This window comes from Pelobates fuscus, chromosome 9, assembly GCF_036172605.1.
Source record: "Pelobates fuscus isolate aPelFus1 chromosome 9, aPelFus1.pri, whole genome shotgun sequence".
Taxonomy (NCBI): Eukaryota; Metazoa; Chordata; class Amphibia; order Anura; family Pelobatidae; genus Pelobates; species Pelobates fuscus.
In genome coordinates, this window is record NC_086325.1 from 147,676,607 (window position 1) to 147,748,695 (window position 72,089).

A 72,089-nucleotide genomic window follows, 5' to 3' on the forward strand; every position below is an offset into this window, starting at 1 on the left:
AGACTGGTAATGAGCACATGGTGTTGGTGGTGAATTAGCTGTGAATACAGGTTGGTAGTGAGCACATGGAGTTAGTGGTGAATTAGCTGTGAACACATGCTAGTAGTGAGCACATGGAGTTAGTGGTGAATTAGCTGTGAACACATGCTAGTAGTGAGCACATGGAGTTAGTGGTGAATTAGCTGGGAGTACATGTTGGTAGTGAGCACATTGAGTTAGTGGTGAATTAGCTGTGAATACATGCTAGTAGTGAGCACATGGAGTTAGTGGTGAATTAGCTGTGAATACAGACTGGTGGTAAGCACATGGTGTTGGTGGTGAATTAGCTGTGAGTGCATGTTGGTAGTGAGCACATGGTGTTAGTGGTGAATTAGCTGTGAATACAGGCTGGTGGTGAGCACATGGTGTTAGTGGTGAATTAGCTGTGAATACATGCTGGTAGTGAGCAAATGGAGTTAGTGGTGAATTAGCTGTGAATACAGGTTAGTAGTGAGCACATACTGTTAGTGGTGAATTATGTGATTACTGATGAGAACACGTGTTAGTTGGAAACACTGCAGTTCAGATAGTTCTCCAATTAAGGCTGATTTTATTATAGGGTTACTTCAAGCACCATCACCATTTTAGTGATTTGAAGTGGTCATTGTGACTGGAGTGGTTATGGTGCATTTCGCTATTAAACGCAGCACATTCAAAGGCAGCTTCATTGTGGCATCATGAGCTAGCCTGGAACTAGAAGCTAATGTGAATTCTGTGCATATGAGATGTCAGTGCGCGCAGCATGCTGGTAACAGATGTCCAATGGAGGTACAGCTCCTCTCTGTCACCTATGTCCTCCCTTCATCCTGTCTCCTCTGACTCATTTCTCCCTTCAGCTAGTGACATTGGCAGAAGAAGATTAGGCTGCGGGGAGAACTTGGCCTCAGTGCTGGACCAGATGTAAGTCCAAACCTGGACCTGTACAGAAAGGGTTACTTTAAGCAACAATAGAGTTTTATGAAACCGTTAAATATAATTAAAAACAGGCACCAGTCAGAATCTAATTTCACAGTAATACAGTCTGGTCCCCTAGACATCTCTACAGAAACTAGTGATAGCAGGTGTGTTGGTAGTACTGTATTTATTATTTTACAATCATCTTCCAGATCAGTTTTAGTAAGAGGGGAAAAAAAAAGTATAAACTTGTTTCATATTCTACATTGATTGCTCTAATCTCATGACCAATACAGTGTGCTGTAGTGGTTATGGTGCCAGGAGTGCCCTGGCGCTGCCCCAGAAGTATAAATCAAACTGTTTTTCGAATGGTTCGCTACTAACCTGGGTACCGCCGGCACCACGGTTTATCCCCGTTCACACATATAATTCAAGCATAAGTGCCCAGATTAGTGATATCAGTGTTGCACGTGGACGGCATTTATTGGTGGAGATATCTCAGAGCAATCTGGTGCTTGTCTTGGAGAAGCAATGGGGCCCTATAGTGTATGTGCTGCACTACATTTGTAGAATGTTTCTCGAAGTGAAGCATTGAATCTAATGCCTACAACCCCCTGGCTGTCCGACTGGCAGCTTATTTGTCAAAGGGCAGACTCCTCTTGGAATTGGCAAGCTTATAAAATAAGACAAAGTGGGCACTCTAGTAAACCCAAAGGTACCAGAGCAAACTGAACGAGACAAACAAACAAACTATGATTCCCTTGCCACTTTTCCATGCTCTCTCGAATCTATAACGGTTTAACCTACAGAATTTTTATTTATTTTTTGCAAAAAAAATGGACAATAAACAGCTTGCAAATGAAGAAAGGTAAGTTGTTGTACTTTAGTCTTTAAAGTGCTTTCGACTTGCCCAAGTGCTTGAAAACGTTCCTCCAGCCACCTACCTATTCTGTATTATTAACACTTTCACAGGTAAATACCTGTACAGTGTGAGGCAGGTGGTATACTCTTCCCAGTGTTTCTGATTTCAGTAATGGTAATCGTTTTATAGATTAAATGACTCTCTCTGTGTCTACGCTGCTGTGTGAAGTGACATAATCGTGACCTATGTCCACTGTCGCCAGCCGGAATTGGCACGCTCTAATCGTGTTTTTGTAAAGTCTATTTACCTAGATAATGGAGTCACAGTGAGCAGATAGATGTTTCAGATAGTAATACAGAGGAAATTGGGCATTATTGCCCTCACTGAGCACTTAGAATAAGGATTTTAATGGTGACTGGGTACCAAACTTTTAGGGCTGGTGGAGAATCAGTGGCATTGGCAAAACATGAATTTCTACCTTATGTTTTTTAACTTATTTGTTAATAGTTTTATCTCCATTCTGTCCACTGGAATTTCTTCTTGGGGAGAACTAGAGTGACAAAATTGTTTTTCTTCAATTATTATTCGTAAGGTGAATGTTATCCTCGGAGTCAAAAAGGAGGACGAATTGCTGCAAAAATGGGCTTTTGCACTTGGGGTACAGAATGGATTTTTCTCCAATTACTGATGTTCCAAAGGCAAACTAGCACTAAATGACAAGAAACATGACCGTACACACCTGGTCTCCAGACCTCTGGCAAGCTGAAATAAACAACCTTCCTATTCATTCCAATCATCTTAAAAATGCTCGTCACTATCACCACTCCCATTCCTCAACCAAAAATTAAGAGGGGGGGGGGCTTCTCCCCATCTTTAAAAAAATGGAAAAACATGTAAAAGAGTAAAATGTAATATATGCATTGCACAGCACTTCTAACATCATCAGCTGACACTCTCTGAAAATAAATAATGTCCAAAGTTGGGCAACATTGGCATACATCCCTACAGCATGTTACAGTGGTTATGGTGCTTTGAGTATGCCTTTAAATAGACACTGTCAGTAGCGTGCTACTTGTAATTTTGTATAGATTCCTAAGATGTAATGCTATCCAAAAGCCACATCTCTGGTGTCTGATTCTGCACATGCACTAGTATGAAACATGGCTTATAGAAGCTCTGAAAAAGACCAGACTCACACTTGAGAACATACGTATCTATTACTAAATTGTATCTATTATTAAAGGGACACTGTAGGCACCCAGACCACTTCAGCTCATTGAAGTGGTCTGGGTGCAATGTCCCATCACCCTTAACCCTGAGCATGTATTTATTGCAGGTTTTTATAAATTGCAATAATTACCTGCTAGAGTTAACTCCTTCTCTAGTGGCTGTCTACCAGACAGCCACAAGAGGGATTTCTGGGCTCCAATGCGACTTTTGGTCGCCTAAATGACCCCTTGGCGCTGGGGACTCTCCTCCTCCTTTCCCGTCATCGGCTAAATGCGCATGCGCGGCAAGAGCCGCGCTCGCATTCAGCCAGTCCATAGGAAAGCATTCTCAATGCTTTCCTATGGACGCTGGCGTCTTCTCACTGTGAAAATCACAGCGAGAAGCGCGGAAGCGCCTCCAGCAGGCAGGGTTAATCCTAGATGCACCTGGCACCCAGACCACTTCATTAAGCTGAAGTGGTCTGGGTGCCTATAGTGGTCCTTTAAAACGTTTGTCATATAGAACCTATCCATACTATACGGTGCTGCTATAAAACGATATTCTAAGCACCATAACCACTAGAGCTTATTTGAGTGGTTATGGTGTCGAGTTTTGAGATGCAATATACTTCTGCCTGGCACCATTCCAATTCATATCATGGATTTGAGCAGTGACTGGTTGAGAGCGCTAAGCTGACATTCTGTCTGTTGCTGCCCCTTACCTCTGGTATGGTGTGAAACCTCTGCCATTTTGTCATTGGAGGCCAGGATGCCAGGGACCGGGCATTTCTGGTAATAGTGAGTAAACCGTTTAGCAGTAACGCAGGACCTGATACCCACAGATTCCAGGCACCATAACAACAACAAAATAGTTTGAAGTGGTTATGGTGCCACCGATGTTCCTTTAAGTGCAATATTTACTCATGGCTGCACTCTAGGCAGGCACTGAATGCCACCTGTGACACATACAGTGTAATCTTTATCATTTAATGCATTTTGTATTAGTGAACGCTAATGTGTATCAGGAAAAACTGACCAGGTTTTGATGTGTATTCCAAGCATGCTTTGGGCAACTGTGCATTCATTTCACTAAACTGAAAAACTTTTTATTGAATAGATCCTGGCACGAGTGATATTACTGTGACGTCTCTCTTCTCTTGTTAGGAACACAACTTAAACCTGTAGGGTACAAGCCGTTTTATACATTTACCAATATTGCAGAAAAATGTCAGAACGCAGAGAACGAAGGCAAAAAAGAGGAAGAAGAGAAAAAATAAAATATTTGGTTACTGCGGATCTGTCTCAACCAGAGAAAAACTCCCAGGCCAATAAAGTAAGTCTAACAGATGAAAAGGGTACGGGGTGGAAGTTCAAATCTGTTTTACTTGTAATTTATTTGCCATGTGAAATATGTATAGTTTAATATTACCCAAGCATCTCTCCATTTTTAAATCATTTATAATGTCCAGCTGAAATTAGTGATCCCCACCGATAAAGGCTTAATCTATTCTCCTAGTGCACACCAGATATTTATTGTGTAGACACCTATGTCAAGAGAATCAGGAGAACGCCCCTACAAGCTCTGTGATTACTCCCCAGATAAATAATCTTCTGCTTTGTTTGGGGAATATAACATTGTAGCATATGGCTGTGCCCTACTTGGGGAATTAATTGACAGGGGTGAATAGCTAGAGAGAGTCAGTGGCAGTTGTGTATATCGTATTTAGTATTTTGGTATATCTCTGATCATTGTTATCTATTATGTATTTGTTACTTAAAGGACCACTCTAGGCACCCAGACCACTTCAGCTTAATGAAGTGGTCTGGATGCCAGGTACGGCTAGGGTTAACCCATTTTTTTTTATAAACATAGCAGTTTCAGAGAAACTGCTATGTTTATAAATTGGTTAAGCCTTCCCCCAAATCCTCTAGTGGCTGTCTCACTGACAGCCGCTAGAGGCGCTTGCGTGATTCTCACTGTGAAAATCACAGTGAGAGCACGCAAGCGTCCATAGGAAAGCATTGTAAATGCTTTCCTATGCGACCGGCTGAACGCGCGCGCAGCTCTTGCCGCACGTGCGCATTCAGCCAATGGGGCGGAATGGAGGAGGATCGGAGACAGAGAGCTCCCCGCCCAGCGCTGGAAAAAGGTAAGTTTTCCCCTTTCCAGAGCCGGGCGGGAGGGGGACCCTGAGGGTGGGGGCACCCTCAGGGCACTATAGTGCCAGGAAAACGAGTGTTTTCCTGGCACTATAGTGGTCCTTTAATGATATAAAAGAACACTTATGTACTGTAGTGATGGTGGTGCCAGGACTTCCCAGGCACTTTCCCGAAATCCTCTCCCAATGTAAGTCAGCTGATCATTTCCCTCCTCCGTTTGATGCTCACCCAGACTCCACTCCTTCAAAAAAATCGTTAAAAACCCACTTCTTCATAAAAGCGTATCAATTAAACTGTTAATAGCTCCTGACTGATTCCTCTCTTGCAACTGTCACTAGTCTAATACTATCCTTACCTTTTGTGTCACTTTACCCCACTCCCTCTAGCATGTAAGCTCATTGAGCAGGGCCCTCAACCCCTCTGTTCCTGTGTGTCCAACGTGTCTGGTTACAACTACCTGTCTGTTCGTCCACCCATTGTACAGCGCTGCGGAATTTGTTGGCGCTATATAAATAGTTACATAATAATAGTAATCACTCTCAGCCATTGAGCTAAGCCCTGCATTGCAGAGAGCAGCACTTGCAGATCCCAGGTAAGAAGTGAAACCATAACTACTCACATTGGGGAGGCTATAGGGCACTCATGGCACCATAACCACTACAGCATAGAGTGTTCCTTTCAAATGTACGTGTCATAACAGGTTCAATTTAAGTGAGCACCTTGATTTTCTGAGTCACTTCCTGGTTTGAAGAGAACTCTCCTTGGAAGCTGCAGACCCAGGGTTTTGCAAAAGTGTGAGTATCTTATTTTATTGTTGTTATTTTTAAGGTATTGCTTTTTCATGTATTTATTTATTCATTAAATTAAAAAAATAATGAGCCAACTTCAACCCGGTGTCTCAGTAGCTGGGACCCTTATGAGGTCTACACAGATGCATTGACATCTTTCCCTGGTATCACGACTTGGTGGATACAAACTGTCAAGAAACCAAGTAGATCTCCTGACCTGACCAACCCGTGAAGACAGTAGTGTCTCAAAATGAGCAGAACTCTGTAAGGTACCCTAGAGAACACCCACTTTATTCCGTGCGGTCTATTAGGAGGAGCAATAAGTAGACACTGATCCTATCCTGGCGCCCTTATTTACTATCATAATGGAAACAGAGGAAGGAGATCTCTTCTACTAAGACACATCCATATCTCCGTCTTATGCTGGCCACATGGAATTCTCTACTCATAGAGTTCACTGTTATCACTGTTACAGTCCATTTAAACTATATGTAATTATTCACTGTATGGCAGTAATCAACCAGTTTGCCAATGGTCATATTTTCTCTAAATGAAAAAGACAACGCATTATTTCCCTTTTTTGATTACAGAAGAAAGGAACTAAGAAGAAGTTGAAGGTCAAGCGTACTCCCGATGAAAATAATCCTTCTGCATCCACAGTGCGACCCCTTGTTAAGCCTCCTTGTGCCCCTGCCCAAAGTGTACCCTCTAGACGTGGCAATGCAGATTGGTGTAAATGTGGCAAATGTGTTGCTATGCCAACGGAAATGGAGTCAGTGTGTTGTAAAGAGATCCCTAAATGCAATGATCTGATCCTGGAAGCGACGTCCTGCATTGCCGATAATAGTCGATTTCACGTCCTGTGTCTGAGCGCTTGTGGAGCAAGTGTTCCACACACAATTCTGGGAGACACTGAAAATATGCGAGAGCGTGCATATTATAACAGGTACGAATAATTTGGAATTTTTAAATTTCTCATGTTCTGCGTTCTTCCTTATGGGGATATGTCAGAGTTTGGTCCATTTTTCTTTGGAGTGGGGAAACCTACAGCTTAACCTGTTGCCCAATGGACTCTGAAAACATTAATTTTAAAACTGAAGGCTCTATTTTGTTGTATGAATGTATAAAGGGTGTGTCCTCTCTTTTCATTTTACAAAAAGTGCAGTTTGAATAGATATTGGCACTTTTATAAATGAACCTTGTCACCCCCCCCCCCCCCCGACTGTCAATCAGAACTCGGTCCAGTTACTAGCTGGTTGTTTAGCTCTGTGGAGCTAAACTCAAGAGGCAGACAGTATTTATTTTAGGCTGGATGGTGAAACCACAAGATCTCCCAAGACACCCACTTTTGAGCCCATAAAAGGGGTGTCTGTCCTTTCTGCAGACAATTTGACATATTTAAAAAAAAATATATAAATTTGGATGAATAATGGTTTTATACTATAAAAAATAATAACTATAACACAATATCAAATTCGACAATTTTAATTGTATATTTTAGTGTTTATGAGCATAGAATAATTACGTTGTACAAAGTGCACACATAGAATATAAGCAGATAAAAGACGTAACATACAGTCTTGCCCAAAAACCGTCAGTGGTTATTATTAGCACTTTGTCAATTATTAACCATGACTGCAAATTTGTCAGGGTTATCAGGTCTTTATGTCAGTGCACTCATAATCTTAACAAATCATAAGAAAAAACAAATAAACATTGAGATGAAAGAGAGGTCCTAAGAGAAGAAAGAAGGGGAATTATTACGTTCTATCCTGACCGGGGTCTTCTTAAAGGGATACTATAGCTCCCTCTTGGCCCCCGCACTGTAAGGGTTAATAAACCCCTACTGTACTTACCAGATTCCAGCACCAATCTCCCTCTGTGCTGGGTCGGGACTCCGCCTCCTCCAACATCACCTGGCATGGGCGGGGGGCTTAATGCGCATGCGTGGCAAGCGCCACGAGCGCGTTAGGCCCTCCCCATAGGAAAGATTAACAGACCCTTGTTGATTAAACCAGTTGGGAAGTATAAATCAAACTGATAAACAGAGCTTCTGGTGCAATTTGATAATTTGGCAATTTATTGATAAAGGCACGAGATTTATAAAGGTATATTTTTAATCTGATCAATCAGATGTCTATGAGTGACACAAAATCAAAATAATACTAACAATTCATTGGTTAGTAAATTATCATTTAACTTCCAGAGTTTTGACGCATACCACATGTTGTTTTTGTCAAATTATGGATGTTGTACAATGCTTAACCCCTTAATTATGTTTATTATTTCATCATTGCAAAATGTATGCTTTATCTTTAGATATATCTATGTAAATGGTATTTATAAAAAATATCACTTAATCTACAATTTATTCCTATAGTTTGTTTACGACTAAATTTAAACCTTGGTATTATGAGGCAATGTAGTTGAATGTTGTGACAGGTGGGTAAAAGACAAAAGGAGAAAAACAAGTTTATCAGAGGTTATATGAAGGTATGTCCTTCGGCTAGATGTGACTTAGCATGAGTTAACATATTTAATATTTTAACTTGAAAACATATTCCTAATTGTTAATGTTCGTAGACTGGTAAAATTTTAAATATGGCTTCCTAGCTTACAAAATGGCTGTATAAGGTTTAAAATGTCCAACAGGAATATAGGGGGAAAGATGGGAAGAAGGACATGTGGTAGTTACCATGGAAGAAGGTGCGTATACTTTTGGGGGACAGTCCCCAGTCATCAGAGAAATAAATAAGTTTTTTGGTCCTGAGGAAAGTCCCGAAGGAGGTCTGACACCTTGACCGAATGATCAAACTTTTATACCAAACAGACTTGGGAAGCTCAAAACAAAAAAATAAAGGAAAGCTTTGTAACTGAAAGTCATTGAGTGCTACCATTTTATTTACTATATATTGAATATGAATTGCCTGGTATGGCTGCTCAATGCCAAGTATATGCCAGGTATAACCCAGCATGATTGCTTAAACAGCCTGTGGCACCATTAAAATTCAGTCCTACTAAACCCTCAACACGCCTCGTCTTGTGATTGTAGGGAACAGCTATAATCCCTGCTCCTGGAATTGCTCTGTGGATTACTATACAGGCTATAGCCACTAGGTCTTGTAAGAGCTTCACAGCTATACTCTCTTGGAGGAGAGTCCTTCTCACTGAGAGCTGGATCCAGGAGTTAGGTCCAGGGTGGGAAGGGACGACAAGACCCCAGCCAAGTTGCAGCGGTTAGGGGGCTTACGGTGCTGATGGTGTCCGAGGCGGTGTTTATGGTCCTCAGCATTGATTGGTGCAGGCCTGGCTACAAAATTAAAGATCCACAATATAAAAAGCTCCTAGGGCATAGGTCATTGACCTGTTGTGGTTTTGTTACCTGTAGCACGTTTTTGTGTGTCTCTGGTTCTGACTTTGGCTTTGATTGACTATTCTACTTTCTATTTCACAGTGACTCGGCTATTGTGATTACACTATTCCTGATTTCTGGATTTCTTGACCTCACCTTGTCCCTGACTATTCTCTGACCTTATAAACGTTAGCCCTGTATACATTATATTTTCTATTCTATTACACTTTGCGTGTTGGGTCTCTTTGCATTCCTGACAGTGGTGTAGTCAGTCACCGAACAAATTATATCCCTTGGTGGGACATTTGGTGGTGGTTTGGGCCTTAAGGCTCTATTGGCCCGGTCAAAATTGACGAGGGTGTCAGGAGAGCATCCCAGTATTTGATTAGACTGATCAGAGAGTGTTTGTTTAAGATCTTTGGCTCCCTCTCCCTTATTATATCCTCTTACTCTCATGTTATGTCACTTACTATGATTCTCCAGGTCTTCAGTGAGTGTGTGTTTTAGCCACATATTCAGTTGCTACAATGGATGAGTGTTGAGATTCTAGAAGGGCTTCTGAGGCTGCGATTCTAGTTTCAACCGTGGAAAGAGCTTGCCTTACCTCTGCCAATTTCATTTGGAACGCCTACTTTATTGGATGATGAGGTTGGTGAAATCTTCCTGTTTCTGAAGTAAGGTAAAGAGGGAGAACCAGTTTAGTTGTGGCAAACTCTACCTCTTGTAGCGGAAACTTAAAGCCGCCTCTGCGCACGGGTCAAAGGCCAAAAATGCTTGCGTAATATTGTCTTCGCTATGCTGTGAGCAAATGCATTTGGGTGGTTAGGAGGTTTTCCTCTGTGGTTTGGGGGTAGAGGGTATCATTTCTGAGTGCTCGGATCTCTCTATGAGCGAAGGTAAGTGCTAATTGAGAGCGTTGAAGAGTGGCAGACATCGGAGCTCTAAAATCATGCAGCCATTCTCCTCGAGCAGCAAGCCAAATTTTAAATAACAATAATGTTATGATTGCTGGTTTAACCACACCTCTAGCGGCTGTCACAGCGAGGGAGTAAAACTCCCCTTTAAAACCCTCATGGGGGTGACAAACCAAAATAAATAATATAAAACTATAGGGATAGAAATATATATTTGTATTTCTAACGTTCTTGTATTCCTCTAAGTAAAGGTCTGTGTTAAATTCAGTTGACAAAAAAAGGTGAGCACCATTCCTCTGTCCTGTTACCTAATTACTTAGAATTGCAGCTTTGCAAAATTGCACATAAAAACATTTTTGTGACAAACAGACCTTCATTTAATGAATATAGACCTATAGTACTGTAAAAGAGGACAGTATCGAGAAACACATAAACGGTGCATAAAAAGCATCTACTTATTGAAAGTAATGTATTATAGATAAGATGTTTCCAGTGGTCATATGCAGGTAATAAAACCTAAAACAAAAAATAAAAAATAAATAAGCGGGCAATTAACCCATTACCCCCACTCTTCAGTCAGATATATATAACTTTAAAAAAAAGTCAGCTTGAAAAATGTTTGTGAAACAGTAAGGTATGATTGGCATATTATATATCTGAAATATCTTTTTTTTTCTTTTATTTTTAGGCATCTACGGCAGAGTGCGTATTGTGTATTTACAAAATGGGTGCACAGATTTTTGGGTGCAAGAAAAAGAAGGCCCATTCCGTCTTGTGTTGTAAACTGCATACGAAATGCCTACCCTGACCCACCAGGAATGTACACTGGTTTCACCTTGGCACAGCCCATCAATAACAGTTAAATTGTGTTTATCCTGGATATGCTTTTTGTTAATTATTTTGTTATGGTTATTGTGTTTTTTTTTTTTATGTTAACTGTTGATAGAAAAAAAGAAAGGAAGTTACCTAAGGGGGAGTTTGATAAAGTACAAAATATATTTTGGTAGTTTGTAATTAGAGTTTATTTGCTGAACAGCAAGTTATGGTAAAATAATAAGGAACTGCAAAATCTTGACCACAATATTTGTGACATTTCTCCTGCTTAGCTACTCACCAGCTCCGATACCTTAGCCTAAATCTTTCGATTATTTTGCCAGTTCACCACAATTCATCCTACAAATAGTTGTTCACTAAAACACAGTTTTGTTTTTTTTTATTTTATTTTTAATGATTTTTGGAGCGCACATACTACATTTAAAATCTAATATATCTATTCGCTTAAAGTCGCTTACTTGTATGTAGCTGCCCATTTTACTATTCATATTGGGTACCATTTTTTCTTATATTCACTAAAACATGCATTGCCGTGAATTTCAACTTTTAGGCCACCACAACAGACGAATTAGAAAAACAAGTTGACTGATTTAATGTTGGTTGCTGTGACTTTAAATTTTGAATTTCAGTTCACTTTTTAGTCCCAACAATTCACACTTTATTGAATAACCTTGTTTTGTGTGAGTTCAATGGCGATGTTTAGGGTCAAGTTGAGAAATAAACACAACAAATAAATCATGTAGCAATGCTGGGCAACAGATGGCTACAGTGGACGCCATGCTTCTTCAGTTCCATAAGTAGCAACTTCGAAATGTTGGTCAAAATGGATGTCTGAGTGCAATAGGATATGGCTGTGTATAGTGGCTAATTGCAAAGTATCATGGGAAGCATATTCCCTGGCAGCTTTGGTGTCAGATTTGTGATCACTGTCTTAGAGTATTCCTAGTGACACAGATCTCACATGCAACATATGTTGTTTTTTCTGGTGACTGCCCTACAGGAGAGACATTTATTGGCAGGTACATTTCCTATTATATTAGACAGTAAAGCCCAAGATGGAGGAAATATCAGGATGCTTAAGATCAAATCTATTAACTGATGGATATATGTATGTGGCTTTGCCTATTACATTCAGTCTATATGTATATGGCTTTGTCTATTACATTCAGTCTATATGTATGTGGCTTTGTCTATTATATTCAGTCTATATGTATATGGATTTTTCTATTACATTCAGTCTATATGTATATGGCTTTGTCCATTACATTCAGTCTAGATTTATCACCTGCAGCTCTCTAGAAGGCCAGGTACAATAGCAATGATAAATTATCAAGGCTGGCCAAACAGCAGGTTTACAGAATTACAAATCACGTGATGCTTTGCCAGCTTCAAGATTGATGACATTTTGGTCATCTGATGGCATTCCCACTATTGTGTAATTCCCAAGATGCTAAGCCACTTCTAAGCTTTCAAAGTGTCATGTCAAGGTGCCTCAGTCCTTTGTTGCTCAGGACATGACTCCATTGTTTCTCCATATTAGTTTGACATTATCAATGCATTATCAATGCATTTATTCCTAATTTGCCATCAGTTCCAGTCTAACTGTGTTATATTTCATTTACAGCCTCAGTTCCAGTAGACAGGTTTACATTTATCTTTATCAAGTCAAATAAACTGTGATTGTTAATATTTAGAGCGTATATGCTAGTCAAATAAATTATTAAACCGTTTACAATTTTTGTTTTGTGTTTTTAATCCTGTCATTGAAATAACTCACTGAAGAGTTTGACGTGCAGTTATCTAAAGTGGCCACAAGATGTCTCCTTTGCCGATCAAGTCGTGTTAAGTTTGCAAGTGCTCTAAAAAGCCTTAATGTGTTTTTATATATGTATTCACTCTTCTGGATAGAGATCTCAGTGTCTGTGTCTGGGTGTGTTGTTATTCACAGTTTATATTGACAATGAAAATCCAGTGGTACACATATAGGATCTTTTAATATCACAAGAAAGATTCAAAGTGAGTAAAGGTAAAATCAATATATAAAGGTGAATATAAATAATATACTGACAAGTAGGTAGATATTCCCTAACTGTGGATTGGGGGTAGATAAAGGAAAATAGACTAAAGTGAAGAAACAAATAATCTACAAAGAAGAGTTTGGGTTAAAGTTTGTGCCATGTGAACACTTGCAATACTGAGTGGGCATGAGAGAATAACGAGTATTTCCCCTTTTTATTTTAGAAATGTTTTACATTGTGTTTTTCTTTCTTAATATTCGAGTGCTTCAGCTTTAGAAGACATGCATTACTTGAAAATTTTTTTTTTTTTAAACCAGCAAGTAAACACTTTAATATAAAACCCAAAATAGAGCAAGAAAAACTTTGAAAAGTTTGTCATACACATTTAGAAACTTGGTCAGATTGCATTGCTGGGCACACCTCTTAGCTAGGGGAGTTCTTCAGTGCTCCCTCCCCTCTTTTACACATCTCAATTTCAGACCGGTCCACTAATGACGACAAAAACAGGGCATTGTTATCTAGCAGCAGGAGAGAAAAACACAACAGCTGATCAGGCTTCCACTCTTCTCCCTCTTGTCAGGATGTTTTAGGGTAAATAGATCTTCCAACTGAACATGTGTAAATCAGTAAGGCATGCCCAGTGCACTTTTCCAGCATTCCTAGGGATAGGACACTGATTAGTTAGATCAGTGACCCCCGTGGAGTGGGTGTGGAAAGCATAAAAAAGAAGACGCAGGTAAACCCTTTTTTTTTTTTTTTTTTTTGCCTGCTAAACTAAAGCTTTCAAATGAGGCAGTTGTTTCAAAGTGATACATGTCCCTTCAAATTCATCCATTTACAGTCAAAGGAAAAGGCCTAACATGTGATAAATGGGTTTAGGAAACTGTTTCTGATTAAAGGAACACTATAGTGCTAGGTATATAAACATGTATTCCTAACACTATAGTGCTGGACTACCTATTTGGAATGACGTCTAGTGGCACCATAACAACTACAGTAAGATTTGATATATTTAAGCCAAAGTCTTGTATATATTCTATTTTTAAATGTGGAATATTGTATTGTTCAGGCTTCCGAGTAGGCAACAATTTCATAATCATATGTGATACTTTTAAATCCCTTGTAGAATTTTGTTCTTTTATATTCACATGTATACAGTAGCTGTGTATGTATGCAAGCAGTGTCTGGTGTACGTGTAAGAGCTGTTTGTGGTATTGTGTGGGTTATGTATGTGAGTGGACCGTTTGTGTATGTCGACTGTGTGTGGTGTATGTGTGTGGGCTGCTTGTGGATGCAGATCATTTTACCTCTACCTCCACTCTGACCGTCGCTCTGTAACGTGCAGCCATTATCGGAATCATTCAGATGTGCTTGATGGCAATGGTGGGGTATAAATCATTGGAGGTGCAAACCACAAGCTCCTTTCTATTAGCAGAGGAGCACTCGTTGTGTACCCTGATCTCCCCAGCAGGCCCATCTTGCAATCTCAAGTACCATGCAAACGCACTCCACATGCAATGGATGGCATGTGTGCCATAGTTTTGTGACCTCTGGTCTACAATAAAACAATTGAAATCTCAATATATTATTCCTGGCAAACACATTATAAATAAGTAAATAAAAACAATAATATTAAAAATGTAATAAATCGTACAAAGATGACGGTTTATTGTCTTATACCTCCAAAGTCACATTTTATTAAACTGTTTGTAATGCTCTGCTAATATTTTTATTTTAAACATAATATACGGTAGCTTATTATATTATTATAACTCCATGTGTCTTGATGTTAGTGGGGATCAGACTTCTTAAGAACAGATCAGATATTTATTAATGATTCAATGGGAAGACATTTATTAATATTTCTATCATAAAGAATGTCCTGGATCATGTGTTTAATTTATGGAGGTGGGAGGGTCTGGGAGGGAGGGTCTGCTGCTGATTGGCTGGAATGTGTCTGCTGACTGTGAGGTACAGGGTAAAAGTTTACTCAATGATGACGAATAGGGGGCGGACCGAACATCGCGCGTGTTTGCGACCGCGAACACGCTATGTTCGCTGGCGAACGGTTCCCGGCGAACTGTTCGGGACATCACTAGTGATGGTGCTTGGTCAGTAACAGAGCACCTACGTGCCTTACAGGTGCTGGAAGCCAGTGCTGACTGGGGAAGTGAATGAAACGGCTGTTCCTGAAAGTGTGAGATTGTTGGCTCGATCATAGACGCCCCTATACACTTCACGGAGTGTGTAGAAAGCCAGTGTTGTCAGGGAGCGCAAACCTGCAGCAAGAATAGTCACCTGGGCAGGCTTGAGGGAAGAATAAGACAATAAGCCAGATACCAGGTGTCTGGATTGGTACACATTCAAGTGAAATTAAATACACACATAGAACACATAAACACATATCCCCAAGAAGTGCAAGTTTAAAAAAAAAAAAATAGAAAACCCATAAAACATTTGCACAATGTTTAAAAAGAATAAGAAACAGGGTGATGACGCAATCATTCCCGGATGGGAAGATGAGCCACATGCATCGATTGCCAGTGGGCTTGTTCAACTGGTAAATGTGAAATAAATGGAATGCCTACTAACCTTCTTGCTTGTCTGAGAGAGATTCCAAAAGATAAGTGGCAGTAAAGAGGTTGGGTAATACTTACTGCATTTAGACAGACACACGGGGATAAATGTCAGATGGAAAAAGAAAAGCATTTGTATGAAATGTTATTGCATAAATCTGTGATGAAGGTAACTAGGGCCAACTGAAAGGTTAGGACTTGTAACATTAGCAGGAGGAAGATGCAGGTGTGTTTAGCACAAGTAGGACCTGATTGGGATCCTGAAATTTCGGACGACAACATCTGGAGCTCAGATGAGGAGTCTGAAGGGATAAATGCATTGCCTGTGGTCAGAAGAAAATTGGAGTACACTGACCTGCGGCAAGTTATCAGAACCTCCATGGAAGACTATACACAGCAAGAGATGGCTAATATTCTTTCAACCTTCAGACAGCAGTCCAAGGAACCGCTGGATGAGTGGGTTGTCAGACTAGCTGAAACAGGGGCAGGAGGCATTAATCTTGATGCCATAGACTCAGCAAAGTTGGCTACTATCTCAGAGGATGAGAATGTCAGAAGGATGTTGTTAAACGGACCTCCCGCAGTAGATGGGAATCCGGCTTCACTCACTCTCCTGGAGCTTGTCCAGATAGGGTTAAAATTGCGGTATCCATCTGTCAGTGACTGGCCAGATAATGACAAACCATGGTACGGGCTGACAGATGCAGCAAGGAAACTGAAACAGGAGATGGCCAGACAGGCTATCCAGAATTCACAACAACTGGATAGACTGATGGAAATGCCTGTGACAGTTCAAATTAGAAATAAGATCATAAAAACTGCCCCTCCAGCATTTAAGCAGGTGATAATGACACTGCTTATAAATCAAACCGAAAACACATTGCAATTAGTTACTGAAGCCATTATGCAACTAGGAGAATTGGGAGACTGGTCACCCAAGAACCCTGGTGAGGGAGGCTTCCCAAGACCAGGTTCATTAACATCCAGACCATCTGGAACACCAAAGGATGGAAATACTGAAAACAGGGTAAGTATAAAATAAATGTTCCTGGCTCTCCTCAGAGAGGGGGTAAGTAAAGAGGATATTGATGGGGTAGATACTCCCACTCTCTGGAGATTATACAAGATAATGGGACTTCATAAGCGAGGAGTCAAGGTAAGTAACTTGTGGACAGATGCTCCAACACCTTGGGGATGGCCAGATAAAGTACCATCCTTTCCCCAGATGAAGGAACCACCAAAGCTGCCTGCTTTCATTCCTACAGCACCTCTCTTGCCAGGTGGAGGAGAGGTAGTTAACTTGCCAGGGAAATTTGGGGAGGAATTCGACAAAAGGTGAAATTAGCAAGCATGTGCAATACTTGTTGTAAAGGCAAGTGGTGGAAGGAGAGTGAGTTCATTGTACCCCAATTTAGAGGAATTCACACACAAAGAAATTGCCTAACCTAGGAGACCTGGATTTGATAGACCTAGAAGATAGGGATTTACTAGTGCGGCAGACAGTGATTGACTTTTCAGTAAAAGATCATGGATCCCATATAAAAGTTAAAACTGACTGGAAGAATAACAATGTTGAAAGGGTTACTGCCCTTGTAGACACTGGAGCTGAGGCCACTTTAATTTATGGAAACCAGAAGAAATTAGTTGGAGTACCCTATGTAATCACAGGTCTGAGAGGTAAGAGAACAGAAGCAATCCAGACCTGGGTAGAACTGAAAATTGGACAGTTGCCAAAAAAGAAGTATTCAGTTTTAATTGTCCCCATACCTGAATACATACCGTATACAGGGAGTGCAGAATTATTAGGCAAGTTGTATTTTTGAGGATTAATTTTATTATTGAACAACAACCATGTTCTCAATGAACCCAAAAAACTCATTAATATCAAAGCTGAATATTTTTGGAAGTAGTTTTTAGTTTGTTTTTAGTTTTAGCTATTTTAGGGGGATATCTGTGTGTGCAGGTGACTATTACTGTGCATAATTATTAGGCAACTTAACAAAAAACAAATATATACCCATTTCAATTATTTATTTTTACCAGTGAAACCAATATAACATCTCAACATTCACAAATATACATTTCTGACATTCAAAAACAAAACAAAAACAAATCAGTGACCAATATAGCCACCTTTCTTTGCAATGACACTCAAAAGCCTGCCATCCATGGATTCTGTCAGTGTTTTGATCTGTTCACCATCAACACTGCGTGCAGAAGCAACCACAGCCTCCCAGACACTGTTCAGAGAGGTGTACTGTTTTCCCTCCTTGTAAATCTCACATTTGATGATGGACCACAGGTTCTCAATGGGGTTCAGATCAGGTGAACAAGGAGGCCATGTCATTAGATTTTCTTCTTTTATACCCTTTCTTGCCAGCCACGCTGTGGAGTACTTGGACGCGTGTGATGGAGCATTGTCCTGCATGAAAATCATGTTTTTCTTGAAGGATGCAGACTTCTTCCTGTACCACTGCTTGAAGAAGGTGTCTTCCATAAACTGGCAGTAGGACTGGGAGTTGAGCTTGACTCCATCCTCAACCCGAAAAGGCCCCACAAGCTCATCTTTGATGATACCAGCCCAAACCAGTACTCCACCTCCACCTTGCTGGCGTCTGAGTCGGACTGGAGCTCTCTGCCCTTTACCAATCCAGCCACGGGCCCATCCATCTGGCCCATCAAGACTCACTCTCATTTCATCAGTCCATAAAACCTTAGAAAAATCAGTCTTGAGATATTTCTTGGCCCAGTCTTGACGTTTCAGCTTGTGTGTCTTGTTCAGTGGTGGTCGTCTTTCAGCCTTTCTTACATTGGCCATGTCTCTGAGTATTGCACACCTTGTGCTTTTGGGCACTCCAGTGATGTTGCAGCTCTGAAATATGGCCAAACTGGTGGCAAGTGGCATCTTGGCAGCTGCACGCTTGACTTTTCTCAGTTCATGGGCAGTTATTTTGCGCCTTGGTTTCTCCACACGCTTCTTGCGACCCTGTTGACTATTTTGAATGAAACGCTTGATTGTTCGATGATCACGCTTCAGAAGCTTTGCAATTTTAAGAGTGCTGCATCCCTCTGCAAGATATCTCACTATTTTTGACTTTTCTGAGCCTGTCAAGTCCTTCTTTTGACCCATTTTGCCAAAGGAAAGGAAGTTGCCTAATAATTATGCACACCTGATATAGGGTGTTGATGTCATTAGACCACACCCCTTCTCATTACAGAGATGCACATCACCTAATATGCTTAATTGGTAGTAGGCTTTCGAGCCTATACAGCTTGGAGTAAGACAACATGCATAAAGAGGATGATGTGGTCAAAATACTCATTTGCCTAATAATTCTGCACTCCATGTATATTCGAGTATAAGCCGACCCGAATATAAGCCGAGGCCCCTAATTTTACCCCCAAAAACTGGGAAAACGTATTGACTCGAGTAAAAGACTAGGGTGGGAAATGCAGCAGCTACTGGTAAATTTCTAAATAAAATTAGATCCTAAAAAAATTATATTAATTTAATATGTATTTACAGTGTGTATATAATGAATGCAGTGTGTGTGTATATGAGTGCAGTGTGTATATGAGAGCAGTGTGTGTGTATGAGAGCAGTGCGTGTGTATGAGAGCAGTGTGTGTGTATGAGAGCAGTGTGTGTGTATGAGTGCAGTGTGTGTGTGTATGAGTGCAGTGTGTGTGTATGAGTGCAGTGTGTGTGTATGAGTGCAGTGTGTGTGTGTATGAGTGCAGTGTGTGTATGAGTGCAGTGTGTGTGTGATGCAGAGCCTTGGTGGGGGGTGGGCATTTTTATTATTATTATTTTTTTAAATTTATTATTTTAATAAAAATGTTTTGTTAAATTATTATTTTTTATTTTATTATTATTATTATTAATATATATATTTTTTTTCGTCCCCCCCTCCCTGCTTGATACATGGCAGGGAGGGGGGCTCTCACTCCCCGGTGGTCCAGTGGCATTGGCAGTTCAGTGGAGGGGGGCTGGCAGAGAGCGTTTACTTACCTCTCCTGCAGCTCCTGTCAGCTCCCTTCTCCTCCGCGCCGGTGTCCGGTCAGCTCCCTCTGCAAGTCCCAGTGTAAGTCTCGCGGCTGCGCTATGACCCCGTGGCTCTCGCGAGACTTACACTGGGATCTGACAGGGGAGCTGACCGGACCGGTGCAGAGGAGAAGGGAGCTGACAGGAGCTGCAGGAGAGGTAAGTAAACGCTCTCTGCCAGCCCCCTCCTACACAGCCCCCTGTCTGTATTATGGCAATGTAAATTGCCATAATACAGACACTGACACTGACTGTATGTGCCGACTTATACTCGAGTATATACGGTAATTGAAATTTATATCCTTAAAGTATTGACCTTGCATTTGAGGGATGGCTATTACAGTTTTGGAACTAAACCCTATATCTCAGCCAGTCCAGTTCTGGTAGGAAAATTGTTAATGCCCCCTATGCAACTACCACCAGCTACTCAGGTCCGGCGCTACCCTAGGGCGGCCCAGGCGACCGCCTTAGGGCGCGCGGGTCCAGGGGGCGCGATCTCCGGTGAACAGAAGGAGGAGAGCGCCATTCGCATCGCTCCCCTCCTGTCTGTCGGTGTGTGGCTGAGCGGGCGGAACGCTACTTACCCGGTCTGACAGAAAATGCAACAAACTGCTTCCTGTCAGACCAGATCAGTCACATGGATGGAGGTGCGGAGGGGAGAGGAAGGAGACAATAAAAGGTACAGGAAGGGGGGGCAATAAAAGAGATATGAGAGGAGGGCGGACAATAAAAGATACAGGAGGGTAAAGGGACAAAAAAAGAGACATGAGAGGAGGGGGGGTCAATAAAAGATACAGGAAGGGGGGACAATAAAAGATACAGGAAGGGGGGACAATATAAGAGACATGAGAGGAGGGGGGGCAATAAAAGGAACAGGAGGGTAAGGGGACAATAAAAGATACAGAAGGGGGGCAATAAAAGAGACATGAGAGGAGGGGGGGCAATAAAAGGAACAGGAGGGTAAGGGGACAATAAAAGATACAGGAAGGGGGGGCAATAAAAGAGACATGAGAGGAGGGGGGGCAATAGAAGGAACAGGAGGGTAAGGGGACAATAAAAGATACAGGAAGGGGGGCAATAAAAAAGACATGAGAGGAGGGGGGGACAATAAAAGGAACAGGAGGGTAAGGGGACAATAAAAGATACAGGAAGGGGGGGCAATAAAACATACAGGAAGGGGGGGCAATAAAATATACAGGAAGGGGGGACAATAAAAGGAACAGGAGGGTAAGGGGACAATAAAAGATACAGGAAGGGGGGGGCAATAAAAGAGACATGAGAGGAGGGGAGGCAATAGAAGGAAAAAGGAGGGTAAGGGGACAATAAAAGATACAGGAAGGGGGGGCAATAAAAGATACAGGAAGGGGGGACAATAAAAGAGACATGAGAGGAGGGGGGCAATAAAAGGAACAGGAGGGTAAGGGGACAATAAAAGATACAGGAGGGGGGGCAATAAAAGAGACATGAGAGGAGGGGGGACAATAAAAGGAACAGGAGTGTAAGGGGACAATAAAAGATACAGGAAGGGGGGCAATAAAAGAGACATGAGAGGAGGGGGGACAATAAAAGGAACAGGAGTGTAAGGGTACAATAAAAGGTACAGGAAGGGGGGGACTATGAAAGGTTCAAGAGGGAAGACAATAAAAGGTACAGGAGGGGGAACAATAATAAAAGGTAGAATAGGGGAGTGGGGGACAATATAAGATACAGGGGACAACAATAAAAGGTACAAGAGGGGAGGGGGACAATAAAAGATACAGGACAGGAGGGGGGAAAGGGTATAGGAGGGTAGGGGGACAATAAAAGGTACAGGTAGGGAGGGGGGACTATGAAAGGTTCAGGAGGGGAGACAGTAAAAGGAACAATAGGGGGATTATGAAAGATACAGGAGAGGGACAATGAAGGGGGGACAATAAATGGGACAGGAGGGGGGACATTAAAAGGTACAGGGGCATTGAAAGACACAGGAGGGAAAGGTCAACAATGAAAGGTTCAGGAGGGGAGGAGGTGAGACAATAAAAGGTACAGGAGGGACAATAAAAGGTACAGGAGGGGAGGGGGGGAATAAAAGGTAGGGGAGAATATTAAGACACAGGAGGGGGGGCGGGGCCGGGCCGCCGAGCGGAGCGGCAGCCATCCACACTAGCTCCGATCCTAAACGGCATGAAAGCTGTAAAAAAAAAGCCTGAAAAGCCGAAAAAAACATAGAAACTACCTGTTACGAGCACCGGGAGCCGAGGCAGCATAGGAGAAGAGCCCAAGCGAGGTACAAGCAGCCGCTCCACATGCAGCAACCCTGAATGGACGGCACAGGGCCTTCACATAGGTGGAGGCGGCGGCGCTGCAAGTGAGGCAAAGGAGGGAGAGAGATGGACGCCGGCCCGGTCCCGCTCCCCCCCCCCCGGCCGGTGGGGGTAATCCCGGCCCATGTGTCAGACCTTCAGAGGCTGGAGGTGAAGACCTGCGCGGTGCGGGGTCCTTCCTCAACGAGGAGCCAAGATGGCAGAGGCACACACGCGGCTGAGAGCCACGCTGGGCCGCCCAGACCCTCAGGATACCGGATCCCATGAAGGGACCACCCGAGGCGGAGACCTGTCTGGTGAGGAGCCGGTCTGGGCCCCAGGATTTGGTGGTGGTCCAGGGGCTGTCGCCCCCAACTCTGCGAGCCCTGCGGCGCCGGGGTGTGCTGACCCCCGGCGGACCAGTGGCTGGGGAGGCACACACCGGAGCCGAGCATGTGGCCGGAGAAGGGTGAGGCGTCAAAAGACTGGAGCTCCAACAGAGGTTAGCAGGAGTTGGGGAGGTGCAGGGGACGGGGGTCCCGAGGCCTTTTCAGGGGTGGGGGGCTGCCGGACTGCTCCCGACCCTGAGTGCCCACAACACTGGGAAGCCCTCTGGTGCACGGCGGGGGCAAGCCATGGGTGGAACTGAGGGGATCTGCTATGTGTAGGACTCTGGGGGGCCCAAGCTGTGAGCAACCAGTTCAAGCACAAGAGACCACCCGAGAAGCAAGGGATGAGGGATCCCCCCCACAGCAGAGCTGATTAACCACCTCCAGAGAAGGGACACGTTTATTTTTCTTTATTACTGATAAACCTGGATCGCGTAACAAATACCTTAACTTGGGGTTATGGCATTACTGCAGGTTTCCACCTGCCAGCCTGCTATTTTAGTTTTATTTAAAGCATACTAAGCTTAACATGCAGCAGCTAGCAACAAGGCAATGACGACCCTAGAGCGTTTACTCACGTAAGGATTTATACGGCATATTATAGGTAAAAAGGAGGAAAAAAAAAATGTTCTTACTTATATGTAAATTCTTCCTCTACTCGCTCCTTTTATTCCATTAGCCTAAATGCTAGATGCTTACAGACCTATACTGTGTGAATACAACTTACGTTCTTTAATGTTTGCATTGATCTTATAAGGAAAATTGATTGCATAGAGTACACAACCAGCTCACGAAGCGATAATCCAATGTAATTGTATAGATCAGTTAATAATATGAATCAATATGTTCTGCTACACAGGCTATGACAAATCCGCTTCTGCGTAAGCGACAAAATGTCTGCACCTTTATTTACTAACGCTTATGCCCCTGCGCGGGCACCTACTTGCTTTATTACAAATCAGTTTGATAAATGCGTTTATCTTCCTCTACTCGCTCCTTTTATTTAATTTTTTTTTTTTTTTTTTAATTCTTTATTTTTGCATGTGCATATAAGTTACAGGCAAGCGTGCAGGGCCACAGCAGCTACTGCAGGCATAATCATGGCATTTCAATGAGTGGCATTTGATACAGCACACTTTTTTTTTTAACATGGAACAGCAGGTTTTGGTACATTCTAGATATTCGTATAATTAAGTTAAGACATCTAGGCTTAACGAGAGGTAAAACGATAGGTATGTCAGCAGGTCGTCTATAGCGAGGATGGAAGATCATAATGTAAGCTGACAATAAGCGTAGATTAACGGCGAGTATACTGACATTCTAATGAGGCATTGGCATGAAAACAGTGCACATTAGCATTTAAAAAAAATATAGACAGGCGTAAACTTTCCTATATGCCACCTAGGTAAGAAAGTAAGTGCTTCTCAATCTAACACAGAGTGTAGACCAGCTTAGTAGTTATAGTGGACATGGCTGAGTTATAGGTAATGCTGGTCACTGGAGGGCCTAAGCATACAATATAAGAAGCTTTTATATTAAACAGGCTTATTTGGATCCCGCCCGTAGTTGCTTTAACCAGGGTAGAAAAGCATAGTATGTACCTACTGAATGAGCTATAGCAGGGTAGTTTAAAGTAGGCTATGTGCGTAAATCAAGACGTGGGACTATAATCTTAGGATAACTACTAGGTAGTATTTTTATACGTTTGGTTTGCAGCAAGCCTTTTTCATTAAGCGGTAGGTTGCAACATAAAATTAAGTTAAAACATTGAGGCCTAACGAGAGTTAAAACGATAGGTATGTCAGCAGGTCGTCTATAGCAGGGATGGAAGATCATGATGAAAGCTGACAATAAGTGTAGGTCAACAGCGAGTATACTGACGTTCTAATGAGGCGTTGGCATGAAAACAGTGCACATTAGCATTTCAAAAAATATAATCAGGCTTAAACTTTACGATATGCCACCTAGGTAAGAAAGTAATTGCTTCTCAATCTAAAACAGAGTGTGGGCCAGCTTAGTAGTTATAGTAGACTTGGCTGAGCGATAGGTAATGCTGGTCACAGGAGGGCCTAAGCATACAATATAACAAGATTTTATATTAAACAAGCTTAATGTGATAGAAAAGCGTAGGGTAGATGTGGGTAGAAATGTAATGTGGGTAGAAAAGCATAGTATATACAGACTGAGTGAGCTATAGCAGGGTAGTTTAAAGTGGACTATGAGCGTAACTCCAGACGTGGAACTATAATCTTAGAATAACTACTTGGTAGCATTTGTATACGTTTGGTTCGCAGCCAGCCTTTTTCAATAGGTGGTAGATTGCAACAGTAAAATCGATCAAATAAACAAAACATATAAACTGCAAAAATAACTGTGGAGTCTTGCGAAATTAACTCTGACTTGGTTTGGTTCAATAGCCCCGGTCACAAAGTTGACGTGAGTGTCTTTGTCCTTGGTAGATTTCATGGTGGATCGGCAACAGGGAAGCCGTGTCTGGGTCGTCGTGGTACGAAAGTTTTTACTGTGTCCGGGTCCCATCTGTTCTGCGGTTTGGCGGCTCCGGAGTGAGCTGTAGGGCGCATAGTCTCTGGTGGTAGTCCCAGTGTGGATAGCAATTCCTCCACTCCTCGTAGATCGGAGACCTTGTGTGTGTTCCCGCCATGTGTGATCAGCAGGGAGCGGTCGAGGCGCCCAGTATGTCGTGCCTCGTTGTTGCTACTCGCTCCTTTTATTCCATTAGCCTAAATACTAGACGCTTACAGACCTATACTGTGTGAATACAACTTACGTTCTTTAATGTTTGCATTGATCTTATAAGGAAAATTTATTGCATAGAGTACACAACCAGCTCACGAAGCGATAATCCAATGTAATTGTATAGATCAGTTGATAATATGAATCAATATGTTCTGCTACACAGGCTATGACAAATCCGCTTCTGCGTAAGCGACAAAATGTCTGCACCTTTATTTACTAACGCTTATGCCCCTGCGCGGGCAACTACTTGCTTTATTACAAATCAGTTTGATAAATGCGTTTATATTGTGAAAACAATAAAAATATAAAAAAAAAAAAAGACACAGGAGGGCTGGGTGGCACAAAGAAACATACAGTGGGGTTGAGGGGGGACAAACACAAAGGGGCTGGGGGGAGTAAGAGTCGCACAGAAGGGTGAGGGGCTGGGGTGAAAGATGAACAGAGGGGCTGTGGGGGAGAACGAAGCACAGAGGGGCTGTGGGGGAGAACGAAGCACAAAGAGGCTAGGGGGAGAAAGAGATGCACAAAGAGGCTAGGGGGAGAAAGATGCACAAAGGTACTGGAATAAAAAGACGCACAAATATGTTGGGGAGAAAGAGCCACACAAAAGGGCTGGGGGACGAAAGACACACAAAAGGGCTGGGGGACGAAAGACACACAAAAGGGCTGGGGGGAAGAAAGAGAAAGGCAAAGGGGCTGGGGAAGTAAAAAATACACAAGGAGGGTTGTAAGAGACACAGGAGTGATAAAATACAGCAAAGGGGACACACAAAGGATAAAAGGTGGGGCAAGACATACAAAATGGGATATAAAACACTAAAGGGGTAAGTTAGTCAAAAGGGGGGTAAAAGACACACAGGTGAAGATAAAAAAAAAATTTGACGGGGAGGCGGGTGGCAAAATTCATCTTCGCCTGTGTAGTCAAAAATCCTTGCACCGGCCCTTCAGCTACTGAAGTAGGACATACAGTATTCTTACGCCCAGAGGTACCTATCATGCAATGGGTACTTAGTTTCCCTAAGACTCATAGGATAGGTCATGCACAAGAGTCCAGTATCATAAAATGGAAGTGGTACATACAGGGTAGAGCTAAACAAGGAAATAATGGTATGGCTGTACTACATGAGACAATTGCTGATGCACTGATACAAGAACCTGCTTATCTGCCAGAAGCAGTCAAGTCAGGTGAATCTCCAGTAAAGCGGAGAAAGTCTTTTGCTGGTCTGTTGCCAATGGACTAGCTACATGGTCACATCAGTTCATGATTCATACAAAGGAAGTCTAGGGAAAAGATTTGTGGGAGCAGATATGGGAGATGGTACATCAAAATGAGGTAACAGTCTTTCATGTTTTTTTTATAATTCTTTATTTTTGTGTGCAAATAGTAACATACGGGCTTGTTATGCCACGACGACATTGACAAGCACATAGTCATCATACATCTTAGGTACAGTGTTGTGGCATATGAAAGAATTGCACTTTTTAAACATTTTTAAACAGGTTGAATTATAGGTCTAGTACTCAGTGTTTTAAGTATTTGAAAGCATGCTAGGTAAGTTGATAAAAGTGGGAAACTCTAAAAACAGGTTAGATAGACATGTCCGCTGATAAGTAAAGGGTATATTATTATTATTATTATCGCCATTTATCTAGCGCCAACAGATTCCGTAGTGCTTTACAATATTATGAGAGGGGATTTAACTATAAATAGGACAAATAAACTTACAGGAACAATAGGTTGACATCATCGAGAATACAGCACTAGTTTGGAACATGAACCCTAGCCTGTGTGAGTGACTAGTTAGAGAGATGGGAGGGATAGGAGACGTGGAGGGTATCAACCGGGTCTATGTGGTACTATCAGCAGGAAGAACAGTGCCTAGGGTGCGTATATAAAATGAAATAAAACAAAATAAGCAAGGCAAGCCTGTGCGCTTTGGAGAGGTGTCAGCTTTTAACGAACCCAGTCACAGTAATGGTGTGGAGGTGCAGGACCGTCCCCATGACCCATAGGACCCATAGGACCCTGGGATCAGCTGATGCCAGATCTGCCAAGGCGCTGGAACTAAATACACCAGATTGTTGAGGTTGGGGGTCAGGACAAAGTCTAGCAAGGCCGGTTCGATTATTTCACGTTGAGTTTCTGCTGGCTGCAGCCACTCGGCTGGATGGGCCGAGGAGAGAGCACAGTCCCAGTACAGCTGCGAAAACTGCGATGCCTCAGGGCCTAGCGAAGGCCGGCTGGACCTCTCAATGGGCAAGGTTGGTGCTTTCTCAGACAACAGCTCCGTATCCTGTCCCGCTGCCAGCCGCATGCGATCCTCAGGTACTTTAGGAGACCCAGCCTTGGTTCGGGCTGTTTTCCGTCCATGTGGCAGGAAGATTACATAGGTCCGCTTCCTATGAGTAAAAATTGTCGATATGTATGCACAGCTGTGGATACATATTTAGGGTATTTATTGGTCCACCCTTGCAAGAGGGCTCCCCAAATAAATACTATTAAAATGTTGGAAACCATGATACAGTACTATGGTCTTCCATTACAGATTTAGAGTGACAATGGAAGTCACTTTAAAGGAAAATTGGTACAAGACTTTTGTGATGAAAACAATGTTGAATGGATATTTCACATACCTTATTATCCTCAAGCAGCTGGTCTGATTGAAAGGATGAATGGGTTGTTGAAACAACAGTTGAGAAAACTTGGTGAAGGGACAATGGTCAAATGGAGAGATAACTTGCATACAACTGTGGACATCTTAAACAATAGGCCACTCTCAGATCATGACACTCCCTCACTAGAATGATTGCACCCAATATACAAGCTAAACCATATGTAGCAATTAACACCATCACATATTGGGAAACAGAGGAGGGAGCCTTGGCACCATACAGGGCTACCCCAGAGGCTGCAGGAATAGACTTGCGAGCCAGAAAGGAAGAAGACTTCAAACAGGGCAAGTTCAGATGTTCCCCACAGGTATAGGAAAACAAATACCCCCGGGACATTTTGGACTAATTGCACCCAGGTCTAGCCTCGTCCTTAAAGGGATACATGTAATGGGAGGGGTCATAGACGCTGATTACCAAGGAGAAATAAAGGTCCTCTTGTTAAATCAGGGACCACAAGACTTTCTAGTGCGAGAAGGGACAGAATAACCCAATTGGTTACCATCCCCATTTACCAGGGACAGGTACACAAGGGAACAGCCCCCCACCTTATAAACAGTAAGAGGAGATAAGGGATTTGGCTCTACTAACCTAAATCCAGGGGCCAAAGTCTGGGTGAGGACAGAGAAAGGTCCCCCAGAACCAGCAGACATTATTGCAACAGGCAATGACAATACCGTGATACTCTCCAAGTCAGGTCACGATAAATGGGAATATGTGCCTTCGGGCAAATGATATTTGAGACAGTAAAATGAGTTGTATCTTTACAGACAAAGCTCATTGGTCTGGCTGTTATTGTGATGGCTGTGCTTACTCTTCACCCTTTGATCGGATTGGAGGTTGGGACCAGAGTGATTCTGCAGAGATGAGATGGAAAGAGATTGAAATAAGAGTAACCTGCCTGACCGTTACCTGTCCAAACATGAGGGCGAACCTCTATGGAGAAGGCTATTTCAGCCACAATGAAACTGAGACAATGACCTCTATTACTTTACCAAACAAATCATTTGCTTTGTTAACATTAGAATCTATAACGCCCTTTGGCTGCTGCATACTATATACACCTGTAAGCTTTAATATTTCTTCAGAAAAACCTACCCAATATTGAGTAAGTTATGCAAACCAACAGAGCAATAAGCAAACATACACTCTAATAGAGGATAGTGATGCAACATACTACTGGACTAACAGCACCCCTGACACTTTTGACATTATAAAAAGAATTGCGTAATGTGTTTTTATTTTATTTTGTATTATGCTTTGCATTTATCTGTGTGATGAAATTACAATTTACTGAACTCAAATAATGGCTAGATTAAAAATGTAATACTAGTATTGAACTAGAAGAGCTTAATTAGGATTGTTAAGCGGGAAGAGGTATGTCCTAAGGCTAACTTAGGTGACCCTCGACTCGGAGAGCTTTATTGCTTGAATCGGTTCCCGGTGTGAATGGAGCAACATGGGAATCAGTGGGTAAATGGGCTTTCCCCCTGCTGATAACCTGAATGGTATGTGTAATTGTGTGAGGTTTTGCTCACTGAGTGATCAAGGGATGGAATGTGATAATAATATTCAATATTAATTGAGAATGATTAATTGATCACTATTGAGCAAATCAAACTCTTATAGATAGTCAAGATGGCGCCGGTACACAGAACTGAAAATGTTAATAACCACAAAACAGTCATGCATAGCTTCACGAGATAGTTACGAGAACAGAGCTAGTTTTTTAGATAGTTATGAGAAGAGAGATAATTAACCGCACAGATCTGGCATGGCATTGTTGTGGGACTGGAGTCTGGTCAACTGCAAGTCCCATCCAACGCTTTTGCAAGATTTTTGCTGGGCTGCACTGATAAGAAGATCTGGTGAAAAAAGTACAGTCTATTCACCCCATTGATTATTAATAACTTATAAAAAGACGAGATAATTTGGCACTCATTGGAGTACTACCCACCTGTAATACGGTCGCGTATTGCTGGTTAAGCTGATTTCCCAGTAAGAGAGGGTCTCCTTCAAGCCGTACTGCTAGAAGTTCTCTCAGTCGAGTGCAGCAAGTCTCTCTCTTATGGTGATGTATTAAGCTGTTTTTTTATTAAGCTGTTTCTTTGAGCTGTTCCTTTAAGCTGGATTCTAAGCTGAATGATTATTAATTAAGTCTCTGTTAATCAATACATGTTTGTATTGATCATTTGCAAGTACTTGATGTCAGTGTTTTTTTCCCTTTCTCAAAATACTCAATTCACTCATCCCTAACAGGGTTTTGGTGCCCACCAATATCTTTAAAAACCTTAGGGTAATCGATTATTGCTTTTTGATATTGGCGCTTCATAAATTTAATGATTAGGCACAACAGTTTGTGACTAACTACCTGTACCTGTGTGTGGCAGCCACGGCAGTCTTTACCGCAGGGCAAACGGGGCAGCTGCCCCGAGCCCAGTTACTCCTGGGGAGCACAATATTAACAATAGTGATGTACCGAACTGTTCGCTGGCGAATAGTTCCCGGCGAACATAGCGTGTTCGCGTTCGCTGCGGCGGGCGAACACATGCGCGGTTTGATCCGCCCCCTATTCGTCATCATTGAGCAAACTTTGACCCTGTGCCTCACGGTCAGCAGACACATTCCAGCAAATTAGCAGCAGACCCTCCCTTCCAGACCCTCCCAGCATCCATTTTAGATTCATTCTGAAGCTGCATTCTTACTGAGAGGAGGGAAAGTGTAGCTGCTGCTCATTAGATAGGGAAATTGATAGCTAGGCTAGGGTATTCAGTGTCCACTACAGTCCTGAAGGACTTATCTGATCTCTGCTGTAAGAACAGCACCCCAATATGCCCTTTTTAGGGCTAGAACATCAGTCTGCTTTTTTTTTCTAATTGCAGTTGCCTGCCTGCCAGCTTCTGTGTCAGGCTCACAGTGGATACTGTGCCCACTTGCCCAGTGCCACCACTCATATCTGGTGTCACAATAGCTTAAGCTTGACATTTAAAAATATTTTTTTTTTCACTCTAATAGATTGAATAGCAGTTAGTTGTCTTCAAGCGGGTGTCAGGCCTTCAGCATGTACTCTGCCAACCTCAGCAAGTGCATTTGACACTCATATCTGGTGTGACAATAGCGTGCTTTTAAAAAGAAAAAAAGTTTTTCCACTGTAATAGATTGAATAGCAGTTAGTTGTCTGCCAGCTTCTGTGTCAGGCTCACAGTGGATACTGTGCCCACTTGCCCAGTGCCACCACTCATATATGGTGTCACAATAGCTTAAGCTTGACATTTAAAAACAAAAAAAATTCTCTGTTATAGATTGAATAGCAGTTAGTTGTCTTCAAGCGGGTGTCAGGTCTTCAGCGTGTACTCTGCCAACCTCAGCAAGTGCACTTTGCCACTCATATCTGGTGTGACTATAGCGTGCCTTTAAAAAGCAAAAACGTTTTTCACTGTAAGCTAATAGCAGTCAGTGTCCTTCAAGCGGGTGTCAGGCCTTCAGCGTGTACTCTGCCAAACTCAGCAAGTGTTAATTTGAACTGTGGGGCACAAGAACTCTGCGTGGTGGGTGGGGGCCATAAATCACAATGGGAGAGGACCTACTGTCCTCCCCCCCCTGGCTCCCACCCCTGAACGGTGGATGGGGGCCCTAAAAAAACAAAAACAATAAGGGGGGACCTACTGTCCCCCCCCCAGCCCCCACCCCTTAGTGGTGCGTGGGGGCCCTAAATTAAAATCCCCCCCCCCAATCAAAGGTGACTAGGGGTCCCCAAGCCCCTAGTCACCCACCCCCCACCCCCAAAAAAGTTACCCCCTACCTACCCCCCTCACCCTAAAAAATAGTGAAGGGGGAATAAAATAACTAACCTGTAAAGAAAAATTAAACTTACCATTTGACGTCTTCTTTTTTCAGACCCAAAAAAGGCCAAATAAAAAGCCATAAGAACCGACGCAATTTAAAAAAAACGAAAAAAAAAACGAGTGCAAAAAAATAATCCATCTTCACCCATGGAGGGCTCCGTGTCAGTGTGTATCAGGGATCCTTAGGATAGGTGTCAATCCATATCTGCCAAGTGACCCTATGTAGGGGGAACAGTCCCTATTCTGCTCTGTGTCAGTGTCTGGGGGGAGTATCCGCAGTAACACAGGGTGTCTGGAGGGAGTATCTGCAGTAACACAGGGTGTCTGGAGGGAGTATCTGCAGTAACACAGGGTGTCTGGGGGGAGTATCTGCAGTAACACAGGGTGTCTGGATGGAGTATCTGCAGTAACACAGGGTGTCTGGAGGGAGTATCTGCAGTAACACAGGGTGTCTGGAGGGAGTATCTGCAGTAACACAGGGTGTCTGGAGGGAGTATCTGCAGTAGCACAGGGTGTCTGGAGGGAGTATCTGCAGTAACACAGGGTGTCTGGAGGGAGTATCTGCAGTAACACAGAGTGTCTGGAGGGAGTATCTGCAGTAACACAGGGTGTCTGGAGGGAGTATCTGCAGTAACACAGGGTGTCTGGAGGGAGTATCTGCAGTAACACAGGGTGTCTGGAGGGAGTATCTGCAGTAACACAGGGTGTCTGGAGGGAGTATCTGCAGTAACACAGGGTGTCTGGAGGGAGTATCTGCAGTAACACAGAGTGTCTGGAGGGAGTATCTGCAGTAACACAGAGTGTCTGGAGGGAGTATCTGCAGTAACACAGAGTGTCTGGAGGGAGTATCTGCAGTAACACAGAGTGTCTGGAGGGAGTATCTGCAGTAACACAGAGTGTCTGGAGGGAGTATCTGCAGTAACACAGAGTGTCTGGAGGGAGTATCTGCAATAACACAGAGTGTCTGGAGGGAGTATCTGCAATAACACAGAGTGTCTGGAGGGAGTATCTGCAGTAACACAGAGTGTCTGGAGGGAGTATCTGCAGTAACACAGAGTGTCTGGAGGGAGTATCTGCAGTAACACAGAGTGTCTGGAGGGAGTATCTGCAATAACACAGAGTGTCTGGAGGGAGTATCTGCAGTAATACAGAGTGTCTGGGGGGGGGGGAGTATCTGCTTGTAACATTTATAAGCACAAAAAAAAAATGGTTGCAGCTTCCGAATTAATCTAAAATGGATGCTGTCCAGTAGGTGGGAGGGTCTGCTAGGGAGGGTGTGCTGCTGATTGGCTGGAATGTGTCTGCTGACTGTGAGGTACAGGGTCAAAGTTTACTCAATGATAAAGAATAGGGGGCGGACCGAACATCGCATGTTTTCGCCCGCGGTGGCGAACATGCTATGTTCGCCAGGAACTATTCGCCTGCGAACCATTCGGGACATCACTAATTAGTAATATTATCTTTCACTTCTATTTTCATATAACGCAAATTGAATACTTTTCACTAGCTCACGGTCATTGGAAGTCACAGAGTAAATGTATAACAAAATTTGTTATTCAGGTTAAAGAAAAATGGAGAAAAAGGGAGACTGGGGAGTTTTTTTCTTTCCACAGACGTTCCTTACATTTCCATATAAGTTCATTCTAATGAATTGAGTCCTAATATAGGTCTAAACAGCATATTGAAAGAACATTGTACAACAACCAGTTAAATTAGGCTAAAATGGGAGGTATTTAGATAGGGTGCAGCTGTTCTGCAATTCCTAAGACTCTTTTTCTCTGCTGAAAACAAACTCAAGCGTGTAGAAGGAAAATGAGGAACCAATACATGTCCAAGTGGTTTCCCATATCTTCAGCAATCTGCCTACTAACCGTACTAAGTCATGCTGAAGACATATGTCCAGGTAAGTCATTGAAAGTCAAAGTTATTGGGGACTCTCGCAAGATATATATTACATATATGTATATAAATATATAGTATTACAGGTTCTTCTGATTTTTTTCCCCCATGCACGAAACTGCTTTATAATGTTTATTAAAATAATTTTATGGTCAGTTTCTTGCACCCTACATTTAAAATTCTCATTGAATTCCCACTTTAGTAAATAACCCTGCATATATCATAAGTGAATATTGAGCAATTTGTTAAAAAGTTAAGGACTGGCATCAGAAATCTTGGTTCCCATAGCTACTATAAAATACGGCGCTCACTACATCGACACTTGCCCAACACCACTTCCCTGCACCAGTTCTTCTGGGGACTGTTACTCTCAGTCCAATAATTTTGCTCAGCTCCCTTCTCTATCGTTTCTTGTTTCTCCTGACTGATTGTTTTCTTAAATATGAAGAAAAGAAAATTGTCTTACTGTAAATGCCGGTGAATTTTGTTGATTGTCGACAAATGCTTTCTTAGTGGGTCACAAAAGTTCCAATTTATAGAATCAACTATGCAATTAGTGTACCTTCTAAGCAATTCTTTATAATAACAAATTACTAAACATCTGTCTACCTATACATCCACCCATCCTTCCTCTGTATTTCAAATAAATATTTATTTAATTGCATTTATTAATCTTGCCTTTAACGTCAGCTCAGCTTCATTAAAGTGTGCATAGCACGAATGAACAAAAACACGCATATTAGGTATCATAGAGCAAGGATTTATGAGAAATGTACATGGAATCGGATACTAGTCAAGGTCTCACACCTCTTTTCAGAAGAGAAAGGGCTGAGGGAAAGAGGACACCTTTGAGCATTCATACTGCTAAATCATAATATCACACATTTTAATAAACTAATATGAATACCAGAGTACCAGAAAAAAAACAAAAACACACGTTTGATTTCTTATTCCAAATGTTCAACATCTTGGATTTATTCACAGAAGTCAAAATTGTTGGAGTCGGAAGCGCGGACAAGTTAACTATACTCAGAGGATGTCCAGGTAGCCCAGGATCTCCTGGTTCTAAAGGGGACATTGGACCATTAGGAGAAAAAGGTGAGTTAGAATCTCAGACAGTAAGTGCAAACATTAATATATAGCGCTCCTGGAATTCTTACAGTCGCAATACAGAATAAGCTCTATAATTACTAATATATTGCTTAGTTTTTACTAGAGAATTTATAGAATGTATTTTTTTTTTCCCTTGATTTGCCCTGAATTTAAAATAAATCATGTAGGAATATGTAAGACATTATTCAATTTCAAATTATACTTTTAACATAAATGCAATATTAAATATAATAATTTGATAATATATAAATGTGTTTTATTTGCATGTATACATTATATTATCATTTCAGGACGAGATGGAATCCCTGGTGAAACTGGGCCTCCAGGACAAAAAGGTAGGTGGCGAAGTAACACATCATGCAATATTTGGAAAAAATATATTTTTTAATAGTCTGTTATAGTGCGACCAGCTAAACAACATATTTAATTCTAAGATTTTCTATGTCACCCTCTAATGACATGTTCTAGACTAGTACGACAACTAAGGAGGCTAAATAAATACTTAATTCTACTTTAAGTTTTGCTTACCTTAGAGGCCTACTATTCCTAAAAAAAAATAATTCTGGGTAAAGAATAGGCTATCCTGAGAGGATAACGAAGTTGAGCATTAATGTTAGGGGGGAAGGGTGGCTGGATGAAAAATACTACAAAAAGTGAGAAAAAGACAAGAATAAAGAACAATTCCATGTTCCATACTGTCCAATCCCTGATACTGGTGGACACTTTTTACATGACCTCTCCTTGGAGTGAAAATAAAGAAATTATAAATATATAGCTCTTCCATGTTTAAGTTTGATAATAATTATTATTATGAATTATTAGAAGATGGGTTCTATTCTATCATTTTAAAAGTATAGACAAAAAAGATATCCGAGTGACAGGGTTTGACTGTAAAAGTTAGTAGGCAAGAGGGACTGGGAGAGGTGGCACCTTAGTTTGATTGTGCAATGATTTGCACTTGCAAGATGGCAGAAAGGGGATATGAAGAGAACTGCAGATCCCCTTTTGAAGGTATGAGAAGAGAGGCCTAGAGTGTAGGGTGGAGGCCTACTCCACAATGGTGACAAAAGAAACAGTGGTCTAGATGAATGTTACCTAGTCACATAGCTGGAAATAGATATGCATCCATCAAGTTCAGCCTTTCCCACATATGTTTTTGCTGTTGCAGAAAACCCCAGTCTGAAGCACTTCCAATTTTGCAACAAACTAGGAAAAAATTCCTTCTTGACCCCAGAATGGCGGTCAGATATCTCATTGGATCAAGGAGCAATTATCCCACTAATTAGAAATTTTATCCCTGTATATTCTGTTTTTGCAAGTATTTATCCAATTGCTGTTTAAACATCTGTACGGACTCTGAGAAAACCACCTCTTCAGGCAGAGAATTTCACATCCTTATTGTTCTTACTGTAAAAACAAACAAACAAAAAAAAAACCACCTTTCATTTGCCTTAGACTAAATCTCATTTCTTCCAGTCTAAATGTGTGACCTCGTCTCCTATGTATAGTCCTGTTTATGAATAGATTTCCAGCCAATGGTTTGTACAGGAAGGCACAGGAGGACCTTGCACATACCAATCAATTGACAATAAGACCATGGTAGTCCAATTTATCCATGCTGAAAACGTGAACCTAGTTAGGACTTCATTGGTCAGAGAGACACTTTTCTGGGCAATAGCTGTATTTTTTTAACTTTAATAACTAGTGCGATATCACACTGGCACCTAAACATATCTGATGAAGCTCCATTTTAAAATGTTTCATTTGTACCTCTAATAATCTGTAATCTATTTGAATGACAAGCTTGAATGCAAAACAAATAGCTTTAAAAAATTCTAAAATAGCACTAAATTATATATAGATATATATAAAACCTATATTGCAGAAGGAAATGGTAAAATTAAAAAAAATGTTTGTACCTTCTAGGAGAGAAAGGAGAATCTGTTACACTCCCTTCAATGTATGGTAAGTTAACGAGTTAGCATGTTTTTATTCTAAGATGACAATGCGAATCTCTAATGGTGATGAACATACGTTATTTGGTAATGCTTATTTCATTCCTGCTGGTATGGACTTCACAGTCATGCTTCTAGACAGAAAACTCTTGATGAGATTATTGGTCACGTTTTAGTCTTCTCTGATTAAAAAAATATATATATTTGCCACCAGAGATCATAAATGTCTGATAACCGGATTCCCATGGGGCAAAGTCAATGATAATATCCTTCCTTCCTGCCTTGCTTTCTCCTTCCTCCACCCACCTTGCCTTCCCTCCCAGTCATCTTCTTGTAGGTAGATATGAGTGGAGATCTGTCAGGGTACCTCTTGTGATAACCTCATTGATTATGTTGGGTTTTTAGTGGCTGCCACGCTATCCCCTCTGGTTCTGAATCTTCTTTTGGTCATTTGTACCTCGACCACTCTGCATCACCCCCTTTTAGGAGGTAACGCATGTGTGTTGACATCATCACGTTAATAACATGGAATTGCATAATTGTTTATGGCCCCTTGTGTTTTTCCATGTGGATATGAGGTTAAAGCACCTCACATATAAATGGAAGTCGTTGTCAGTAGTTCAGTGCCCTGTCTTGGCTCCTTACTTAGTTCCAAAGGCATATATATATATATATATATTTTTTTTTATTACTCTGGTTTTGACTCAGCTATCTTTGATTACTCTGTTATCTGGTACTATTTACCCAGTTTTTGTCTCTCGTTTTCCCATCATCTGGCTCCCATTGAACTTCGCTTTTCCTTGACTATTCACTAACTGTATATATTGAGCCCGGCCACCTTAAGGACCAGTAATATGTTCTTGTGTAGTCCTGATAGGGTCGCACCATGCATTTTGCCATGATTAACCGTTTGTAAGATTCCCCACTTCAGTTGTATTAAAAATCATTCCACTGAGCTCTAGGCATACTGGGGTAGATATACAGGGAGTGCAGAATTATTAGGCAAATGAGTATTTTGACCACATCATCCTCTTTATGCATGTTGTCTTACTCCAAGCTGTATAGGCTCGAAAGCCTACTGCCAATTAAGCATATTAGGTGATGTGCATCTCTGTAATGAGAAGGGGTGTGGTCTAATGACATCAACACCCTGTATCAGGTGTGCAGAATTATTAGGCAACTTCCTTTCCTTTGGCAAAATGGGTCAAAAGAAGGACTTGACAGGCTCAGAAAAGTCAAAAATAGTGAGATATCTTGCAGAGGGATGCAGCACTCTTAAAATTGCAAAGCTTCTGAAGCATGATCATCGAACAATCAAGCGTTTCATTCAAAATAGTCAACAGGGTCGCAAGAAGCGTGTCGAGAAACCAAGGCGCAAAATAACTGCCCATGAACTGAGAAAAGTCAAGCGTGCAGCTGCCAAGATGCCACTTGCCACCAGTTTGGCCATATTTCAGAGCTGCAACATCACTGGAGTGCCCAAAAGCACAAGGTGTGCAATACTCAGAGACATGGCCAAGGTAAGAAAGGCTGAAAGACGACCACCACTGAACAAGACACACAAGCTGAAACGTCAAGACTGGGCCAAGAAATATCTCAAGACTGATTTTTCTAAGGTTTTATGGACTGATGAAATGAGAGTGAGTCTTGATGGGCCAGATGGATGGGCCCGTGGCTGGATTGGTAAAGGGCAGAGAGCTGCAGTCCGACTCAGACGCCAGCAAGGTGGAGGTGGAGTACTGGTTTGGGCTGGTATCATCAAAGATGAGCTTGTGGGGCCTTTTCGGGTTGAAAAGTCAAGCCGAAAAGTCAAGTCAAGCTCAACTCCCAGTCCTACTGCCAGTTTCTGGAAGACACCTTCTTCAAGCAGTGGTACAGGAAGAAGTCTGCATCCTTCAAGAAAAACATGATTTTCATGCAGGACAATGCTCCATCACACGCGTCCAAGTACTCCACAGCGTGGCTGGCAAGAAAGGGTATAAAAGAAGAAAATCTAATGACATGGCCTCCTTGTTCACCTGATCTGAACCCCATTGAGAACCTGTGGTCCATCATCAAATGTGAGATTTACAAGGAGGGAAAACAGTACACCTCTCTGAACAGTGTCTGGGAGGCTGTGGTTGCTGCTGCACGCAATGTTGATGGTGAACAGATCAAAACACTGACAGAATCCATGGATGGCAGGCTTTTGAGTGTCCTTGCAAAGAAAGGTGGTCACTGATTTGTTTTTGTTATGTTTTTGAATGTCAGAAATGTATATTTGTGAATGTTGAGATGTTATATTGGTTTCACTGGTAAAAATAAATAATTGAAATGGGTATATATATTTGTTTTTTTGTTAAGTTGCCTAATAATTATGCACAGTAATAGTCACCTGTACACACAGATATCCCCCTAAAATAGCTATAACTAAAAACAAACTAAAAACTACTTCCAAAAATATTCAGCTTTGATATTAATGAGTTTTTTGGGTTCATTGAGAACATGGTTGTTGTTCAATAATAAAATTAATCCTCAAAAATACAACTTGCCTAATAATTCTGCACTCCCTGTATATGACTACATACACATTTGCATAGGATTCACAAAATAGGTTTGCTTTGCCTCTGACAGGAGAGTTATGTCTTCCATAAAATGTAATAAACTTTTAAAAACTGAGAAGTGAAAATTTGATGACAGGTGTCCTTTAAATTTGCTTGTATTTTCTTTAGCAGAGGGAATTTTCCCATTGAGAGAACTCTGTAGGAGGGCTCTGCACATGGGCTGCCCTGAAAGCAGCCCACATTGGAGGGGCGTGCATGTCACTGGTGATGACACAACACTTCATTTTGGACTACTCTGGCTTTAAATGCCTCGACTGACGTTTTGGCCCAGCCTTGTTCTGTTGGGGACATAGAAAGATAGGGAAAACAGAAAGCTGCTGGATATAGAATCCTGGGATACACATATAGCTGAAGACACAGAATGCTGGGATACAAATATAAGTGGGGACATAGAATTCTGGGATACATATATAGCTGGAGGACTCAGAACCCTGGGATACATATATAGATGGAGACACAGAATGCTGGGATAATACACATATAGCTGAGGGACACAGAATCCTGGGATACACATATAGCTGGGGGCACGGAATGTCAGGATACACGTATAGCTGGGGGACACAGAGTCCTGGGGTACATATATAGCTGGAGACACAGAATCCTGGGATACATATATAGCTGGAGACACAGAATCCTGGGATACATATATAGCTGGAGACACAGAATCCTGGGATACACATATAGCCGAGGGACACAGAATCCTGGGGTACACATATAGCTGGAGACACAGAGTCCTGGGGTACATATATAGCTGATACACAGAATCCTGGGATACAGATATAGCTGGGGGACAGAGAATCCAGGGTACAGATATAACTGGGGACACATATATAGCTGCCGGACACAGAAATACACAACAGGGGTTTATTTATTAACCCCTTAAGGACACATGACATGTCATGATTCCCTTTTATTACAGAAGTTTGGTCCTTAAGGGGTTAAACCCTGATTTGTGGAAAATTAAGAAATCTATAGCTAGGCACCAAAAAGATTGTAGGGATACCAAATATGACAGAACTTCCCTCAGTGTAAAGAGACAAAATACTGTTATGCAACACATGCATATATCAAAATAGATTTTGAGAAGCCCTGCTTGGCATAGAAACTCAAGAAATCATTTTCCGCAACTATCCCAGAATTCCCAGCTTCCAATGCAAATTAGCATAGGCCAGCATGTCTCAGACACCATACTGCATTTCTGCGCTCAAACTCCCATTACTCTTGGGCGGCAGCAACGACCATAGTACACATCAGCCCCAATACATACAGTAAAAACCAAAGAATAAAGAAACAAATGGAGGTTATTTATTTCCCCAATGGCCATGAGAGACTTTAGCCCACCTGCTACGTCAAGGCAAACCTCTCAGGTGGGATCTACACTAACCTTTCATCTTGCTTCCTTGAACTTCTGGCAAAGACATCTCTAATGAGACTGAAAGGGGTATTTTTTTAAATACACCCCTACATGCTTATTCATTTTCTTTTTGTATTGTATTTGTATTCACTTTTGTATCACACAGCTATGTTACAATGCTGTCGCCTATCTTAGGTGTTCATTATTATTATTATTATTATTATTATTATTATTGCCATTTATATAGCGCCAACAGATTCCGTAGCGCTTTACAATATTATGAGATAGGGGATTTAACTATAAATAGGACAATTACAAGAAAACTTACAGGAACAATAGGTTGAAGAGGACCCTGCTCAAACAAGCTTACAGTCTATAGGACTCTTATTAAGAGTTAATAATAAGTATATTAAAAAGAAATACACCTTTCTATCTCATTAGAGATATCTTTTCCAGAAGCTCAAGGAAGCAAGATGAAAGGTTAGTGTAGGACCCACCTGAGAGGTTTGCCTTGACGTGGCAGGTGGGCTAGACTCTCTCGTGGCCATTGGAAAAGCAAATAACCTCCAGCTGTTTTATCATGGGTTATGATCAAAATGATCAGGGATTCAGAAACCAGTCATGGTTCCAACTTGTGGTCTCATCAGAAAAGATACTTTTTTTTTTTCTAACTATTACAATACTTTTTTTTCTTTGTCTCTCAGCTGCCAGGAACTGTAAGGAGCTGTTGGATCAGGGCTCGGTTCTCAGTGACTGGTACACCATATACCCAGATGGTGAAACTCCACTGAAGGTGCTGTGTGATATGGGCACTGACGGAGGAGGCTGGATAGTAAGTTATCATCAGACTTCTCACTTCTGTAGGAATCATTTTCTCTATATATTTCTTGCTATCACAAAGTACAGTAATAATATCAAATCACATCTAAAATAATTTTAAAAATGTAAATTGATAAAAAAAAGAAGTAAAAGTAAAGTAAGAAAAAGTAAAAGAAGTAAGTGAGGTAATAAGTAATTTTTCAATCTGTTCTTTAAAAGGACATGCTTTACTTGGAAATTATTTATTTAACCCATTAAGGGGGAGGGGTGAGAAGAGTCCAAGGGCCCAAGAAATTGATTGTCCTGGGTCTAATTACTATTAAAGATGGCCCTGAATACAAACATGTATTCCAAATACTATAGTGCCCCTTATTGTAAACAGGTCTCCACCATGTGCAATAAAAAAAGTTTTTTTTTCCAGTGCCCAAGTTTCCTCAACGCTGCTCACCTCTCTCCCCCCAGCCCCTCCAGCAGAGGTACATCTAATGCTCCTCAGAGAGGACTTGAATGCACCACATACACATCCAAGCTTCTCCATAGAAAACTGTTGTATTCAATGCTTTCATGTGAGCTACTGCGACATGTAACCACTTTTGTATTTTTATTTAGGAAGACAAGCACTAGAGGTGGATTTATCACAGCAATCTAAACATTGCAGTTTGTAAAAAAAAAAAAAAAACTGAGAAGAAGTGGTCTGGGTGACTTTAGTGTCCCAGTAAGCAATCACAGCTCTTTCAAAAAAGAATACACAAAAAAATAGAACAAAAAAGCGCAATATAAAATTAAATTGTCTGTATGACACCAAATAGTAAAAGTCCAAAGATAAGATTCTGTGGAGGTGGAAACAGTGGCGTACACACAACCCAAGGGCTGCGACCCGTGCGACCGCGGTATGTATGCCAGTGCATGCATAAACACATACACTTAAAGGACCACTACAGACACCCAGATCACATCAGCTCAATGAAGTGGTCTGGGTGCCAGGTCTCTCTAGTTTTAACCCTGCAGCTGAAAACATAGCAGTTTCAGAGAAACTGCTATGTTTCACTGAGGGTTAATCCAGCCTCTAGTGGCTGTCTCATTGACAGCCGCTAGAGGATTTTCTGCGATTCTCACTGTGAAAATCACAGTGAGAAGACGCTGAACGTCCATAGGAAAGAATTGAGTAATGCTTTCCTATGGCGGTTTGAATGCGCGCGTGGCTCTTGCCACGCATGTGCATTCGGAGCTGAGAGGCGGATGGGGACGTAGAGATCCCCAGCGTTAAGGGAGTCCGGCGCTGGAGAAAGGTAAGTGCTTAAGACACACACACACACACTCTCATGAACAGACGCACACATTTACTGACAGACACACACTCAGTGACAGACGCACACAAACATACTCAGTAACAGACACACACACTAACACACACACTCACTAACACACACACTCACTAACACACACACTCACTAACACACACTCACTAACACTAACACACTCACTAACACACACACTCACACTAGCACACACTGACTAACACACACTGACTAACACACACACACACACACTCACTAACACACACACTCACTAACACACACTCACTAACACACACACTCACTAACACACACACTCACTCACTCACTAACACTAACTCAAACGTTTTTTTTTTTTTTTTAATCCCCCCAGCCTCCTTACCTGTGGGAGAACTGGGGGGATTCCCTGGGGTCCAGTGGTGTTGCTGGCTCTGCTGTCACCCGGCTGGCTGGCGGGCGCGCGAGGGAGCACTGTCCCCTGAGTGCTCCCTCTTCAGCTCCCTCGCGCGCCGCGCACTGATGCCGGAGCCGGAAGATGACGTAATCTTCCGGCTCCGGTTTCAGTGCGGTGCGCGAGGGAGCTGAAGAGGGAGCACCCAGGGGACAGTGCTCCCTCGCGCGCCCGCCAGCCAGCCGGGTGACAGCAGGGCCAGCCTCGGGGGGCCCGGAGGTGGCCGGCTCCTGGGCCCCCCAGCAGAAGAGGCTGGCCCTGTGGGTACATACCTGGGTCGCAGGGCGGCCGGGCCCCCTAGTGGGCCGGGCCCGGTCGCAGCCGCGACCCCTGCGACCCTGGTATGTACGCCACTGGGTGGAAATCATACACATTTATCTCAATACCCAGCTTCCCCACAAACACTGATTTGGGGCTATTGCACAGCGCTGACATTTATCTACTTTTGGACATTCTATCACATAGGTTTGCGGAATAACCTTTTATGTCTGGCAGCTAAAAAAATTTATCTTTGAAAAAAAACAATTTTTTTTATCTTTTACTTTTAATATTTGGTGTCTACTTTTGGACATTCTTTCAAAAAAGGGTTACAGACACGTTAACAGACTAATTTTACTCTTATGGAATAGAAATAAGAACATTGCATAATTTACAGAGCTGGATTTGCCATTAAGCAATGTAGACATGTGGTGGTTAAGGTGCATTGAATGCTCCTTTTAATCCTAAATTTATCTTTTCACATTTGGAAAGCTGTGTTTAATCCCTTACGGATGGGGGCAATCATGCAACTTCTGAACCCAGACAATACCTACAATATGTGTTATGTGTGTGGTCCATCATAGATTAAGTGTCTCCGCGCTTATTATATATAGTTTTTTTAAAGGACAGAAAATATTTTCTTTTAATATCCTATATGCATACCTAACAAAACAAGAAGCATGAATACATTGTTAAAATACATTGTTTTTTCACACTTTTGCTTTTATTTTGTACACATTGTGTGAAACTAAAGCATCTATTTTGTGCTCTGTTTTTCTTTTTTTGATTTTAATGCATCAGTCCTGATTGTTAGATGCCTAGGATCTAAATTATGTTTTGGTAATTTGCCCATCCCCCAATGCTATACCAATCTACCTCTAACCCTATGCTTACACTAACTCTCTAACCGTATACCTAACCTTACCCTACACCAGGCACAGGCAACCTTCGGCACTCCAGATGTTTTGGACTACACCTCCCATGATGCTTTACCAGCATTGTGGGTGTAAGAGCATTATAGGGGATGTAGTCCACAACATCTGGAGTGCCGAAGGTTGCCTATCCCTGCCCTACACTATCCCTAACCCTAAAACAGTATTAACCCTTATCTTTCCCTTACAGTAACCCTACACCTAACCCTATCCTAACACTAACACTAACCCTAACCATAAGGACTTCCCTCTGCCAATATGAGTACTGATATCAGCATATTAATTTTCTAGTACATAGTGTGGTATGTGGCTGACATTTTCCCATGTAATGCTGAACTTTAGCATTCTGTACTTGCCGATTACAATGAGATTAGTATTGGGCTGCATTCAATTCCCAACACCGGTTACAATCAACTGCACACCAAGAATCACGATCTGTTCAGCCATCGTGTTCTTAATGGCTATATGTAGTACTCACTTTGAGCACTCCATAATCTCATGCTCACCAGTCAGTCTGGGGCCACAGAGGGGAGTCCAGCTATAGTTTGATACCAGGTGTTCCATTGTGTGTGAGCAGAGATTTAACCCCATGTATCGACTGAAATCTGGAACTCCCTAATGTGAGCAGAGATTTAATTCTGTTCACATCAAGACAAACCTGTCAATATATCCTAATGGCATTAAAGGCCTTGTTTTTTAGGACATAATGACACATCCTAATGTTAGTGCTTAGAGTATACTTTTAACGGACATTTATCGGAACATGTACAGACAGGAAAACTGTACAACCAATTGCAACAGTAGATATGGATACTATGTTGCAGACAAGAAAACACCCCAGACATTCTCATTGACAAATCACTTCATCTCAGCATCTCAACGGTGGTAATCCTCTAGACCAGTGGTTTCCAAACCAGTCCTCATGACCCACCAACAGTCTAGGATTTATGTATTTCCCTGTATTATTCCATTTGGACAAAACCGGGACTGTTGGTGGGTCTTGAGGACTGGTTTGGGAAACACCGCTCTAGCCTATCATAACCTACACGTGTCAGAAAAGATCAATGCTATATGATTAATTCTCCTTCCTTTTTAACCTAGGTTTTCCAAAGACGTTGGGATGGATCAGTTAATTTTTTTCGTGACTGGAAAACATACAAAAAGGGGTTTGGCAGCCGCCTGAACGAGTTTTGGTTGGGGAACGATAATCTTCACATGTTAACCTCTGCAGGTAATGATATCATTGGAACCTTCATTTCTGATACATAGATATAATGCCACACGTCTTACATTTGTGATGTAGGACAAAGAAGTAAATATTGCTGCCCTATTACTTGCCTTAGAAACCCTTATAATTTTCCATCTGTAGCTTGTTATGTCACAAGACAGGCTCTGACTATGTTCCTTTAAAGCCCATAGTTTGTATGTTTACAGACTAGGTCTTGCCAAGAATGATGGGATTTGCCATCCACAGTATTACATCAGCACCCCTAACTCCTATTACCCTTTAACTCCTTATCCAAAATCTCTAATACACACTCTCATAACCCCTAGCCTATCTTTAATCTCTAACTCACATGACCAACCTCATAAAGCTTCTCTTGCTCCCATAAACACCAACTAACAACTAAAAACTAACATTTTCTATTAACCCAAGGTTAGGCAACCTTCCGTACTTCAGGTTTTGTGGACTACATCTCCCACTGTGTTATTGGAAACAAAAATTAACATTTTGGTTTGACTTTTAAAACAGCATTTACCAAATGATAAAGTTACAGATAAGAAAACAATGTCATTTACATTTTCCCCACATATTCTATAATCATTTAGTTGTATATTATCATATATGTGTTTCCCCATGCATTGTATGTATGTATGCGTATAATATATATGTTGCTTGCAACTTTACCTTTGCATTACCCATACCATACCACCCTCATATTGCAGACACAGACACACACACTAATACATGCACACATATAAACACTAATACACAAATACATATGCACACTGATACATACACATGCTACACACACAAACAAACTGATTGTCATATCCTGTTCCTGTCTGCGGCTTATTTCTGGCCTTGGCTTCTGATATCCAGTACTCTTTTTACGATTCTTGTTTAGTTTTTCTTGTTTTTTATGGTTCTCTGTTCCATGTCTGGTTTTCTTTATGCTGGCTTTCTGGGTTCATTCCTTTATTCCGTTCCTGGAATTCCCTGTCTCCTGGATTCCTTTAAATGTTTGTTTTTTGTTGCAACACCCATTCCTTGGCCATTAATCCTTTTTGTTTCAATCTGTTCCTGAAAGCAGTGGTCTCTCTTTCCTCTGCTCCTTTCTTTGCAGGTAAGTACTGTGTGTGTTTTAATGTTGTACTTTTAGTCATGTATATCTAGGCAGTTAGGACCCACCGTAATTGGAGTACTTTGGCACAGTTGTGGGCTGTATACATCTTGGCCATTTATGTCCGTCGAAATCTCCAATGTTTATTACATATATAGTACTTAGTTATTTCGCCTCTTGTTTTGCCTTGTATTTCTTGTCTTGTTGTATTTTGTCTTGTATCCTAAGTTCATGTATAGTCCTGTCCGGGTCTTGTTTCCTTCATGTCTTGTGTACGTGTTCTGCTTTCTGTCCTGCTCTGGTTCTGGGTTCTTCTAGTCTTGTCTTATTATCTTGTTTGGTGCCTATTCTAGTCTTGCCTTGTTTCTAGTACTGGATACATATCTGCATATTATCAAGCTCCTGGGATCCGCAGGAGCTGCTTCAGGGCCCTGGTATGTGGCTGCACAAACCCTGGTGCTCAACACCAGGGGGCGTGTGGTTACCCTGCACGAGACCCTGATTGTTCATTTCCACACTGTGACTCCTACCATCATCAGTCATACAGGGGTCCCTGAGGGTCCCAGGGATCCAGAGTCTGGTTTCGGGAGGGGCACTTGTAGATTATTTAAAGAAATAATCCATGCACAATAACCACTACAGCTCTGTGTAGTGGTTATGGTGCCAGTAGTGCCAGGATCCCATCCCAGAGTAAGTAGTCAAACCGTTTAAGCACAGTTTGACAATTTACCTGGGGTCTGCTGGGATATAGGGTATAGGAGCAGTGGTATGTGTTAGGGGTGAAGTGTGTATGAAAGGTCCAGTGTGTGTGTGTGAGCGGTGAAGTGTGTGTGCGAGTGCGTGAGGGCGGCAGTGTGTGTGTGTTAGGGGGCAGTGTATATGTGGGGCAGTTTATGTGTGAGAGAGCTGCAGTGTGTATATGAGGGGGGCAGTGTGTATGTGAGGGGGCAGTGTGTGTGAGAGTTGCAGTGTGTGTGTGTGTGTGTGAGGCTTGCAGTGTGTGTATGGGGAGCACTGTATGTGTGTGTGGGGCTGTGTGTGTATGGGGGCACTGTATGTGTGTGTATAGGGGGGCACTGTATGTTTGTGTGGGGCAGTGTGTATGGGGGTGGCACTGTATGTATGTGTGGGGCAATGTGTGTATGGGGGGCAGCAGTGTGTGTGGGGCACTGTATGTGTCTGTGGGGGCAATGTGTGTATGGGTGGGCAATGTGTGTATGGGTGTGCAGTGTTTGTGGGGCAGTGTGTGTTTGTGGGGCAGTGTGTGTTTGGGGGGCAGTGTTTGTGGGACAGTGTGCGTATAGGGAGTAAGGAGGGTAGGGAGGCTTTTAAAATATTTCTCTACCCCTGGTGGTCCGGTGGGGAATCCCTGGTGGTCCCAGTGGTGAGAGTGAACTCGAACCCGGAGCTCCAGGTCTAGAGCTCACTCTCGCGAGATTTGGAGTGTTGCCGTGGTAACCGTGGCAACGCTACGTGGTCGCAAGAGAAGGACACGGAGGAGCTGCAGGCTGAGCTCCTGGGTCCTCTCTCACGTCCTCAGCAACCCCAGTAAAGCTTTGGCGACTGTGGCTGAAGCTTTCCAGGGTCCCCAATAGCAGCTAGGAAGCTGACCTGGTGGAGGAACTCAGAATACCTGTCACATTACCCTAATCCTATCATTGCCCACACAAAGGAGGCTCATATTTATGTTACTGAAATGGGGCTGTGCCCAAATAAGCCATTTATTCAAAGTCAACATTTTAACAAAAACTTTTCCACAATCACTATGGATGATTTGGATGGATTTGCGAAGGACACTTCTGTATGTATCTATCCTATTCGGCATGCTTTATATCTAAAACTACTTAACTTAAAGTTTTCAGCATCGAAACAATCATTAGTTCTTTAGCTATAACAAGATATGAATGAAAGCAAAAATAATATGTAACTTTTATTGTATTCTTTGAATTCTGATATACGAAGCTAAGCAGAATCCTTTTTAATTGTATATTATTGTTACATAATTACTGGCTTGATCCATTCTCCTTTACTCTCTCCACAGGCACATGGGAGCTCCGTGTTGATCTACTAGACTTTGAGAACACAAAGCACTTTGCCAAATACTCATCCTTTCGAATTCAGGGAGAGTCGGAGAAGTACAAATTATTACTTGGCGAGTTCACTCATGGTAATGCAGGTAAGAGATGGCACAGAGTCTCTATTACACATTCCTGAGCAAGACGAGGGTGTCGGAAAATACAGTTTTAGGGGAACAGAGGCAAAGATCTCATTGCTCCCAAACACATCTGCCAGGAAACTGATGTAACTGCCCGGTTTTCCTTTCTGATATATATATATATATATATTTGGGCAGCATGAATGGGAACCATAGAATGTGATAAGAACCATTTGGCCCATCTAGTCTGCCCAATTTTCTAAATACTTTCATTAGTCCCTGGCCTAATCTTATAGTTAGGATAGCCTTATGCCTATCCCACGCATGCTTAAACTCCTTCCCTGTGTTAACCTCTACCACTTCAGCTAGAAGGCTATTCCATGCATCCACTACCCTCTCAGTAAAGTATACTTCCTGATATTATTTTTAAACTTTTGCCCCTGTAATTTAAGACTATGTCCTCTTGTTGTGGTAGTTTTTTCTTCTTTTAAATATAATCTCCTCCTTTACTGTGTTAATTCCCTTTATGTATTTAAATGTTTCTATCATATCCCCCCCTGTCTCGTCTTTCCTCCGAGCTATACATGTTAAGATCCTTTAACCTTTCCTTGTAAGTTTTATCCTGTAATCCATGAACCAGTTTAGTAGCCCTTCTTTGAACTCTCTCTAAGGTATCAATATCCTTCTGGAGATCAGTGGCGGATCCAGAAGCTAATCTCGGGAGGGGCACTGGCAGATTATTTTAAGAAACAATCCAGGCACAATAACCACTACAGCTCTCTGTAGTGGTTTTGGTGCCAGGAGTTGCTGTGGCGCCCTCCCAGAGTAAGTAGTCAAACTGTTTAAAAAAATGTTTGATAACTTACCCATGTCTGCCGGGATAGGGGTTGTAGTGTGTATGTGTGTGAGGGGTGCAGTGTGTGTGAGGGTCGCAGTATGTGTATGGAGGGGTAGTGCGTGTGTGAGAGGGGTGCAGTGTATGTATGGGGTAGCAATATGTATATTGGGAGCAGTGTGTTTGTGTGTAAATGGTGCAGTGTGTGTATTGGGAGTAGTGTGTTTGTGCGTGAGTGGCGCAGCGTGTTTTTGTTTGAGGGGTGCTTTGTGTGTGTATGGGGGGCAGTGAGTGTATTGGGGGCTATGTGTAAGGGGGGGCTGTGTGTGTGTAAGAGGGGCTATGTATGTAAGGGGGAGCTGTGTGTGTAAGGGGGGGGCTGTGTGTAAGAGGGGGGCTGTGTATGTAAGGGAGGCTGTGTATGTTAGAGGGGGGCTGTGTGTGTAAGAGGGGGCTGTGTGTGTAAGGGGGGCTGTGTATGTAAGGGGGGCTGTGTATGTAAGGGGGGCTGAGTATGTAAGGGGGGCTGAGTATGTAAGGGGGGCTGAGTATGTAAGGGGGGCTGAGTATGTAAGGGGGGGGCTGTGTGTGTAAAGGGGGTCTGTGTATGTAAGGGGGGCTGTGTGTGTAAAGGGGGTCTGTGTGTGTAAGGGGGGCTGTGTGTGTAAGGGGGGGCTGTGTGTGTAAAGGGGGTCTGTGTATGTAAGGGGGGCTGTGTGTGTGTAAGAGGGTCTGTGTGTGTAAGGGGAGGCTGTGTGTGTAAGTGGGGGCTGTGTATGTAAGGGGGGCTGTGTATGTAAGGGGGGGCTGTGTGTGTAAAGGGGGTCTGTGTATGTAAAGGGGGTCTGTGTATGTAAGGGGGGTCTGTGTATGTAAGGGGGGTCTGTGTATGTAAGGGGGGGCTGTGTGTGTGTAAGAGGGTATGTGTGTGTAAGGGGAGGCTGTGTGTGTAAGTGGGGGCTGTGTGTGTAAGTGGGGGCTGTGTATGTAAGGGGGGCTGTGTATGTAAGGGGGGGCTGTGTGTTTAAGGGGGGCTGTGTATGTAAGAGGGGGGCTGTGTATGTTAGGGGGGGCTGTGTATGTAAGAGGGGGGCTGTGTAGGTAAGGGGGGGCTGTGTAGGTAAGGGGGGACTGTGTATGTAAGGGGGGGCTGTGTAGGTAAGGGGGGGGCTGTGTAGGTTAGGGGGGGGCTGTGTAGGTAAGGGGGCTGTGTATGTAAGGGGGGGCTGTGTATGTAAGAGGGGGGCTGTGTATGTAAGAGGGGGGCTGTGTATGTTAGGGGGGGCTGTGTATGTTAGGGGGGGCTGTGTATGTAAGAGGGGGGCTGTGTAGGTAAGAGGGGGGCTGTGTAGGTAAGGGGGGACTGTGTATGTAAGGGGGGCTGTGTAGGTAAGGGGGGGGGGGCTGTGTAGGTAAGGGGGGCTGTGTGGTGCAGTGTGTGAGAGGATAGGGGGGCAGATAAAAGATTTTTTTTTGTTTTAATTATTAAATAAATAAAGCTAATGTCCCCCCTCCCTTCTTACCTTTGCTGAGGGAGGGGGAGACATTGCTTTCTCTTCCAGTCCCTGGTGGTTCTAGTGGGGGAGTGAACTCTAACCTGCAGCTCAGGCTAGAGTTCACTCTCGCGAGAACGGAGCGTTGCCATGGTAACGCTCCGTGCTCGCGAGAGGAGAACCCGGCGGAGCTGCAGGTAAGAGTTCCCCCGGGTTCTCTCTCCCACTCCCTCCCCTGCCGGCCGCCCAGCAATGTGCCTGTGGGCCGGGAAGGGAGATCACTGATCTCCCCTCCGGTCCGTGCAGGCAATCAGCAGGGCTGGTGCTTGGATAGCACCAGCCCTGCATGGGCCGGCAGGGGAGAGCCTCGGGCAGCAATATTTTCTCGGGGGGGGCAATTGCCCCGTTGCCCCCCCCCTGGATCCGCCAATGCTGGAGATACGGTCTCCAGTACTGTGTACAATACTCCAAGTGAGGTCTCACCAGTGTTCTATACAATGGCATGAGCACTTCCCCCTTTCTACTGCTAATACCTCTCCCTATACAACCAAGCATTCTGCTAGCATTTCCCACTGCTCTATTACATTGTCTGCCTACCTTTAAGTCATCAGAAATAATCATCCCTAAATCCCTTTCCTCAGATGTTAAGGTTAGGACTCTATCAAATATTCTGTACTCTGCCCTTTGGTTTTTATGTCCAAGATGCATTATCTTGCACTTATCCACATTAAATGTCAGTTGCCACAACTCTGACCATTTTTCTAGTTTACCTAAATCATTTGCCATTTGGCTTATCCCTCCTGGAACATCAATCCTGTTATATATCTTAGTATCATCAGCAAAAATACATACCTTACCATCAAGACCTTCTACAATATCACTAATAAAAATATTAATGAGAATGGGTCCAAGTACAGATCCCCGAGGTACCCCACTGGTGACAAGCCCAAGCTTTGAATATACGCCATTGACTACAACCCTCTGTTGCCTGTCACTCAGCCACTGCCTTACCCATTCAACAATATTGGAATCCAAACTCAAAGATTGTAGTTTATTGATAAGCCTTCTATGTGCAACAGTGTCAAAAGCCTTACTGAAATCTAGGTAAGCAATGTCTACTGCACCACCCTGATCTATTATTTTAGTTACCCAATCAAAAAAATCAATAAGATTAGTTTGGCATGATCTCCCTGAAGTAAATCCATGTTGTCTCTGATCTTGAAATCAATGTGTTTTTAGATGTTCAACAATCCTATCCTTTAACATGGTTTCCATTACTTTCCCCACTACTGAAGTAAGGCTCCGACTCCTCCCTACTACCTTTCTTGTGAATGGGCACAACATTCGCTAACTTTAAATCTTCTGTGACTACTCCTGTTAACAACGATTGGTTAAATAAATCTGTTAATGGTTTTGCCAGTACTCCACTAAACTCTTTTAATAGCTTTGGGTGTATTCCATCCGGTCCCATTGACTTATTTGTCTTTACTTTTGACAGTTGAAATAGAACCTCTTCCTCTGTAAACTCACATGTAATAAATGACTCATTTGTCCTTTTTCCTAACTGAGGTCCCTTTCCTTCATTTTCATCTGTAAATACTGAACAGAAATATTCAAACCACTTCCACTACACGCCATTCTACCCTCTCAAAAATGTTTGCACTGCCGAAGTGACCCAGTAATGTGTTACCAAAGCACAAGTAACATGGGTCAGGACGTGAGTCAGTGCCAATGTCAATGCAAATCTCTTAGGTGAATCATCTAAAGTAGTTGATCTTTAACTTGTATAAACATTTAAAGCAGGGCCCATAATATATATATATATATATCAATGATGGAAAATGAGAGGTATTCAGAAATATTATTATTAGAAGAAAGTATAAAACAAGTAATCCACCAAATTATCTGCCGTCCAAAAAAATGCTACGGTCTTTTAGAGACATAGGGCTAAATGAGAGTCAGTAATTGCCTTGACTTTAGAAGTTCATCTTGTATGTTTACCTGGTTTCAAAGATAAGTATCTGACGTTCTCCTTTGAAAATGCTCGTACATAAGGCAGCAGTATCAATGGAGATTCAAAGAAGGTGTCATTCTTGGGTACTGGAAATGGCCCCAGTTTATGTCACACAGTTACAAACTGTTGGATATCAAACGAGGGAGGGAGCTATGGCACCTATCTGTAGTGGTTATGTTGCCTAGTGTCCCTTTTATTTGAAGTGTTTTATTGACAGATGTGACTGTTTTTGTGCTTTTAGGAGATTCCCTAACATTCCAAAATAATATGATGTTTTCCACCTACGACCAAGATAACGATGCAGATTCAATAAATTGTGCTGGAACACACAAGGGTGCTTGGTGGTATAATAAATGTCACTACTCAAACCTAAATGGTCAATATTTGTTAGGGGTGCACAGCACGTATGCGGATGGAATCAACTGGAGAACTGGCAAAGGTTATAACTATTCTTACAAGTACTCTGAAATTAAAATACGACCTGTGTAAAAACAAAATAAATAAATAGTAAAATTATTGCCTGTTGATTAAATTGATGCAATCCACAAAGTCATGATTGTACATTTTCTATTTTATGGTCATTGTTGCCAACAGATATTCTGCATAAAGGATACTTACTTACAAAGCATTGGCCACATTAAAGTGTGTTTTATTGAAGCCCAGAATGGCTATTGGGCAAACTGGCAAATGAAAATCAAATAAGAAAAATGTTGAGGAGAGAGGCAAACAAGGAGAGAGATGGGGAGAGACATAAATACAGATGGGGAAGAGATAGGGGAAAGAGACACAACTTAGGAAAGGGGGAGACCTAAAGAAGATTTTTGCCTCACTCCTGAGAAGGGAGCATTGGAAACAGGCGCAAACCACAGACCCAAGCCCCTTCGCGAGGACTCCTTCCATCATCCTGCAATACACAACCTACTTGATAGGACTGATGGTCCAAGAGCCCTTAGATTCTAGATGAAGCTTGGCCCTCAACCACATACTACGGATGAGCCATGGAAATGCTTAAGTATACAAGCCTATGATTCTATTTTTAGGTTGCTATTTTTTTTTATATGACTTTATAGATACCCACTTATGTTTGCTTCATAAAAATAATAAAAGAATGCTTACTTTGTTTACACACATTAAACAACCATTGACCATTTCTTACAGTTGGAGCTTCAGGGTTCAACACCACATACTAATAGGGAAATGCTCTCTAACCTACCCCTAAAAATCACCCTTTTCCACATAGTGGCCATTAGGATCCTGTATAGAGGAACAGATAATCCACTATTGTAATGCCTCCCTAGGATTAAGGAAATTATAATCATTCCCAAACATATGTCACAATCAGATGATACCCACTAAGCTGATCTCTGCAGCCTATAACTTTTAACCTTATGTTACTCCCAACAATTGCCTGCATATGTCAAGTGGTATAGGGACCTGTATTTGAATCTCTCTACTAAAGAATGGCGTAAGATGTTAACCCTAACCTTTAAAAACGTTCAAAATGTCCAGATCCAATAAATTTATTTCAAACTCTTATACCAATGGTAGTTTAGCTAAACAGTGTTACAAAACATGTTCCCTTCCACATATGCAACATGATGGAGATGCAAGACAGCAAGGAGGTCCTATAAGTATATAAGTATATTTGGTGGGCATGTCCACTCATAATCCCATATTGGAGTGCAACCCAAAAGGAAATAGAGGGGATCTATTGGCTTGAGGCCTATTTAATTACTGGCAAGACTTGTGAGAGGAAAAACTTTTGTTTCAGAGGCCTCTGATTGGTTGACGTTTATAAAGGATTTTCACAGAGCATGCTTATCTATAAGGTGACCGTAGGCAGCTGCCTAGGACCCAGAGGTGGACAGGGGAACCATGAATTTGCTTGACTTTATTCACAATGTGAAGAATGAAGGGGTGGGCAAAAGTGATAACCCGTCTATTTGTGATTTTAATTCTTCTCTGCTTGCATTCTTTGAAGGCTCAATCTGTTTTTCTCAACCGGTTTGACTACTTACTCTGAGACGACATTATGGCATTTGTAACTACTACAACCATACAAAATGGTTATGTTTATTCTTGTTGACTTTTTTTGCAGATATGATAAGTAATCCAAAACTGCTACAGTTCTTAGTCTGAACCATATATGTCCTGCAACTGTTTTATATGACTACTACCACTTCTCTCTGGCTGAGCTAGGTAAAGGATATTAAACACCATCTGAATTGCCACATCTTGACAGACCATTCATTGAGTCATATTAATGTCAACACCGGGTGTCATGTTGAAGCTGAAACACTTGGCAAAATATTTGGCTTAATTAACGAGGGAGTCAGGTCTCTATTGACGTTCCTCTAATTTGTTTTCACATGCATTCCTTTCAATAAATTGAGTCCTAATATAGTTCCATAATATGCAAAGTCTGGGGTGTATGAGGAGTTTCTAACCAAGAAATATGAGAAAACTGAGCTATTTAGGAAGGACATGGTCTTTCATTGGGTTGCATTTTGTTTTCTTTGAGTTTTTTTTCCTAATAAAATACATCTGTGCTGCTCAAAAGGAACTCAAACCAACTCACAGCTAGAGGAGCCAATACTTCAAGGTCTTCATGAAGCAATATACATTGATCATATTGTGGCTGTTGCTGATGACCACGCTAACTAATGCTGAAGATGCATGTCCAGGTAAGTCATGGGCAATTGACACGGGAATTGGCAATTTCCATTAGATTATAAAACAGATATGTGCTAATCATCCTCGATGTGTTTTTTTAGCATTAAGTCCATGTAAAAACAAACAAACTTTGTTCATGTAGTTGAACAGTATAGTGAAGTAAACATAAAAAAAGCAAAACAAAAACAATATAATTACACCAAATCAAATCTAAAGCAAGGTTTAACAGAATGTTATTAATAACCCTTTATTGGACTTGGAAAAATATCTTGTCTAGGAATCAAATTCAGGGGTATCCTCTCTACTGAACACGGGAGTCACAGCTACCCTGAAGCAAAATACATCATAATATCTAATAGCCTCCAATATTATGAATGAATGTTATAATGTTCAGCTAGAAAATTACTGTTTCCCTGTAACAATGTTTATATTTAGTCTCCACTAATGAGTATGTTGGTGCAGATTATTATATGTGAGAAAGTTACAAAACTATCTTCTCTTCCAATACAAATGATTCCTACAAAAAATTAATGTCAGAATGGTTAGATACAGACACGTGGCTTGAGAATTACAGCTTCCCTGTAACAACGTTTCTATTTAGTATCCACTAGTGAATAAACAGATACAGATTATTCTAGGTAAGAAATTTACAAAAATGTCCCCCCTGCCCACAGCATCACTACAAGGAGTGTTTTACAGCTGTTCAGGCAGAGCACAGAGATCCGAATAGCCTCACTAGTGATCAGGGAGAGCATCCCACCAGTTCTCCTGCCCACAGTTAGGGAATGCTGGATGGACCTCTTAAATAAAAAAGAAAGAAATAGAACTCATATGTGTCTGTGTGATTGTGTATTATGTGTGCACAAGAATTTGTGTTTCAGAATGTGTGTGTCCGCGAGAACGTTTACATATGAGCGCATGAGAATGTGTATGTGTGAGAATGCATGTGTATATATTAGGTTTATTCACTAAACTACAACATTTTGCAAACTTAACCTAAATCGAAAAAAACTGAGGCAAAAATAGCTGATGCAGGAAACATTCTCCAACTCATCCATAGTTACAACTTGGCTGTTTTTGCCTTAATTTTTCCATGCAGATTTAATTTAGAGCTTAGTGAATAACCATGTATATCTTTTGCGGACACCGCAGGGATTGGGGTATCGCTCTCTCACACAGACATCGTGGATGCTAGGCAGTGTAGTCATTATATTTGTGTGAGAGCCACATTCAGGTGGGAGAAGAGTGTGAGAAATGTGAAGGGGGGGTGAAAAGATGTATCTGTGTTGACAAAAATTCTTGCATCGGCCCTGCTCCCTCTCCGTGCGACACACAATGCTTGTTTGAAGTATTCATATTATTCTAATGTTATGAACGGAGTGAGAGACAAAGAGAAACACACACAAACCACTAGTCAGCCAAGTTCAGAAGTTACCTTCTCCCCACATAACATACTGGTGGTTATACAGAAGAGTCAGATCTAACTCCAAGGGATGGGGGGGACTTGCTCCCCACTCATTTCCCAAATGCTTGCATTATCCTGCGTCTAATAATTGAATTAAGTGAGGCTTTCATAGTTAAATGAAATACTAGTTTTACTATATCTTCTATGCTAGATCTGTGCTCTTCTTCTGTTTATAATTTTGAATTACTGGAAAGCTGGTATGGAGGGAGAAGACATTTTTGAAAGTAGGGAGGTGTTATGGAGGCAACAGGGGAACAGGGGAGCCTGGAATCTGAATGGATTTATGGCTGGGAAAATAAAATAATGGCGGTGTCACAAGAAACAAGTTGGGAGGATGAGAGGTAGCAAATTAGATTTAAGGGATACTCGGTACAGAAGGAAAATGAGGTGTCCAGAACTGATGGTTAATGTGATATGAAAAAAGGAAGAGATAGTACATGAACTTACATTGGCAATGCTACAAAATGAAGACGAGACTGACTGAAGGATGGAAGCACATGGTTAGAAAGAAGGAGAGAGCTGATGAACTCCCATAAAGGGAAGGGTGCTTGGTAAGCAAATATATTATTGAAAGATGAGAAACTGAATTGAAGGGGGAACTGGTGGGAAAGCAAATGGACATGAAATGAAAGTAGGGACTAACGCAAAGAATGTTTAACTGTTAGAATGGAAGGGAAGTGTAGTCACACTATTAAGCATCAGGGAACAGACATAAAATACAGATCTAATCTACTGGTGTGATGAAGTGAAGTTATATTTAGGTACTCTTGAAAGGTCCCTTTTGAATTTGTCACACTATGCTCTCTTGTGTTTGGTCTTCCTCTAAGTACAGAGTTGTCAGAAAAGTACAATTTCAAGATTTGTTTTGTCAGTATAATTGTCATGATCTTGAGCAGGTCAGATAAGAGACTTATGCCAGGGTTGACTTCAGGTACTTTATTAGTAGTATTTTTAGACATATTATGAAACTTGAGGGAAACAGAATATAGGCAATATCCCACAAAACTGGATACTTGCCACAGAACAGGTTACTTGCAAATAATAAAGAATGTCTGTTATTTCCAGGTAGGGTTGTAACAAAGGCAGGTTGGCATCAAAGGCAAGCTGGTTACAGAGGCAGGCTGGTTTGAAGTATACGTAAGGGTGGAGCAGGTTATTGTTAGGAGCAGGTTTGAAGGTAAGTCTGGAGCAGGTTGGTATGGAGCAGGTTTGAAGGTAAGTCTGAAGCAGGTTCACAGAAGCCAGGATATGAAGTGTTTCAGGTAAATCACCAACTTCAATGTAAAGGCCATGAAGTTAGTTGGGTGTAGCCTTTTGTAGCTGAATTTGGAGGCCAATGCAACACCTTGTACTCTTTGTCATGTTCCTCAAACCATTGCTGAACAATTATTGCAGAGTGGCAGAATGCACTATCCTGTTGAAAGGGGCACTGCCATAAAGTAACACTATTGCCATGAAGGGGGGTAGGTGGTCTGCAACAATCTATAATTAGGTGCCACCTGTCAAAGATTTATCTTCCCCAGATAAACTACACACATGCACCCAGCCATCCACCTGTTCTAAATAAAAATGTGATTCGTCAGACCAGGCAACCTTCTTCTGTTGCTTCATGGTTTAGCACTTTCAGTGGTGGACAGGGGTCATCATGGACACTCTGACCACTCTGCAGCTACAAAGCCCCATATGCAGCAAACTCCAATTCACTGTGTTTTCTGACATCTTTCTATCATGGCCAGCATTAAATTTTTCAGCATAGCATTTTAAGCTTCTGTAGATCTAATGTGTGACCAGACCAGGCGGGTTAGGCTTTGCTCCCCAAGTGCATCAATGAGCCCTGGGCACCCATGACCTTGATGCCAATTCAACGGTTTTCCTCTCATGCTCTACTTTTGGTAGGTAATAGCCATAGCATATACCAGCAACACCACAATACTTGTTGTTTTGGAAATGTTCCGACCCAGTTGTCTAGCCATCGCTATTTGGCCCTTGTCAAAGTCACTCACCCATTTTTCCTGCTTCCAACATGTAAATTCCAGAACTGACTGTTCACTTGGTGCCTAATATATCCCACCTCTTGAAAGGTGCTGTGTTACTATATAATCAATGTTATTCACTTCACCTGACAGTGGTTTTAATGTTGTAAGTGATCAGTTTATACATCCACTTGGGAATCTGACCACTCATTCTAAAACCAAGAAAACATGGCCATAGAATTTGGGAATCATTTGGGAATACGCCTATTAATAACAGGAGTATAACAACACATCCAGAGAATCTGCTCCCTTTCCCATGGAATATCCTGAGACCCTGTTTATTCAACCGTTAATAATGATAATGTGCAATTTGCCTTGAGAGCAAGGAAGTCTGCTCATTCACCAGTTCACTCGGAGAATCTGCATCTTCTCAATAAATATGTTCCCATCTACAATTACGATCTTACCGTTTATCCTGATATTGCACTGTAAAATTGTGCGAACTCTAAACTGCAATGATATAGCCAGGAAGACCCATATGGCAGTACTGATTATTTTAACTTATTACTATGGTGTTTATGGTATTGGTGTTTATTAGCATTGTCCCACGACAAGAGGTTATTTCCAATTACTATGAAGCTGCTTCCTTAATATCTTATTCTGGCCAATTTAGTCACCACAGTCAGCACTCAGCAGCATTGCTAATTATGAGCTACTTACTCATTACTTATAGGAGTTAACAGGCAAAATATTTTTGGTGGAAATGAACATCTCACCACCAGGTTCTTGCTTTCTCTTTGAAGTGAGACCCCAAGGGATTGGAACCTGTCTGCATTTTATTATTATTGGTAATTAAATAATGCCAGCTTATTCCCCAGCGCTTTACAATAAAAGGGTAATTTACCGAACGAGACAATAACAAAATGTAACAGGAACAATAGATAGTTGAGGACCCTGCTCAAACGAGCTTACAGTCTAGAGGAGGTGGGGTATAAAAACACAATAGGAAGGGAATTGAGGGAGACAGTAAATAGACATGGTGGGAAAGTAGCAGAACTGGAGGTGAGAGTGGAGTGTGGCCCTATAGGAGAGAGCGAGAGGAAGGTTTGAGAGATAGAAGTTACTCCTGAAGGCCATAAGCATTCCTGAAAAGATGGGTTTTGAGGGACTTTTTAAAGGATTGAAGACTAGGGGAGAGTCTGACTGGGGTAGGCAGGCTGGTCCAAAGGAAAGGAGCCGCCCGTGAGAAGTCTTGCAGGCGTGAATTTGCAGTAAGGGTGCGAGCAGCAGACAGGAGAAGGTCACCAGTAGAGCGGAGAGACCGAGAGGGGGCATACCTATGAATCAGTGAAGAAATGTAAGAGGGGCTAGAGTTTGTTAGAACTTTATAGGTAAGGGTTAGTATTTTATATTGACATCTGTAGGTGACAGGAAGCCAGTGTAAGGATCAACAGAGGGGTGAGAAGTGAGAGGAGCGACAAGAGATAACGATCAGCCTGGCAGCAGCATTCACCACAGATTGTAGGGGGGCAGTATGGCTTCTGGGGAAACCAATTAGGAGAGAATTACAGTAATCGATGCGAGAGATTACTAGAGCGTAAACAAGCTCCTTGGCTGCAACTTGCGTAAGAAAAGGACGTATGCGGGCAATGTTTTTAAGTTGGAATCGACAGGTTTTAGCAGCAGACTGGACATGAGGTGCAAAGGTGAGGCCATGATCAAAAGTGACACCAAGACAGCGGGCTTGAAAGGATGGGGTGAGGCAGGTACCGTCAACCTGCAGGGAGAATGAAGGAGGAGGATCCGTGTTATGAGGAGGAAAAATAAGAAACTCAGTTTTAGAGAGATTGAGTTTCAGAAAGCAGGAGGACATCCAATTAGAGATAGAAAAAAGGCAATTGGTGACACGTTGTAGGACTGCAGGGGAGAGCTCAGGGGAGGAGAGATATATCTGGTTGTTGTCAGCGTACAGGTGGTAGTGGAATCCAAATGAATTAATAAGTTTGCAAAGAGAGGTAGTATAGAGAGAGAACAAAAGGGGACCAAGAACTGAACCTTGAGGTACTCCGACTGAGACAGCACTTGGAGAGGAGGTGCTGTTGGAAAAAGAGACACTAAAGGAGCATTGGGAGAGATAGGAGGGGAACCATGAGAGGACAGAGTCACAGAGGCCAAGAGATTGAAGAGTTAGGAGAAGCAGGCCGTGATCACCAGTGTCAAAGGCAGCAGAGAGGTCAAGAAGAATTAGTATGGAGTAGTGGCCTTTGGATTTGACTGTGATTAGGTCATTTGTAACTTTAATAAAAGCAGTCTCAGTACAGTGGAGAGGGCAAAATCCAGATTGAAGAGGATTGAGGAGGGAGTTGGAATTTAGGAAGTGAGTCATACGAGTAAAGAAGCTTTGAGGAAAAAGGAAGCAGGAATAAGGGACGATAGTTGGAAGTTGGAAACGGGTCTAGGGATGGCTTTTTTAGGATGGGTACAACAGTAGCATGATTAAGGGATGCAGGGACAACACCAGATGAAAGAGAGCAGTTTAGGATGTGTGTTAAGAATGGTACAAGACAAGGGGTGAGAGCTCTGATGGAATGGGAAGGTACTGGATCAAGCGGACAGGTGATGGGACGAGAGGAGAGGAGAAGCGCAGCCACCTCCTGTTCAGTAGCTAGAGTGAAGTCTTGGAGAGTAAGGGTGGTATGGTCCAAGTGAGGTTGAGATAGAGAGGTGAGCAGGGGGAAGAATTTATTCCTTAACTGTTTAATCTTGTCAGTAAAGTAACATGCAAAGCTATCAGCTGAAAGATTTGTTTGTGGGGTGTTCACAGCAGAGTGAATAAGTGAGTTAAAAGTATTAATGAGATGCCTAGGATTGCAGAAGCATGAACTAATGAGAAAATAAAAGTACGACTGTTTAGCAAGGGTGAGAGCTGCACTCTATGAGCGCAAGACAAATTTATAGTGTAGAAAGTCTGACAAGGTTGATCCTTCATTTTTTGTTATATCTTTTCAAGTCCTTGTGTCTGTTTCCAGAGGTAAAAGTTATTGGTGTTGGAGACTCTGACAAGCTGACTATACTCAGAGGATGTCCAGGTATCTCAGGACCTCCAGGAATGAAAGGTGATGCTGGACCACCGGGGAACAAAGGTAATTGTGCCAAATATTTAAATGAGCGTCAAAAGCTTAAGACTGTAATAAAACTCCAATATTGTTCATTGGTAAAATTATGTTGTGAACTTGAAAATGAATATAAAACGTTTTAATTCCTTCCATGTCAAGAACGCTTGTTCTGGTTGGTGGGAGCCTTTAAATTAACAAATAATGAAAAGTCAGCAATAGTACAGGTCAGCAAAAGTTCCCAAAGTGTTGGAATCATCATAGAAATAGTACATGTATTTTATTTTTTTTGTAAAGGGATCTGTAGTGAAAATAACTATAAAGTTGTTAGATGAAACATAAAGTATTTTAATTACATATTAACCAAATAACATTATGTTAAAGCACAGATTGTGCTTGCGAATTAGTGGTTTTACGCAATATTAGAAATAAATCATGTAGAGAGGGAGGATTTTTCTTTTAAAATCAAAATCTCAAATATTTCATATACTTTAACGGAACACTCCAAGCTCTATAATCACTATGGTGCACTTTAGTGGTTACGCTGCCAGTAATACCCTTGTAGTCAAAGTGTTTTAGAACAGTTTGACTTTTTCAAGTCCACAGGGTGTGGTTTCCCACCTCCTCTCTGTAGACAGGAGAAGTGGAAGCTCCTGCTTAGGAGCTTTTGTTAACTCTTCTGAGCTAAACCAGCAGTGCAGGGCGAGATCGTTGGCTAAGAGCAACAGCTGATCACTCAGCCAAGGAGATAAGCCCTTTACAGTCATGTTTAGCTCAGACAGAGAGCCTGCAGCTCTCTGAAGGCTGTAGTGGTGGCGGGAGCTGGCCTGAAGGACCAAAGGTAAGAAGTACAACCATTGCAATAAAACCCGAGAATATGAAAACTCTGAGAATGGAAAAAAACTCGATAGCTTGCCCTTTGGGTAGACCCCACTCAGGCATCAAAATAAGCTTTTTCTCACTTGTTCCATTACATAAAGAAACTATACCATTTGTATATCAGACTTATCCTACCAATAGGGGAAGTCCAGATCAGTAATGCCAGCATGTTCCCTCTGCACAAAAGATACAGAAATGCCAGATGATGGTTTTGCCTTCTAAAATGTTTTGGCTACATTTAGGTGGAACCAAGGCTCTCCTTTAAAATAATTTCTATAGTTTAATGTGTGTTGCTGATATATATATAAATGAATTTTGCTGGTATACTCATTATACATTTCTTTTCAGGGAGAGAAGGACTACCCGGGAAAGCTGGGCCTCAGGGACAAAAAGGTGGGAGACAAACTAAATTTGCGAGAAATGAGCATTGTTATATTGATTGAACACAATTTATATTCCCTTATTCCTAATGCAGTATCATGCACAATATAATTAGTTCAAAGTTCTCATTGTTCCACTTTCATCTACTGAAGACACAAGTTGTCCACCAGACCAATGGGCCCACCATAAATGCTAGCGAATTAGTGGTTTTACGCAATATTAGAAACAATTCATGGAGAGAGGGATGATTTTTGTTGGGAAATTTACCTTCAAATTGCAAATGTTCTGCCTAATCATACAAATACACTTTTCTTCGCAACAGGAGAACCTGGAGTCAACGGAATACAAGGAGAAAAGGGTGCGTTATAATGAAAGTATCTATCCAGGTGGACATCTCAGGCAAATTTGGGCAAACTCTACTGAGGACAATGCAGACTGCATTAGCAGCTTTTCTAAATAGTTTAATTCAGCTGTGTGTGAGGGGTGATGTGTGTATTTAGGGGTGCTGTGTGTGTGTGTGTGTGTGTAGGGTGCTGTGAGGCGTACTGTGTGTGAGGGGTGCGGTGTGTGTAATGGTGCTGTGCATGTAAGGGTGCTGAGTGTGAGGTGTGCTGTGTGTGTAAGACTTCTGTGCGTGAGGGGTGCTGTGTGTGTGTAAGAATGATGTGTTTGTGTGGGGTGCTGTGTATGTTTAAGGGTGCTGTGTATGTTAGGGGTGCTGAATGTGTTTGGGGTGCTGTGTGTGTTTAGGGTTCTGTGTGTTTTGGGTGCTGTGTGTGTTTAAGGGTGTTGTGTATGTGAGGGGTGCTGTGTGTGAGGTGTGCTGTGTGTGTAAGACTTCTGTGCATGAGGGGTGCTGTGTGTGTGTGTGTGTGTGTAGGGTGATGTCAGGCGTACTGTGTGTGAGGGGTGCTGTGTGTGTAATGGTGCTGTGCATGTAAGGGTGCTGAGTGTGAGGTGTGCTGTGTGTGTAAGACTTCTGTGTGTGAGGGGTGCTGTGTGTGTGTAAGAATGATGTGTTTGTGAGAGGTGCTGTGTATGTTTAAGGGTGCTGTGTATGTTAGGGGTGCTGAATGTGTTTGGGGTGCTGTGTGTGTTTAGGGTTCTGTGTGTTTTGGGTGCTGTGTGTGTTTAAGGGTGTTGTGTATGTGAGGGGTGCTGTGTGTGTGAAGGGTACTGTGTGTGTTGTGTGTGTAAGAGTGCTGTGTGTGTGAAGGCCGCTGTGTTTGTGTCGGGGCGCTGTGCGTGTGTGAAGGGTGCAGTGTGTGTGTGAAGGGTGCTGTGTGTGTAAGTGTGCTGTGTGTGAGGCATGCTGTGTGTGAGAGGTGTGTTGTGTGTGTGTAAGAGTGCTGTGTGTGTGAAGGATGCTGTGTGTGAGAGGGGTTCTGTGTGTGGGTAAGGGTGCTGTGTGGGTGAGAGGTGCTGTGTGTTCGTGAAGTGTGCTTTGTGTGTGAGGGGTGCTGTGTGTTTGTGGCGGGTGATGTATGTGTGTATGAGTGTTGTGTGTGTGTAAGGGATCCTGTGTGTTTGAAGGGTGCTGTGTGTGTGTGTGTGTGTGTAAGGTTGTTGTCTGTGTGAAGGGTGCTGTGTGTGTAAGGGTACTGTGTATGGGGGGTGTTGTGTGTGTGTGGGAAGAGTGTTCTGTGTGTGAGAGGTGCTTTGTGTGTGAGAGATGTAGTGTGTGTGTGAAAGGTGCTGTATGTGAAGGGTGCTGTGTGTGAGGGGTGCTGTGTGTGTGAGGGGTGCTGTGTATTTGAGGGGTGCTGTGTGTGTGTAAATGCGCTGTGTGTATGAAGGGTACATAGGGTCTATGTTGTGTGTGGGGGGTTATTAAAAAAAAGATTTATGCCGCCTCCTCCCCCTGTGTTTGTGTGTAAGGGTGCTGTGTGTGTGAGAGGTGTTGTTTGTGTGTAAGAGTGCTGTGTGTGTGATGGGTGCAGTGTGTGTTTGAGGCCCCTGTGTGTGTGAGGGGTGCTATGTGTGTATAGGGTTCTGTGTATTTGATGGGTGCTGTGTGTGTGTGTGTGAGGATACTGTGAGTGTGTGAGGGGTGCATAGGGTCTAATTAAAAAAAAGCTTTATGTCTCCCCTCCCTTCTTATTACCTGTGACCAGGGAAAGGGCAACATTACCTGGTGGTCCAGTGGTGGTGCATACACTTCAGCCTGCAGCTTCTGTGGCTGCAGGCTGACTTCAAATGCACACAATATATACACACTGACACACACTTAGACACAGTATGCACCCACTGCTATGCACACACTTAGAACAAGTATGCACATGGTTTACACACTCAACCAGACACACAAACACACAAACTGCCATACGCACAATGGCACAATACTACACACACAGTTAAACACAGTATGCACATGCGGGCACAAGGAAACACACAGCCTACAATGCCCAGTAGGCAGCGATGGCCGAGGCCAACGGGAAAGATCACAGGATCTTCCCATGCAAGGCAGGCACTCAGTAATTGCCGGCTTTAAGGAAGGAACTCAGTCCCTTCATGGGTCAAAGGAAATATCAAAGATCTTTCTCCCCAGGCCTTTGCACACACGGGCAGAGTGGAGCACAGACTATCTGGTTAGCACCTAAGGCTGGTGCAGTGAAAGTGAACCAGCCTCTCACTCAGTAATGCTGGAGTTTACAGGACCAACCACTGGAGGGTGCACTCATCCCACTGGACCACTAGGATGTCCCCTCCTCCCTTGGGCAAAGGTAACAAAAAGGGGGAGGGATATATATATATTTATTTTTAATAAGTATAAAGAGTAGCCCTGCTCGCACTCTTGAGCCTGCCCTCTGCCCCAGTCAATACCTCGCAATGTTGAGACATATGATTTAAGACAAAATAATAATAATTATTATTATTATGATATTTATAGAGCGCCGTCAAATTCCACAGCGCTTTACAATGGGTGGACGAACAGACATGTAGTTGTAACCAGACAAGTTGGACACACAGGAACAGAGGGGTCGAAGGCCCTGCTCAATGAGCTTACATGCTAGAGGGAGTGGGGTAAAATGACACAAAAAGGTAAGGATAGTATTAGACTAGTGACAGTTGCAGAAGAGGAATCAGTCAGGTGAATTCTAACGCAACACAATACCTGAAAGATATGCTTCTATTCAATATCTGTCCAATGAATAGAGTCCCTGACCTTTTTTTCATTTTTATTTCTAATAGGAGAGAAAGGAGCTGGCACACATGACTCTATATACGGTGCGTTAAAGTGTTTGAAGTCAGATAACTACTGTTGTGTTTTTGGAGCACTAAAAGGTTTAGGCATGAGAAATGCATTATGCATGCATTAATAATAAAATGGTGCTACACACTTTTAAACCTTTTAAAACACACACATTACCATGAAACCAAACATCTGAAAAAGTGGAAAACCAAAATATCACCACTATATTAGTGAATTATAGATTATTATTATTATTATTGCCATTTATATAGCGCCAACAGATTCCGTAGCGCTTTACAATATTGTGAGAGGGGATTTAACTATAAATAGGACAATTACAAATAAACTTACAGGAACAATAGGTTGAAGAGGACCCTGCTCAAACGAGCTTACATTCTATAGGAGGTAGGGTGTAAAACACATTAGGACAGGAATTTGCAATCAAATAAGGTGGGCTGCCCTTTAGGAGAGGGCAAGAGACAGGTATGTGAGGTAGGGGTTAGTCTTGGAGGCCATAAGCTTTCCTAAAGAGATGGGTTTTAAGGCACTTCTTAAAAGATGCAAGACTAGGGGAGAGTCTGATGGCGGTAGGCAGGCTATTCCATAGGAAGGGAGCCGCCCGCGAGAAGTCCTTCAAGCGCAAGTTGGCCGTACGGGTGCGGACAACGGACAGGAGGTGGTCACGGGCAGAGCAGAGAGACCGAGAAGGGACATACCTATGGATCTGTGAGGAGATATAAGAGGGGCTTTATAGGTGTGAGTTAGTACCTTGAATTGACTCCTATAGCATACAGGAAGACAATGTAAGGACTGGCAGAGGGGTGAGGTGTGAGAGAAACGATTAGAGAGGAAAATTAATCTAGCAGCAGCGTTCATTACGGACTGTAGGGGAGCAGTACGGCTATTGGGAAGACCAATCAGGAGAGGGTTACAATAATCCATGCGGGAAATTACTAGAGCATGGACAAGCTCCTTGGTAGTATCTGGTGCAAGAAAGGGGCGAATGCGGGCTATGTTTTTAAGATGGAATCTACAGGATTTAACAACTTGCTGGATGTGAGGCTCAAAGGTGAGACCAGAGTCAAGTATGACGCCAAGACAGCGCGCTTGCAAGGATGGACTGATGTTGGTACCACAAACTTGAAGGGAGAGCGAAAGAGGAGGATCAGTATTAGGAGGAGGAAAGACAAGGAGCTCAGTTTTTGAGAGATTGAGTTTCAGAAAGCAGGAGGACATCTAGTCAGAGATGGAAGAAAGGCAAGCAGTGACACGTTGCAGGACGGCAGGGGAGAGGTCCGGGGAGGAGAGATATAGCTGGGTGTCATCGGCGTACATGTGGTAGTGAAATCCAAAAGAGGTAATAAGTTTGCCAAGAGAGGCAGTATAAAGAGAAAATTGAAGGGGACCAAGGACGGAGCCTTGCGGGACTCCAACCAAGACAGGACGAGTGGAGGAGGTATCATTAGAAAAAGAGACACTGAATGAGCGTTGGGAGAGATAAGAGGAAAACCACGAGAGGACAGAGTCACAGAGACCAAGCGATTGAAGAGTTTGAAGAGTTTGAAGAAGGAGATCATGATCAACGGTGTCAAAGGCCGCTGAGAGGTCAAGAAGAATTAGTATGGAGTAGTGGCCTTTGGATTTAGCTGCGATTAGGTCGTTAGTAACTTTGATAAGGGCAGTCTCTGTAGAGTGGAGAGGGCGGAAGCCAGATTGAAGGGGGTCAAGGAGAGAGTTGGAATTGAGGAAATGAGACACACGGGTAAAGACAAGTCTTTCCAGCAGCTTTGAGGAAAAAGGGAGCAGGGATATGGGACGGTAGTTAGAGGGGGTGGACGGGTCGAGGGAATGGCGTTCCATTATGCGTTCCACATGACGTCATGTACGTCCTGCCTATTTGGGCTATCACCCATATCATCGGGCGGAATACATTATAATACTAAGTATCCACCAGAAACAGAGAAGTGTCATTATCATCAAACTTAGCTCAGAATCATATGTATATTATATTTCATAAATTATTCTTATCTTAATAAGTTGTAAATCTTAAAATTTTAACTTTCAGAGTTTTATACTTCTATTGAACGTTCCCCACTTGTGCCGGATAATTAAGTTAACAGGTTTGCAGAGCTGCTTTTATTGGCTGAGAGCTGAGAGTACTGACAGTCACTTAATGCACTTTTGTATCAAACTTGCTAAGTTCACTGAAGAGAAGACACCCACTAGGAGAAAACGAATTCAGCACAAATTACTCTAGAAGGGTTTCAGGGCACTCCTGACCCCATAACCACTACAGCTTGCTGCAGTGTTTATTTTTTCCGGAGGGTTTCTTTAATGAAACAATATAGCCTCTCCATACACGTAGTAATCACTGATTTAGAACTCGATGTAGGAAGATTTAAAATGCGTGCCCTGGCGCCCCTGACCAATGTAAGTAGTAAATCCATTTTAGAATAATTTGAATTCTTACCTGGGGCATTCCTTCCCGCTTCCACTACTGCTCAGTGAGAACTGGAAGACCTCTTTTCTGAATTAAGCCCAGCAGTGCAGAGAGGACTGGAGAGCTTTGCTCAGGAAAACTAACAGAAGATCCTGTGCAACAGCTTTTGGCTCTCACTGAGCAGTAATGGACACGAGGAGCAGAGCATGGCTGACTCCAGGTAAGAAGTAATCTGCTCTAAAATAGTCCGTCTTCTTAGAATGGGTTTAATAAGGCATTACTCTAAGTTGTATTAACTGCTTTTATTCCCCCCCAGCTGCCAGGAACTGCAAGGAGCTCCTAGATCAAGGCTTGGTGCTCAGTGACTGGTACACAATATATCCAGATGGTCAGAATCCCATGAAAGTGCTGTGTGACATGCACACTGATGGAGGGGGCTGGATAGTAAGTGTAGTCAATGATCAAATAAAAAAAATATAAAACATGTAAAAATAAAAAAAAAGAGCCTTCACCGCCATATTATTATGGCCTCTAAGTATAGACCATGCTCTCATCCATCACAATGCCCAAACCATCAAAAGAACAAACAAAAAAAAAACCCTGATCTTATCCCGACAGACTAACTCATATTGATTTGGAAAAAACTTCCACCCATTTAGAGAAAAACAAACAAACCTGTAGCTCCTTTGCTATACTCATTTCAGTTGGTCAATATTTAGAAAAAAAAGACCAGCATTCCATTTTCCAAAAATTCCCCCAAATTGTCAAATGTAAATAGCAGTTATATTTCTGTACACTGTTAATATGGCTGAGCATAAATTTAAGGATTCATTGCCAATAAAATACATCATGGTTCGCACTGAGCTTCATGTTCGTGTTAGTAAGTGTTTAAAATAATTTCTCAATTTACCAAAATAGCTCCATAAAAGATGTGTACAATTAGAAATGGTCTCTTGGGTTGCCAGAAGGAGCCAGATAGATGAATGGACAGCCGTAAACCGGAAATCAATAATCCGTCATTCTGACCCTCCTCTTGTTAACATAGGTTTTCCAGAGACGATGGGATGGATCAGTCGATTTTTTCCTTGACTGGAAATCTTACAAGACTGGCTTTGGTAGCCGATTGAATGAATTTTGGTTGGGGAATGATAATATTCACATGATAACCTCATCAGGTATGTTATCATTGACTCCATCTCCTCCTAATTGTTATATCCATGTTCGTGCAATACTCTGGCCTTTTTGCATCAATATCTTGAGATGGCTTGAAAAAGTACATTTTTATTAGCCCATTTGTCCTAAACTTGCCAGTCACCATCATGCACACTCCCTCTCTGATTGCTCCTAGCCAGACTGCTGAGGTCAACAAAGTGCACACAGCTCTTAAGCAGAGATACAAATATAACACTAAACCATTGTCTTGAAATCTATTCATAAAGAGGGCTATGCATAGGAGACGAGGTCATGCATTTAGACTGGAGGAAAAGAGATTTAGTTTAAAGCAAAGAAAAGGTTTTTTTCTACAGTTAGAACAACAAGGATGTGGAATTCTCTGCCTGAAGATGTAGTTTTATCAGAGATTGATTGCGTGAGGATGAGATTACCAATGTCACACACTTTGCCATTGGGTACTGGAACGGAGTGACTATTCACTGTTCATATCCGATACACTGGTAATGAAGCCAGCGTGTTATCTTTACAATGGTTTTGCACTCAGCTTTTATAGGTCCAGTTTTGTATCCCAAGTAGTGGAGAAGAGGCAGTTAAGAATGGTTGGGAAAGGTGTTATGTTACAGTTAGTGCGAACCCTATAATAATGTCGCCTCAATAATGATCTTAGTATGCATTGCCAATTCTTTACAATCTGCCCGTTAATGCTTTGCGCGCAGGACAGTTTTGGTAAAATATACTGGGTGGTCATGGTCAATGTGCATTGAGACTTTCATTGCAGCCATGCTCCGGATATGTAAGATTACAATATTAGTAGCCTGGACTTGACATGCTAGCACTATAAACATATATGCAAATAGAGGATTTAAATGGAAATTGTCATTTGCATGAATTGTAATAGGTTAACGCATCTCCTATATTTAAAAATATGCGTTTTGAGGTCTGGAAAATGAAATTAAATGTAGAAAGCCAAACCATTGTATTTACCTCCATCCTGGAACTGGGTGTCTCCATGTTGGTTCCCTGTCAATCAATGTTACAAACTCTGTTTTTGTTTGTTATTAAATATCGTATGTGCATTGTTTCCCCTTCTTTTCCATCAGTGTAATGTGTGCCCTGGATATGCCTGGGCTGAACTGTATTGAAAAGATGGAGCATTAAATGAAAAAAAAAAATGCTGGTATAATTTCCTGTGACCATTCCTGATTTAAACTGAAATAAAGTTCCTTTGCATTTTTTTCCTTTTAGTTTATGTTGCCTTGATCTGAACTGTCCTTTGTCTACAGATGTGTGGGAGCTGCGGGTTGATCTGCAGGACTTCGAGAATACAAAGCATTTTGCCAAATATGCATCATTTAAAATTTTGGGAGAGTCTGAGAAGTACGCATTAAAACTTGGAGCTTTCACCGAGGGCAATGCAGGTGAGAGATTCTAAATCACGAATGAGTTTCGCAAGGAAAGAGATCTGTGACGTCAAATGCATGTATCACTTGTCCCAGGCAAGACCAGTAACATGAACACACGTGGCAACATTCACAGATTGCCACCTTTATCTCAATATGGCATAATAATTTAAATTTTAAATGTAGTTTTTCTGGACCATTAGGAAATTAGTATTGCAGGATTTTACTAAAATGTTTGTAGAACAG

General features: G+C 42.2%; 3 protein-coding genes across 6 annotated transcripts in view; all 3 read left to right on the forward strand.

Annotated features, from left to right (window-relative positions):
- Window positions 1–873: 873 nt before the first annotated feature.
- On the forward strand, window positions 874–12,193 carry LOC134572478 (P2X purinoceptor 7-like). 2 transcript variants are annotated; one of them, XM_063431467.1, is made up of 4 exons: window positions 874–939; window positions 4,168–4,336; window positions 6,542–6,897; window positions 10,906–12,193. In XM_063431467.1, exons 2-4 carry the CDS (start codon window positions 4,229–4,231, stop codon window positions 11,078–11,080), a joined length of 639 nt encoding a protein of 212 aa, XP_063287537.1. In that variant the 5' UTR covers window positions 874–939; window positions 4,168–4,228; the 3' UTR covers window positions 11,081–12,193. The 2 variants fall into 2 exon arrangements, with proteins under 2 accessions (XP_063287537.1, XP_063287538.1); XM_063431468.1 differs by lacking the exon at window positions 10,906–12,193 and adding an exon at window positions 9,787–9,846.
- Window positions 12,194–33,382: 21,189 nt separating this feature from the next.
- Window positions 33,383–53,670, forward strand: LOC134573166 (ficolin-2-like). Its single transcript, XM_063432705.1, has 8 exons — window positions 33,383–33,535; window positions 34,516–34,629; window positions 34,935–34,979; window positions 36,571–36,609; window positions 41,261–41,388; window positions 45,413–45,542; window positions 48,698–48,832; window positions 53,395–53,670. The coding sequence occupies exons 1-8, from the start codon at window positions 33,445–33,447 to the stop codon at window positions 53,640–53,642; spliced, it is 930 nt and encodes a 309-aa protein (XP_063288775.1). The 5' UTR covers window positions 33,383–33,444; the 3' UTR covers window positions 53,643–53,670.
- Window positions 53,671–55,722: 2,052 nt separating this feature from the next.
- LOC134573164 (ficolin-2-like) overlaps window positions 55,723–72,089 on the forward strand; it is an 18,391-nt gene continuing 2,024 nt past the window's right edge. Inside the window, exons 1-8 of one of the 3 annotated variants that reach the window (XM_063432699.1) lie at window positions 55,723–55,837; window positions 62,294–62,407; window positions 63,605–63,649; window positions 63,960–63,995; window positions 66,830–66,865; window positions 69,587–69,714; window positions 70,316–70,445; window positions 71,727–71,861. In XM_063432699.1, coding sequence (XP_063288769.1) covers window positions 55,762–55,837; window positions 62,294–62,407; window positions 63,605–63,649; window positions 63,960–63,995; window positions 66,830–66,865; window positions 69,587–69,714; window positions 70,316–70,445; window positions 71,727–71,861 — 700 coding nt within the window. In that variant the 5' untranslated portion in view covers window positions 55,723–55,761. Of the gene's footprint in view, window positions 55,838–62,274; window positions 62,408–63,604; window positions 63,650–63,959; window positions 63,996–66,829; window positions 66,866–69,586; window positions 69,715–70,315; window positions 70,446–71,726; window positions 71,862–72,089 lie in introns of all 3 variants that reach the window. The other 2 variants (XM_063432701.1, XM_063432700.1) reach the window with 2 other exon arrangements.

Bases quoted from the DNA above. Each gene is read 5' to 3' on its own strand.
- LOC134572478 (XM_063431467.1), top strand. From the start codon at position 4,229: ATGTCAGAACGCAGAGAACGAAGGCAAAAAAGAGGAAGAAGAGAAAAA. The intron at 4,337-6,541 runs GTAAGTCTAACA...TTTTGATTACAG, and splicing joins AAAACTCCCAGGCCAATAAA to AAGAAAGGAACTAAGAAGAA. The intron at 6,898-10,905 runs GTACGAATAATT...TTTTATTTTTAG, and splicing joins GAGCGTGCATATTATAACAG to GCATCTACGGCAGAGTGCGT.
- LOC134573166 (XM_063432705.1), top strand. From the start codon at position 33,445: ATGAGGAACCAATACATGTCCAAGTGGTTTCCCATATCTTCAGCAATC. The intron at 33,536-34,515 runs GTAAGTCATTGA...ATTTATTCACAG, and splicing joins TGCTGAAGACATATGTCCAG to AAGTCAAAATTGTTGGAGTC. The intron at 36,610-41,260 runs GTAAGTTAACGA...TTTGTCTCTCAG, and splicing joins TACACTCCCTTCAATGTATG to CTGCCAGGAACTGTAAGGAG.